The sequence below is a fragment of the Rhinatrema bivittatum genome, chromosome 9 (assembly GCF_901001135.1).
Source record: "Rhinatrema bivittatum chromosome 9, aRhiBiv1.1, whole genome shotgun sequence".
Classification (NCBI taxonomy): Eukaryota; Metazoa; Chordata; class Amphibia; order Gymnophiona; family Rhinatrematidae; genus Rhinatrema; species Rhinatrema bivittatum.
The window spans coordinates 231,131,221-231,203,309 of NC_042623.1; the positions used below are offsets into that span (position 1 = coordinate 231,131,221).

General features: G+C 43.9%; 1 pseudogene; it reads right to left on the reverse strand.

Moving 5' to 3' along the window:
• Positions 1 to 8,761: 8,761 nt before the first annotated feature.
• Positions 8,762 to 41,778, reverse strand: LOC115099632 (annotated as a pseudogene).
• Positions 41,779 to 72,089: the final 30,311 nt, after the last annotated feature.

Sequence of the window (72,089 nt, forward strand, 5' to 3'; positions counted from 1 at the left end):
TTGTAAGTAGGTCTTCCTAAATGCTTTCTGCATGCCTTGCATGAATTCAGAATGCTGCAGTTCAATTAATTACTGGATGCCGAAGAGGGGGGGACCAAGAATCCCCATATTTGAAAGACCTTCATTGGCTCCCTATTGCCTCAAGGTGCAGTTTAAGCTCTTAATGCTCTTTAAGTTGCTATAAGAAGAAGGTCCATCATATCTAAAGGAGCTCCTCCAAATTTACCATCCACCTCAGGCAATGAATTTTGCAAATAAGCATTTGCTAACCATTCCATCTTATAAAGATATCAGGTAGTAGGTGATTCGCAAGCAAGAATATTCTGTTGCAAGCCCTACCTGGAGGAATGCACTTCCATTAGAATTTAAGGAAGAGACAGATGTAAGAACATTTAGGATAAAATTGAAAACCTAGACAGGCTTTCTCACAAACCTTGATATCAGATGTGCAGTTGAACTGATTACATCTGATATCACTGGGGAGCTATATGAAGCTGCAGGTATTAGAACATTATTTTAACTTGAAATTAATTTACTGTTTTAATACATTATGTAAATGTGTTGGGCCAGATTTTAATACCTACGTGCAGGCGTACATTTGTGCGCGCAACCTGGCGCGCACAAATGTACGCCCGATTTTATAACATGCGCATGCAGCCACGCACATGTTATAAAATCCGGGGTCGGCGCATGCAAGGGGGTGCACAATAGTGCACCTTGCACGCACCGAGCCCTTGGGGAGCCCTGCTGGCTTTCCCCGTTCCCTCCAAGGCTGCTCCGAAATCGGAGCAGCCTCGGAGGGAACTTTCCTTCCGCCCCCCCACCCTCCCTTCCCTTCCCCTATCTACCCCGCCCCCAGCCCTACCTAAACCCCCCCCCAACCTTTATTTTATAAGTTGCGTCTACCTCCGGGCAGGCATAGGTTGCGCACACTGGCCAATGGCCAGCCCGCGATCCTGGGCACAGCGGCAAATGGCTGCTGTGCCTGGAGGCTCTGGCCCCACCCCACCCAGTCCCCACCCCTTTTTTCAAGCCCCAGGATTTACACGGGTCCTGGGGTTTTACGTGCACCGCAGGGCCTTTTGAAAATCTGCCCCATTGTGTTTTAACCTGTCAAATGACATTGGGGCAGATTTTCAAAGGGATACGCGCATAAGATACGCGCGTACCCCCCGAAAACCTGCCCCAAGCTCCCCTGCGCATGCCAAGCCTATGTTGCATAGGCTGCCGGCTCGTGCAAAGCCCTGTAACGCGCATAAGTCCCAGGGCTTTCCTGCGGGGCATGTCGGGGGCGTGACCGGGACATGACGCGACCGGCACGTCATCGGGGGCGTTCTGGGGGGCAGTGGCCATGGTTCCAGCCCAGGGACATTCCGGGGGCATGGCCGCGGCCTCTGGACCAGCCTCCGGACCGGAACATGGCGCGCCGGCAGCCACCCGGTGCGCGCAAGTTACGCCTGCCTTGGGCAGGCGTAACTTTTGAAATAAAGGTTGGGGGGGGAATTAGTTAGGGCCGGGGGGGGGGTGGGTTAGATAGGGGAAGGAAAGGGAAGGTGGGGGGCACCAGAAAGAAAGTTCCCTCCGAGGCTGCTCCGATTTCGGAGCGGCCTCGGAGGGAACGGAGGCAAGCTGCGCGGCTCGGCACGCGTAGGCTACCGATTTTGCGCAGCCTTGTGTGCGCCGACCCCGGATTTTAAAAGATATGCGTGGCTACGCACGTATCTATTAAAATCCGGAGTACTCGTGTTTGCGCCGGGTGCTCAAAAAAAAGTATGTGCTTGCGTACTTTTTTAAAATCTGCCCCATTATGTTTTATCATTAGCCACCCAGCATAACAAGATAATTGAATGAGGCAGAATATAATTTTTTTAAATGAATCAATACTAGGGGTGTGAATCATGTGATCGATCGTTAACGATCGATTTTGGCTGGGGGGGGGAGGGAAATCTGATCGTCATGTTAGTTTTTTTTAAAAAATCGTTAAAAATCGTAAATCGGGGGAGGGCGGGAAAACCGGCACACCAAAAAAACCCTAAAACCCACCCCGAACCTTTAAAACAAATCCCCCACCCTCCCGAATCCCCCCCCCAAATGTTTTAAATTACCTGGGGTCCAGTGGGGGGGTCCCGGCGCGATCTCCCTCTCTCTGGCCACGACTGCGTTAAGAGAAATGGCGCCGCTGGCCCTTTGCCCTTATGTGACAGGGCAAAGGTAGCGCCGGCGCCATATTGGTACCTGGCTCCCGACGTCACACATGCCGGAGATCGCCCCCGGACCCCCGCTGGACCCCAGGGACATTTGGCCAGCTTGGGGGGGCCTCCTGACCCCCACAAGACTTGCCAAAAGTCCAGCGTGGGTCCGGGAGCGACCTCCTGCACGCGGGCCGTATTGCCAATCTTCAAAATGGCGCTGGCGCTACCTTTGCCCTCACTATGTCATACGAGCGATAAATCGGTCAGGAGGCCCCCCCAAGCTGGCCAAAAGTCCCTGGGGGTCCGGGAGCGATCTCCTGCACGCGTGACGTCGGGAGCCAGGAACCAAAATGGCGCCGGCGCTACCTTTGCCCTGTCACATAATAAGGGCAAAGGGCCACCGGCGCCATTTCTCTCTTAACGCAGTCGTGGCCAGAGAGTGGGAGATCGCGCCGGGACCCCCCCACTGGACCCCAGGTAATTTAAAACATTTGGGGGGGGGGTTCGGGAGGGGGGGGGATTTGTTTTAAAGGTTCGGGGGGGTTTTAGGGTTTTTTTGGTGTGCCGGTTTTCCCGCGCCCTATTTAACGATACAATACAAATGCCCCTGACGATAAATCGGGGGCATTTGTATTGTATCGTGCACTCTAACGATTTTGGACGATTTTAAAATTATCTGACGATAATTTTAATCGTTCAAAAACGATTCACATCCCTAATCAATACATATAACAAACAAGAAACATAAATCCCTGCAAAAACGTGCCTCAGAACCTATATAGCGACCCTGTGTACAAATCAGCAATAACTCCCAGAACTCAAAGAGCAATGACCCTGTATGAAAAGGCAACAGTGAAAATATTCCAATGGGCCCTAAAACACACGTTCTATTGGGAAAACAGAACAAGCTGGACTGCCACAGATCCTGACACAGAACCTACATGCTAGCAGAATACTTCACCTCAGTCACATGCACAGAACATACACCCTCATCAAATATAGAATAAGGGATCACAAATTAGAAATAGAAAAATGCAGACAACTTCACCCACCCCTTCCTTCCTGTTCCCTGCAGACAAGAGGGGAGGGAGAAAGAACAGGAGAGGAGGGGCTGGATTAGGGATTTTCTTTGCTTTGCAAAGATTCTTGCATGCTGCTTGAGAAGGGAGGAGCTGGAGTAGGCAGCAGAGGGCTGTTCTTTGATGCCTAACATTTGGGGCACTGGCCAATATATTTATCAGGGCATTGTGCTCATGCAATGAGCTCCCTGCTATGCCCATATGTAAAATGTCCTGCAGATGATACTCCCTTGAGTCTAATGTCTGGGACAGCCAACTCCCTTGCCCCCACCCAGTCCCAGCGCTGTCCCATGCTCTTCCATTTCTCTTCTGTTTTGCATCTGTATTATTTATTTCTCATTTTCCATCCTCTACTCAGTTTTTCTCTTTAAGTTTTCTCATGCCTTCATTTAAAAAAAAAAAAAAAGCTGTGAATACATTTTGAAATCACGGCTCTGGGAAAGCATGCATACAGAATATCAATGGCTTTTGCATTCCTTGATATAGTGTGATATCCCAGTTTAATAGGATCCTATAAAATGTGTACTGTGCTAGTAAAAATGAACTGATAGTGTAGTGCACAAGTCATTTGCAGACACTCTGTGGCTGACATTTAGAAGCCTTATGCTATAGCAAAAGGTTTTCTATTGCACATCATTAGTGAATGATTTATGGTTTTAATAACATTTATATTAATCTCAGCACAGCCTTCCAACAGAGTAAAAATACACTGTTAATATAAGAGACAGCCAACACACTGCTCTACTGACTCCTTTATGAAAATAATTAGCAGGAAGCTATTCCTGCTAGAGCTGGCTCTTCTTCAACATCCTCGTGATCTCAGAAATAATACCTTAACCTTGCCAAAATAAACCAATGGCAACTTTGTGATAAACAGATAATGGAAATTCCCATGCAAGGGCACATTACTACTGTACATCTGAGTAAATTAAACTTCCACATACAGTACATATGAGCAACGCTGGCACTTTGCAGTGTCCTGTGGTGTTGCCAGGGGTTGAGCTCAATGGAGCCAATCACAGATAGCTGCAGAACCTCAAGGCAAAGCCGCAGCACGCTACAGAAGCTGACAGTGTTGTAATTACCAGCATTGCTCAAAGAGCCACGATTTCAAATGATGATATGTTGTTGCATCATCACATGGATCAAATAATGATTTTTGTCCATGAGGTTCGGTCATCTTCTAGTTGGCTACAGCAATTTGCCCTACAAAGACCATTATAAACATTAATACCCCCTGCATTTTTCTTGTATACTATCCAATGTTGTCTACTTATCTTCTTTAGGTAATATATTCTACAATGTCAACAACAGTAAAATAAAAGTGTTCTCTGCTAAAAAGCACATTTCCTTTCATAGAATTTACAATAACCACTTGCCTTTTCTATATCAATGAGTGTAAACAGTGTCCTTTGGTGTTGGAACATGACCCACAGTATTAGCTTAAGTGATTTCCAGGAAGACCTTAGAAGTGTTTGAGAATAGTAATCATGGAGAGGGAGATAATTAGTGAGACCTTCATCTTGAACATTTCTGGAGGCCATATCTCCAAAGGGATATAGACAGGAGAAAAGTAGTTCAAAGCAGGACTACCATGGCGTTAGCAAAGTAGTGTGGTCTGTGCACAGTAAGCCTTAAGGACCTAACAATGTTTGTCCTAGAAGAGAGGAGGGAAAGGGGAATATGATAGACATTTTTAAAAGCACATGTCCCATGAAGAAAAATACACTTTTAAGAAAGAATGCCTGTATTTTGCTTGTAATTTAATATACAAGCTCAAAAAGAATAAACTCAGGCATAGCAGGAGGAGATCTTCAGAGAAATGTGGAGGAAACACGGAACAACAATAACAGAATTGGAGACATCATGGGATAGGCACAGAGGACTCTGGGAGAGCCTGACACTGGGCGAGTTCTGTTATACTGCATCAGGAACATTCAGATGGCCCTGAGTTCTGATCTGCAGCCATTTTCCATGTTTCTAAGAAATCATACGATGTGACTTTGCTATGATGAAACTTGCATGATGAAATCTACATTTAACGATAGGGATGGGCACATAATTTGTCTTGAAAAATTAATTACATAAATAATGTTAATTCTCTTCTGCATATACAGTGGATTTGAGGATATTGTAACCGAGCAGGCCAAGAAAAGTTATTTCATAGCTTGAATGGTGTTCAGGCTTGTTTGCTGAGCTATTCACAGAGTTTGCTTACTGTTTAAACCCTTCCAAGTGCCTCATCAAATTTAATCAACTTATTCAAGCAATACATGTTTGTTCATAGGACATTATATGAATTTCACCCATTTATTCCTATAGAAGAATTTTCATGAACTGAACATGAATCTGTCCAAATTCCAACTAGGGATTGCAAACTCACTTTTCAAAAATGCATCATTCTTGCTTACTGACATCCTAATAATATCTACCAAACTGATCTTTGAGTATATGTTTAATGTTTTTATTTCTTGATTGTGTTTGCATTGCTTACAGAGTTTGACTTCTTGTGATTTCCAGTTCAGTTTTTGTCTGCATGTTTCAATTTATATCTTATGATCTCTTTATTCTGTATTTGGTCAGAGTCTATCTGTGTTCTGCTTGTGTGACTGAGGCTTTAGGTATTCTGCTAGCATGTAGTTTCTGTGTAGGGATTTACAACAACCTGGCTTTAATCTGTTTTCCTATTAGGAGGTGTATTGGTGTTTAGGGCCTGATGTAATATTTGCAGTACGGCTCTTTCATAGGTTGAGTGCTGGCAATTAAGATATGGAAGGCTTACTATATTGGAATTGTAGTTCAGTTTATTCCTGGCTTTCTGTGAGCCAGGTCCACACCCAGTGCACTTTACCATAGGCCTAATACCCATATGGGATCCAGTAAACTGCCTTGTACTATGAGAAAGGAGGTTATTAAGTCTATTAAACTATTATTGAAAGTGTGTGTTTTTTTGCAGTGTATGCCTATATAATATATATGTTGTAAGTGTTATTCTTACTTCAGAAGATTGTACTTTGAATGTCTTTTCCATAGGCATTGGGGAAGTTAATACATTTTAAAATGGAAAAGAATGCATACGTTTTAATTATGTGGGGAGGGGAGGGAAGGGGAATGAAAGGCTGTAAGATTTGTCTAGGGCATCTAATACCCTTGTATCAGCCCTAAGAGAGATGTGTCACACTCACAGACTCCCACCATTCACCAACCTCTCACACCCCCAGGGCAGATCCTGGAGAAGGGTGGAGGCAGGCAAGAGGGAATGGAGGAGTCCTAGTACTAGACCCAGGAGGTGGGGTGGTCAAAGCCCATCCCACCCCATTAAACATTTCTCCAGCACCCCCTAGTGTGGACGCCAAAGACTGAGAACAAAAAATAAGAGGCCCAAAACTGAGTGGTTAGAGCAGTGGGCTGCAAACAAGGGAAGCCAGGGTTCAAATCCTATTGTCATTCCTTGTGACCTTGGACAAGTCACTTCACCCTCCATTGCCTTCCCCCTGCCCTGGCCCTGAGTGATTTTACCTGCACTGGGCCATGGGATGGGAGGCACCATCTCATCCTTCACCTCAGGCAGCAGATTGCCTTGAGCCACCCCTGTAGGGTAGTGCAGTTTCAGGATTATAAAATAGATTGCAGTGAAGAAGGTGGTAGCATGTATACTTTAGACAAAACAGAATTACATCCAATAATAAAGGGCAATAAATTAATGGAAATAATGATGTGCAAGAGCACAATTGCAGTGCAGTTAGCTTTTTGGGGTGCGCTATAGACCTCAAGGTCTGAACATTGAAAAATTCCAGTGCTGTATGTACTGGTACTAATGTACTATTGATGTCTCCGTCTTATTCTCTTTTTTATTAATTTTAAAAAACCCTGGCATCTACTACTACTACTATTGTTTATTTATATAGCACCACAAGACATACCTTGCTGTAGAGAGACACATATGCAAAAAAAGTTTGCCTGTGGGCCCTTGAACTGAACTAATGATCACTATTTCATTTTACGTAGACACCTTCTTACGGCGTTACCAGAATAAGTTGAATCAGAAGCAGTGATCTAGAGGTAAGGTGAGGATGTGGTGAAGTTATTTTCTAACACATTCACTGCATTTATAGCTTAATTTAGCAGTCTTTTCTGTTTGGAATACTATTTTCTACCCATGCCAACACAGGCATTAAATATGAGGTAGGGAAATGTACATTTAAGAACATGTAGATTTCATTCCCCAATTTAAAGTGTTACATTCCCCACTGTATAGTTTAGCGATACAGGTGCTCTCCACGAATGAGTGTCCTGGCCATTTTAACTAATTATATACAAATTACCATCCATGAGAGAGAGACTTCATGGAAATGCTGACATACTGCAAATAACATGTGTACTCAGTGTCATGTTCTTTGGCAACTGGATTGAATCCAAATGTGCTGCTTGAATAATAGATATAACAATGCTTGGGAAGAAATATATACAAAACTTCATGCCGTAGTAGGTAGAAAATAGTTCTGATGGACTTTAGTTGAAGGGAATGAAGTTGACAGCAAAGAACTTTAAGGGGTGGAGAAGAGAAGAAGTATAAAAACCTTCAAAAAGTTGCAGATTTCCGTCTACAGTTAGCACAGGAAATGCATAGTTTGCATTGTCTGAGTCCTAGTGGATAACACAAGCTAACTCTTATCAAGGCAATGCAAGAACTGGAAAATGTAACCCTATTACATTTAGAACCATTTACTGATTTTCTTGGTTTATCCAGTTTTCAGAGTGTTACCAATACTGTCACTGCTTTTAATCACAGACTTTCAACAACAGCCTCTGCCAAGCACAAGTCAGCTTTTATGCATCAGCATACAAGATCATTGCGACTTGTATACCATTTGTGCATATTGCTTGTGTAATTTGTTCTTGTGACTTTAGCTGATATCCATCTTTTGACAGTAAGGTTTGCTTATGGAGATATTACAATTTCACAAACAGTTTATGCCACTAATGTAGTCAATACAGTGGTAGAATACAAAAATACAAAGATCTTAGTTGGCAGGAAGAGGAAGGAGAAACTCAGACTGAGCAGTCCTGACAGCACAATAGGTGGACCAAATATTCCTCAACTGCTAACATCTTTTCTTTTGAGAAAAAGAATTTGCTCAACCAACACTAAATGTTCATTTTAAGGGTACCTCATTCCTTTAAAAGAACATTATTTCCAAGATAAAAAAACTGAGTCAATAGAAAATCAGTTTGCCTTAAAGTGTTACGGATTACATGGAAGGTGGTGTGACTGGAGTCCATGTAGATAACAGCTGGGTATACACCGAGGTGTCATACTGACTGTCAGAAATGTCAGGTGTTCCACTGTCATAAATCGGAGGAAGGTGTGGGTAGACAGTGGGGACGAGATGGATAATGTGCTGCAGAACCTCACATGAAGTGATTGCCTAGTCCATTTGACATCACTTCTGCTTGAGACATTGGCATGATGGTGCTGTTACTTTCAGATCACAAGCTGGGATGCTGGCTGGAGTTGGTAGGTGTGTCCGATTTGTGGCTCATGGGCAGCATGCTGCTGTGGGTGGGCACCTGGACCAGTTGTCATGTGTCTGAAGCATGGACAAACAGGCAGAGGGATTATACGAATAGCTTGTGGAAGAATTGTTTTTATTAGAATATGGATTAGGATAAAGGGCAGAACAGTGATTCCTTAGTGATGAATATCTGTCACGCTGTGGGGAGAGGAAAACGAAAAAGGGCTCCAAACTGAGGGTGGGGAGTAGGAGGGCAAAGTGATCCAGTTCCAGGAATAAGCCAGCTACCTAATTGTGAATAAGCAGACTGTTGATCTACTTCATCAATCATGTCCTGGTGATCACTTCTCTCTTTTGCATCAAGGAAAGCCTTTGCAAATGGGTTGTATTGAATTTTAAGAGCTGTGATCAGTTCATTCTGGTAAGCAATTACAGCAATGAACTGCGTTGCCAGGAAGGGCTCCAAACTGGGGAAATCCAGTTGGATGTATACACAGGTGGGGGCCTGCAGCTCGAGTTTGCCTCCTGACACCCACTCTCCATTCACGTACTTCCAGCAGTGGTTATCGGCGGCCAAAATATCCAGCAAGAGGAAGTATGTGGCACTGGGTCCAGACCAGACACATTCACCTTCAGCACAGGGAACATCCATCTGCCATCCTTGGAGATAATCATCTCAATGGTGAGCTCCTTGAAGGGCAGCCACAGCTTGGCCTTCTGCAGGGTAACACTCAGCTCTCACTCCGTGGGAGTCACCCTTCTAGCTGCCCGCCTTCAGCTCGATCTCCACGGCGTCAGCAGGCTCTTCCCACTACACCACACTCCATGGGGCCAACACTCATCCTCCTGCCCAGCCCCTTCCCCTTCCCACAACACCCTCAACCACGCGTCCCTGCTCAATGGCCTGAAGCAACCCGTGCGCGTCCCATTACCAATCCAAACTTCCTTTTCTGTGGAGCTTACATTGTAGTTAGAACACACAAAAATCTCTGGGAAAAAACAGGGATCACATTTAAAATATGGGTTAATAGGTGGGTTTAATTGAGGACAAGAACCACTCTAATTGAGTAAAGATGCAAGAAGTCTACAGCAGGTCCCACAAAAAAAATCAGGAAATGGAGCAGGTGGGCCCCCTCCTAAGACAACCGGTTTCCTCCTTCCTGCAAGCCAGGCACTTTAGGGTTGGGGTGTAAAAGGTTATCCCCAAAGTGTCTTTTATCACATTTATTATTTTTTTTAGATTTTTATATACCGGTGTTGTATATATGAAATAAAGATCACATCGGTTTACATTGAAACAGAACATGAAAATTGCCAAAAGGCATTACATAGAACAAGGTTATGAAACTTGGATCAAGGTTATGAAACTTGGATGTTATGAAACATGCATCAGAGTCTTCACAGACGTCGAGTATGAGATGTCAGAGAGACAGGAAAAGCGTATAGTGTTCTCTGACCCTTCCCAGTAGGAGATGTCTTGTAAAGGAGTGTGTTTACAAAATTCATGTGCCCTCTGGCTCATGCTCTCTTTAGTCCAGTCTTCCACATGGGAAGGTGGCTGAGCTTCAAGGTTGGAGCCTTCAGTCTACCAGGAGAAGAGAAATTTCTTGGAGTTCAAGAAGGATCCTAGGTTTGAGAGAACCAGGAGATATGATGAAAAAGGGGAGTTAGTTCCATAGTCCTTGCATATACTAAAGATTTTTTTAAAGTCATGTAAACAGGGGATATAAAAGAAAATAAGATAGTGTCCTGGGGTGGTGTTGGGGTCCCTGGGTAGTGATGGTGGTGATCCGAGGTCTGGATAGATGGTTGGTGCCGGGCCTAGTTGGAGAGAGGGGCTTGGTAAAGAGACCGGTTTGGGAAGCCATCAGACAGGTGAGCTTGGAGGAGGCCAATGTCAGCACTGTGGAAGAGGTAAAGATGATTGGGAGCCGTGGAGCCAGTGACAGGCTCCCTGTGTTTGATGGGGCTAGGATGATGTTGAGCCATGGGGGCCAGTGGCAGGTCTCCGTGGCATGGAGGAGTCACATCAAAGTAGAAAGGCAGCTAAGAGGAGAGGAGTTAGAGTGGACAATGCGGCATTGAGCCACGGCCTGACCTCCTTGGTCTGGGGATTTCATGCTGAGCCAGGAAGAAGAGAGGGAGCTGCAGAAGGCATCAGAGGCCTTGGGAAAGCCCTGTGCGCATTAAGGTTAGGCCGCGATCCTGCTGTTAGTGATGATCTCAGCGGGCTCTTGCCAGATCCGAGCGGGGACTACAAAATTAATTAAAATAAAGCACAATACAGCAAAAATAATTAAAAACAGACAAAGAGTACAGGTGGGCCAAGGGCCCGTCATGGCTAAACAAATTAATTTTTTAAGGCATAAATGCTCCCATTGGAGCTCTGAAGATTTGAGAAGCAAAATGCTAAAAATAAATTCATTGAGGGATGGGGCACTAGAGGAATTCTTGGTAACTACTAAACAATGTTTATTTTAGTTATAAGTGGATAGTTTTCATGGTGGTATGGTGTGAGTGTGTGGTTTAATGGGTACAAGGATGTGGAACTAGTAGGAAATGTTTTGGGATATGTTTTTGGAATTGGGGAAAAAAGAAGAGGGATTATAAGGATCAAAATTCCAATTGATTGTAAAGTTAACTCCAGATTAGTGACTTTCAGATAGTCTGGGTCAGGTTTTACTATGACAGCTGGCTAGGAAACAAGTTCTGACAGCACAGCATACACCACCGATTGCTACATTCCGAAACCATCACCCTGGAAACACAAAGGCTTCAGGGTAATGAGCACAGCGTAATGACACCAAAGAAAAACACGCACAATTTCACTGGACCTAACAAATTCCTTTAAGAAAGTATTCAAGTCTCTCTAAATTCTTTAAAGGACATAACAACAATGGAGAAAGGAAAAGAAGAAAGAAGCAGAATTAAAACACCTTATGAGTTGTACAGATTGACACAAGTACTATTTAAGTACACACATCAGCACTAGCACAAGGATGCTGGAAAAGTCTGTGGCAGTTATAGAATACAAAGAGAGCTGCACTGGAAACCAAGCTCTGAGGGAGAGCTATACAGTGGCTCTTCTCTTGAGACCTAATAAAGTTAAAAAATCACCAGAAAACAACAAAGAAATAGTGGCCAGATACACTGAGGGTGATTGCATGCTTGAGTGAGTGTTGTCTTGAGTAGAAATAACCTGGATGCCGGTAAGATATAAGTCAGTTAGGTTTAAGTTATGCATAGCTGCCTTATGTTGAAATAATTGTCAGCTTTTGAAAATTATTGTTAGAGTGAGCATTGAGTGAGTGAAAAAATATGACATAAATCAGGAATTAAGTTGCCTGAGCTGAGATACTGTGGTGCATCCTACCGGAGAAATAAACTCTAATCCTGAGCCTAGAGGAGTGTCCTTCCTGCTGGAAGAGCAGCATGTTAACTTCCTTGAGAGGCAAATCAAGAGAAGTGATGTTATGAGTTTAATATTGGGGGTGACAGCCATAAGCACCTTATGTTACAGTCTTTGCTAAGTGGCAGCTCCTAGATTCCTGAGTCAATTTAGGAAAAGCTATTTCCTTACCAGAAGCTTAAGTGTTTTCTTTAGTAAGCAGGAAACCACATTGAAACTCAGAAAGTACATATCATCAGAGCAGAGCATATAAAGGCTAAAATCCAAGCTCAACAGCCTGGACTTAATCAGAGCGCCTCTCTTAGGGCTATACTATTTGAGGTCATACCACTTGAGAAGAAGTGAGTGATTGATGCATGAAGAATACATGTGATTCCCCCCCTCCTCCCCCCTCAAGTAGGCTACTGATTTCACTTTGCACTAGCCAGGGCTTAATAATTATCCTTTGTTTTCAACTAGTTAGCAATACAAGTCCAACAAGTCTTCAAGACAACATTCAGGGGACTCTATAGTTTATGGAAGATAATTGGGTAGAGGGAGTCAGTTTTTAGGGATGTGCAGCAGGGACGGATTCGTCCCATTCGGTATTCGTATTCGTCAGGACCCAAATCCGTTGCATCTGTTCTCGGGGGACCCTGATCCATTCATTAGTTACATATGTATTCGTTTCCCCAAAAAACACTATCCCAACCCTTTAAATTTAATTTACTACAAACCCCCACCCTCCTGACCCCCCCCCCAAGATTTTCCAAAAGTCCCTGCTGGTCAGCGGGGGTCCTGGAGCCATATGTCACAGGGGCCATATGTCCCCCAAGACTTGCCAAAAGTCCCTGGTGGTCCAGCGGGGGTCCTGGAGTGATCTCCTGCACTCGGGCCGTCGGCTGCCAGTATTCAAAATGGCGCCGATAGCCTTTGCCCTTACTATGTAACAGGGCTACCAGTGCTATTGGTTGGCCCCTGTCACATGGTAGGAGCACAAGATGGCGCTGGCCGTCCATTGCTTCTACCATGTGACAGGGGCCGACCAATGGCACCGGTAGCCCCTGTCATATAGTAAGGGCAAAGGCTATCAGCGCCATTTTGAATACCGGCAGCTGACAGCCCGAGTGCAGGAGATCGCTCCAGGACCCCTGCTGGACCACCAGGGACTTTTGGTAAGTCTTGGGGGGGTCAGGAGGGTGGGGCATTATTCAGTAGTGATACGTTGTATTCGTGGGGGTTCGCCATACGTTTTGTGACCCCCATGAATAAAACGAATATGGCATATATGTTGCTGATTGCCAATATGTTGCAAACAAATGCATACCCCTAGGTCCTGGAGCGATCTCCTGCACTCAGGCTGTTGGCTGCCGGTATTCAAAATGGCGCCGATAGCCTTTGCCCTTACTATGTCACAGGGGCTTCAGGTGCCATTGGTTGGCCCCTGTCACATGGTAGGAGCAATGGACGGCTGGCACCATCTTGTGCTCCTACCATGTGACAGGGACCAACACTCAGGAGTCCCCTCCAAGGCTTGCCAAAAGTCCCTGGTGGTCCAGCGGGGTCCTGGAGTGATTTCCTGCACTCGGACCGTCGGCTGCCAGTATTCAAAATGGCGCCGATAGCCTTTGTCCTTACTGTGTCACAGAGGCTACCGGTGCCATTGGTCAGCCCCTGTCACATAGTAGGAGCACAAGATGGCACCGGCCGTCCATTGCTTCTACCATGTGACAGGGGCCGACCAATGGCATCGGTAGCCCCTGTGACACAGTAAGGGCAAAGGCTATCGGCGCCAATTTGAATACTGGCAGCCGACAGCCCAAGTGCAGGAGATCCCTCCAGGACCCCTGCTGGACCACCAGGGACTTTTGGCAAGTCTTAGGGGGGTCAGGAGAGTGGGGCGTTGTAGTTAATTAAATTTAAAGTGTTGGGATGAGATTTTTTGGATCGGGGTCCCCCCAGAACGGATGCAACAGATTTGGGTCCTGACGAATCCGAATACCGTATGGGACGAATCCGTCCCTGCTGCACATCCCTACCAGGACCCACGCTGGACCACCAAGGACTTTTGGCAAGTCTTGGGGGGGTCAGGAGGGTGGGGGTTTATTCGTTAGTGATATGTTGTATTCGTGGGGGTTCGCCATATGTTTCGTGACCCGCACAAATACAACAAATATGGCATATACGTTGCGGATTGCCAATATGTTGCAAACGAATGCACACCCCTATCAGTTTTTCTTTTTCTATTGTTTAAAGCCAGGTAATAGAGTGAAGATAGACCTACACATCAAGAGCTTCAGCCAGCATGAGCCACCACCTTATTTCCGCAGTGCTAGCCAGCCCAAAATATTCCACAGCTAAGGGTGTGTAGGTACCATCAGCAACAAAAACAAGCTGTACAGAGAAGAGTACACGTAGAGAAAACAAGCAAGGAATAGAGACAAACAAACCCACATATAAAAGAGAAACAACAGAAAGATACACAAAAGAAAGAGCAGCAAGAAGAAAAGTATAGAACACAAGATAGATAAAAAGTGGGAAAGAAAGAAAAGATTTTTAAACATACCTACTAAAGAAGAGGATCAACCATTGCATTCATAGTTCTCTTACAGAGGCCTCTCTGAAAGACAAAATTAACACAATGACTCAATTTCTAAAGGGAAGAAATACATAAAGAGATAAAGAGAAATTAAAAGAGTTTATCGGAATGCAGAGTTTATCGGAATGCAGAGTTTATCGGAATGCAGTTCTGAATTTATAAGAATTGTTTTTTTAGGTTGTGAATGCTAAAAGAAAAGAGAAAGCTAAAGTTAGTCATTGCTAGTTTTTAATGTGATACTGAATAAAATTGTTAAAATTGTAAGGCAAAAGGAGAGTTTATTCCTTTATCACATCTTTGCCTCCTCTTCATTCCCTGGAGACCAAACTAGATGGGTTGCATACCCCTTTCTCCTGTGGGAGACCCGGTTAGGAGGAGACATTGGACCAAGTACCCTGTGGGACACCATTGCAGGACCTGCCACCTCTGAAGACTTGACTGTGACCACAAGCAACATCATTACCTTTCACTATGACAGAGATCCCTCTCACAAAGGCTGTAGTTTACAGTTTGCAGAATTGATTTCTGGTTAGAGTCAGAGTAAAGAAAAAGGCTCCAGGGGTGATCCGGGTAACTATAGACCAGTGAGCCTAACTTCAGTGCCGGGAAAAATAGTGGAAACTATTCTCAAGATCAAAATCATAGAGCATTTAGAAAGACATGATTTAATGGAACACAGTCAACACGGATTTACCCAAGGGAAGTCTTGCCTAACAAATCTGCTTCATTTTTTTGAAGGGGGTTAATAAACAAGTAGATAAAGGTGAACCGGTAGATGTAGTGTATTTGGATTTTCAGAAGGCGTTTGACAAAGTCCCTCATGAGAGGCTTCTACGAAAACTAAAAAGTCATGGGATAGGAGGCGATGTCCTTTCGTGGATTACAAACTGGTTAAAAGACAGGAAACAGAGAGTAGGACTAAATGGTCAATTTTCTCAGTGGAAAAGGGTAAACAGTGGAGTGCCTAAGGGATCTGTACTTGGACTGGTGCTTTTCAATATATATATAAATGATCTGGAAAGGAATACGACAAGTGACATTATCAAATTTGCGGATGATACAAAATTATTCAGAGTAGTTAAATCACAAGCAGACTGTGATACATTACAGGAGGACCTTGCAAGACTGGAAGATTGGGCATCCAAATGGCAGATGAAATTTAATGTGGACAAGTGCAAGGTGTTGCATATAAGGAAAAATAACCCTTGCTGTAGTTATACAATGTTAGGTTCCATATTAGGAGCTACCACCCAGGAAAAAGATCTAGGCATCATAGTGGATAATACTTTAAAATCGTCGGCTCAGTGTGCTGCAGCAGTCAAAAAAGCAAACAGAATGTTAGGAATTATTAGGAAGGGAATGGTTAATAAAACGGAAAATGTCATAATGCCTCTATATCGCTCCATGGTGAGACCACACCTTGAATACTGTGTACAATTCTGGTCACCGCATCTCAAAAAAGATATAGTTGCGATGGAGAAGGTACAGAGAAAGGTAACCAAAATGATAAAGGGGATGGAACAGCTCCCCTATGAGGAAAGGCTGAAGAGGTTAGGGCTGTTCAGCTTGGAGAAGAGACGGCTAAGGGGGGATATGATAAAGGTCTTTAAGATCATGAGAGGTCTTGAACGAGTAGATGTAACTTGGTTATTTACACTTTCGAATAATAGAAGGACTAGGGGGCATTCCATGAAGTTAGCATGTGGCACATTTAAGACTAATTGGAGAAAATTCTTTTTCACTCAACGCACAATAAAGCTCTGGAATTTGTTGCCAGAGGATGTGGTAAGTGCATTTAGTGTAGCTGGGTTCAAAAAAGGTTTGGATAAGTTCTTGGAGGAGAAGTCCATTAACGGCTATTAATCAAGTTTACTTAGGGAATAGCCACTGCTATTAATTGCATCAGTAGCATGGGATCTTCTTAGTGTTTGGATAATTGCCAGGTTCTTGTGACCTGGTTTGGCCTCTGTTGGAAACAGGATGCTGGGCTTGATGGACCCTTGGTCTGACCCAGCATGGCAATTTCTTATGTTCTTAAGACTCTGAGATCTACTTTCAGAGTTGCTGCTTGGAAGGAGTCAGAAGAAACTCTTCTGTTCAGGAGAGTGTTCCAGTCTTATTGAACTACAGACACCAGAAAGAAATGTACCAAAAATGGGAGAGCCGAGGGAGGTGTTGTGTCCGTCAGTGCTAGACGGCTTTGCCTCGTTTGCCTCACCTTGTTCATGGCTCCTCCCACATACCTAGGAAAGATGGCTACCGCCACGTCTACAAGCTGACCTCTCCTGCATCCCCGGAATGGCTATGGTGCAGCCTCCCGCCATGCTCCTCTCAGGAACCTACTAGGGTGCACGCGCGTCACCCACATCTTTATTCCAACCTTGGCACAAACCTTGGGGGTGTTCCCCCTTGCTGATGTCACGCCATCCGGGTATATAACCTATTCTAATTTGCTAGCTCGTTGAGTTAGCAAGGACTCAAATCCGTTCCTGTCTACGCTACTCTGCCGCTTCCATGCTCCCGCTGGAAGCTCTCTCTCTGCCCTTTGGGGTAACTGCTAACCTGGGTACCTGCTCCTCGGCGGCCCTCTGCTTTATTTCAGGTGCCTTACAGGGAACAGGTACTCGCTCCTCGAGGGCCTGCTCTCCTTGCCTTGGTGCCTGCACTTTCTGCTTCAACATGGTGGAATCGCATGCCTACAGCAAACACCTAGTGAGTACTCTAACTCTCAGTCTGTCTCATCCACAGTACTACCTAGCTAGCTGGGAAACCTGCTTCGGAACCTTCCTGTACCAACGGGGTGAGAAGGGCTCCCTCTGCCAAGGTCCCCGAGACTGCTACTACCAGATTGCCTCACTACTGCCACCTCTGGTGGTACTCTTCAAGCTGTATAATAAAGAACTATCTGTGTTTGTGCGTTCTGAGTCTAGCCTAGTACTGTGGCTCCTCACGGAGCTCCTCCCATGGGCGTGGTCCTCTTCCACAGTACCCAAGGATCCACCCAAACACTGCTTAACCATAACAGATTGCTAACTCAGTGGATCTGGCTCATCTCACCGCATAGCAGGCCATTCCAGGCCTGGCCCAGCGAATCTCTGAACAGCAGAATGCGCTGGAGTGTTTGACTGCTGCATTCAACCTACTGCACACACAGATGAACTTACCTACCACCACAGGTAAAGAAGCTACACCGTCTGAAGTGACGGTCAAGACTATTGTACCTCTATCTGCTCCTACCCGCTTCTAGGGGGAGGTTTGGAGATGCAGAGGTTTCATTAACCAGTGCTGCATGCACTTTTCCCTGCAACCCAGCTATTTTCCCACAGCTTATGCCAAGACCACCTATATCTTGTCATATCTAGACAGACGAGCATTGTCTTGGGCCTCTTCACTGTGGGAGCGCGAGGATCTGATTCTTCATGACCTTGAAGGATTCCTCGAACTGTTTAAATCAGTTTTCGAAGACCCTGCCCGGTATACCACTGCATGATCTTCCTTGGTTCACCTGAAGCAAGGTAATAAACCATTAGCTGACTTCGCTATCGAATTCAAGACACTGGCATCTGAATTATCCTGAGACCCGAAGTGCCTGAAGACCCTCTTCTTTGAAGGATTGAACTCTTGTCTGAAGGACGAGCTCGCCGCTCGTGAGATGCCTGAGACCTTGACTGAACTACTGAAGTTGGCAACAAGGATTGATCGCCGACTTCGTGTCAAGGTTCAAGAGACCAAGACTCCCAGAAAACCCTTTCAGGGCGAAGCTCGAGTTAAGTCCACACCCAGGCCTGTCCCTTCAGTCCCAGTTGCTGGTGAAGAAGAACCTTTTCAATTAGGCCGCAGCCATCTGACATCAAGAGAGAGAAGAACACGGAAGAAATTGGGGCTGTGCATGTACTGTGAACAAGCTGGCCATGCTGTTCAAACATGCCCTATACGTCCGGGAAACTGGCAGACCTAAGTCCTATGGGAGGACTCTTCTTAGGTCTTACTGCTCCTTCTCCTCCGCTCTCGCTTCCTGTATCCATGATCTGCAGACCCTTAGAGTATCAGACTCTTGCCCTAGTGGACTCAGGGGCAGGAGGCAATTTCAATCTACAACGATTAGTGGAACACCTACGGATCCCCACTACCAGTATGAAGTCTCCACTACTTCTGTCGTCCATTCATGGAGAGCCCTTACCGGGTGAAGTAACCCAACTCACCGAACCAGTATGTCTACGGACCGGTGCTCTCCATTCTGAAACTATCTCTTTCTTTGTTTTGGAGAAGGCCATGCAACCTATAGTACTGGAATTACTGTGGCTGCAGCAGCATAAGCCTCAATTCAATTGGGCTACACTGGAACTTTCACGTTGGGGCCCAGACTGCCATGGGAAATGCCTGATGGAGGTCGCTCCTATACCATGCATGCCAACCACCTCAGTAATGCCGGGGTTGCCGCCTCAATACGCATCATTCCAAGATGTCTTTTCAAAAGAAGCTGCGGATGTACTACCGCCCACAGACCTTATGATTGCGCTATTAATCTGAAGCTGAACACTGAACCGCCCAAGGGATGGGTGTACCCCCTCTCCGTGGCAGAGAATAAAGCCATGTCCGAATATATTCAGGAAAACCTCCAAAAGGGCTTCATAAGACCCTCCAAGTCTCTTGCTGGTGCAGGTTTTTTCTTTGTGGGGAAGAAGGACGTAACATTGCGTCCATGAATAGATTACAAGGGTCTCAACGAGATAACAATGAAAGATTGTTATCCCCTGCCTCTGATCTCAGAGCTATTCGACAGACTACAGGGAGCCAAGATATTCTCCAAGCTTGATCTGAAAGGAGCCTACAACTTTCTTCGCATTCGCGCTGGTGATGAGTGGAAAACGGTTTTCAACACCCAGGACAGTCACTTTAAATATTTAGTGATGCCCTTCGGCCTGTGCAATGCCCGGCTGTCTTTCAAAATTTAATGAACAACATTTTCTGGGATCTCCTCTATAAGAGTGTCATTATCTACCTAGATGACATCTTGATATTCTCTCAAGACATGACCACTCATTTTGAGGTTGTCAAAAGAGCACTGTAAAGACTGCGCGAGAATCATCTATATGCCAAGCTATCCAAGTGCAAATTCCACAAGGAATCTGTGCCTTTCTTGGGCTACATCGTTTCCAACCAAGGCTTTCAAATGGATCCACAGAAGCTGAAGAGAATTAAGAAATGGGCACAACCCATCGGTCTAAAGGCTCTAAGATGTTTCTTAGGTTTCACCAACTATTACAGGACTTTCATCAAGAACTACTCCTCACAGTTCCGCTTACAGCTAAGACAAAGAAAGGTGCCAATGTTGCAAATTGGTCTCTGGAGGCAATAGCTGCATTCCAGAAATTAAAAGATGCCTTTTCGAGCAAGCCATGTCTCCGACACCCGGATCCCACCAAGCCCTTCATCGTTGAGGTTGATGCCTCAGACGTTGCCGTTGAGGATATACTAAGCCAGGCCGGTGATTCGAAGGCTTTACAACCATGCTCATTCTCGCTTCTCTCCTGCAGAGAAAAATTACGGAATAGGAGATAAAGAGCTCCTGGCTATAAAGATGGCATTCGAAGAATGGCGCCCTTGGCACAAAGGAGTGCAACATCAAGTCACTGTCTTTACAGACCATAAGAATCTGGAATACCTCCGTCACGCACAGCGCCTAAATCATAGACAAACGAGATGGTCTTGGTTTTTCAACAGATTCAACTTTGTGCTAAAATACCGCCCTGGAGATAAGAATATCAGAGCAGATGCCCTATCTTGCTCATTCCTCTCTGAGGACATTCCAGAGGAACCGCAACACATCATTGACCCAGAAACGGTTATTTTGGCAACTACTCACTCAGTACCTGCAGGAAAAACCATTGTACCTAAGAACCTCAGAAAGAAGTTGTTAGCATGGGCTCACGACTCTAAACTGGCAGGACACCCTGGCCAACGCAGAACTCTGCTAAGCTACAAAACTGTTATTGGTGGCCCACCATGAAGGAAGACACATTCTCTTACATTGCTTCCTGCGCAAATTGTGCAAGACAGAAGACGCCACCCGGTTGTCCTTGGGGCCTACTCCAACCCTTGCCAGTACCAGAAGAACCATGGACACACATCGCTACAGACTTACCACTTTCAGGAGGAAACAACACGATTTGGGTAACTCTAGATTGGGTCTCAAAGATGGCTCACTTTGTGGCTCTCCCTGGCTTATTCACCGCCATGGAGCTCACCAAGCTCTTCATCATGCACATCTTCCACCTACACGGCATGCCTAAGCACATAGTCTCCGATCGAGGAGCCCACTTCATAGCTAAGTTCTGGAAGGCACTATGCAAGAAGCTTGATATTTCTCTCAACTTCACCTCAGCATACCATCCACAATCTAACAGGCAAACAGAGAGAATGAACAGGACACTCAAGCAGTTCATTCATGCCTACGTGAACAATCGCCAGAATGATTGGAGTGAACTGTTGTCCTGGGCTGAATTCACCATCAACTCTCATCCAGCAACATCCACTGGATCAACACCATTTGAAGTGGTTTATGGATGACTACCACTGCCACCACTACCCCTTCCTTTATCAGTGTCATCCCTGGCAGCTCAATCTACTGCCAAAGATATTCAACAACTTTGGACTCAGACAAAAGAGATGCTTCTTAAAGCAGGACTTCGAGCTAAAAAAGGATATGATGCTCACTAACATAAGAACATAAGAAAATGCCATACTGGGTCAGACCAAGGGTCCATCAAGCCCAGCATCCTGTTTCCAACAGTGGCCAATCCAGGCCATAAGAACCTGGCAAGTACCCAAAAACTAAGTCTATTCCATATTACCATTGCTAATGGCAGTGGCTATTCTCTAAGTGAACTTAATAGCAGGTAATGGACTTCTCCTCCAAGAACTTATCCAATCCTTTTTTAAACACAGCTATATTAACTGCACTAACCACATCCTCCGGCAACAAATTCCAGAGTCTAATTGTCGTTGAGTAAAAAAGAACTTTCTCCGATTAGTTTTAAATGTGCCCCATGCTAACTTCATGGAGTGCCCCCTAGTCTTTCTAATATCTGAAAGAGTAAATAACCGATTCACATCTACCCATTCTAGACGGGTCTGCAAAGCTCCAGATTTCCAGCCTGGTGACAAAGTCTGGCTATCCACTAAGCACTTAAGACTTAAACTACCTTCAGCTCACTTCACTCTACGCTTCGTTGGACCATTTCCCATTCTCCAACGATTAGGCAATCTCACCTATAGTCTGAAGCTACCATCTACACTGAAGATTCATAATGCGTTCCACGTCTCACTATTGAAGCCATTGATCTGTAGTGAGTTTTCCAACAAGACACCTGAAGCTACTCCTATAGATGCAGAAGAACACATCGAATACAAAGTAGACGCTATTCTCGATGTGAGAAAAAGAGGCAGAGTATGGGAATACCTCATATCATGGGAGGGTTATGGAACTGAAGAAAACTCTTGGACAAAGAGATGCTACAGGACTTCCATAGATTTCATCCTAAGAAACCAAGACCTGGTAGGAAACAGCGTGAATGCCCTTTGAAAGGGGGTACTGTTGCGTCCGTCGGTGCTAGACGGCTTCGCCCCTTTTGCCTCACCTTGTTCACGGCTTCTCCTGCTTACCACGTCTACAAGCCGACCTCTCCGGCATCCCCGGAACAGCTATGGTGCAGCCTCCCGCTATGCTCCTCCCAGGTACCTACTGGGGCGCGCGCGCGTCACCCACATCTTTATTCCAACCTTGGCGCGAACCTTGGGGGCGTTCCCCCTTGCTGACGTCATGCCATCCGGGTATATAACCTATTCTGCTTTGCTAGCTCGTTGAGTTAGCAAGGACTCGAATCCGTTCCTGTCTACGCTACTCTGCCGCTTCCGTGCTGCCGCTGGAAGCTCTCTCTCTGCCCTTCGTGGTAACTGCTAACCTGGGTACCCGCTCCTCGGGGGCCCTCTGCTTTATTTCAGGTGCCTTACAGGGAACAGGTACTTGCTCCTCGAGGGCCTGCTCTCCCTGCCTGGGTGCCTGCACTTTCTGCTTCAACCTGGTGGAATCGCATACCTATAGCAAACACCTAGTGAGTACTCTAACTCTCTGTCTCATTCACAGTACTACCTAGCTGGGAAATCTGCTTCGGAACCTTCCTGTACCAACTGGGTGAGAAGGGCTCCCTCTGCCGAGGTCCCCGAGACTGCTACTACCAGACTGCCTCACTACTGCCACCTCTGGTGGTACTCTTTAAGCTGTATAATAAAGAACTATCTGTGTTTGTGCGTTCTGAGTCTAGCCTAGTACTGTGGCTCCTCACGGGGCTCCTTCCTCTGGGTGTGGTCATCTGCCACAGTACCCAAGGATCCACCCAAACACAGCTTAACCATATCAGGAGGTTCCAAGCTCCAAAATGTACCTCAGCTGGTGGTTAGTGGAGGAAGAAAACCCCTAGTGTGTAAACATTTGTACTGACTGTTTTTTTAGACTGTGTACTGTCTTGTTTTTGCCGTATGAATTGCACTGTTCTCTGTTGTGCAATGTACAGATTTTATTAATCTGCATCAGTTATTCCAGTAAAGGGTATATTTTTTTGATCATCACCAGACTGTGTGAGCAGTATGATATTTTTACTGGAAGGTTTCAGAAGACTTCCAGACAGCCTAAGGGCCCTGTAAGACTATCTTCCCCCTGGTCAGGAAAAAACCTGGGAGTATGGATCAAAGTTTGACCCTAATACTCCCAAGTGAGCCCTAAACTCTAGTAGCTGGAGGAACAGGGATTACTTTTACAATGCACTGAATACACAGATTTTCCACCCAAAATTAAACAAGAATAAAACCATACATTTTATGAAAAAGAAGACTGGAAGGCTCAAAGGGGATTTGAAAAAATATTCTTTTTACTGAGAAGCTGGTGGACATCAGGAACAGACTTCCAGTGGAAGTTAAGTTATAGGAACCAAAACTGTGGCAGAATTCAAGCGTGCCTGGGATAGACACAAGCAATTTTTAAAGTTATTTCCTTGTTAAACAGTGTTTTACCCATGGAAATGGGCTCTATATGTGTGGAAAAGTACACACACATGGCCTCTGCATGTACTTTTACATGCAGCGTAAAGTTCCCGGGAGCGGGGCTGGGGAGGATTTTGGAACGATGCGCACACTTTTGTACTTTCTTTGTATCATTTCTTGGAAGAACTACCTGCAGATGTCAGTGGGTATATATGTTTTGGGGTAGTTTACCTGGAATAATTGTCAAAGTGAAAGTCCGTGTGTACTTTCACTTTGAAAATTGGTGTAAGGTCTGCAGATAAAAACCACCTGCAGATTTTATGCATTGCAGCCGTTCTTAAAAGTACCCCCAAAGGGACCATAGTGGTAGGGAAGAGGGAGGGAGAAGATTACTGATCCAATTGGACGAGGCAGCACAGTAGGGCACAGATTGGCAGACCAGTTGGACTTATTGGTTCCTATCTGCTGACATGTTTTGTTTCTCTCTGGCAAGATAAAATCATTGTTTTTTTTCTGAATGCAACTCAATTAAGCTATCAGCATCTTTGTTATGTCTTTTTATGAAAAATTAGTTTGTGGAATGAAGGTGCTAGAGGGATTGATTACCATTTTCTCCCTAAATGTAGTCAGCCTTTGAGAAATGTATGAAAAAGTATCCACAGAGACTAAAAAGGTCATGCTGGAATTCCTAATTAGTACAAAAGGATGGGCTGCAAAACATCTATGCAGCCCTGCATATCCTGAATGCTTATGCTTCCATTCATCTTACATTATTATGCTCACAAATAGCTTGTCAAATATGTGACAATAGTCATCTGAAGGTTGCCCCAGGAATGAGCAGCCTAATGTCTTGCAGAGGCAAATCCAGGCCAACCATACAAAAGCATGAAAGTTCAACCTCTTTTTCCTATGCCAATTATTTTCCTCTTGGTTTGAGTTCTCAGGTGCTGGTGGCTGGCAAGGCTAGAGGAACAGGAGTAGTTCCTGATACAAGCAAGTTCGAACTTTGGAACACAGCAAGTAGCTGGAGCACACCAGGAATTTAGGAACAAAAAGGAGATCAGGCAGGAATGCTGAAGGAAAGCATCTGGATTTAGTAACAAGGACAGCCAAGTATGAGGACCAGGAGATAGAACCAAGCTCTGGCAAGTGACTGAAGAAAGGCCTGAGTATAAATATATGTCTAGGCAGGAAACAAGATGGTCATTGGGGGGAAGTGAGAAGCGAAGCACACAGCTGGGAGGCTAGATAGATAGTCCAAGCAGCTTGCAGCACTATCTGCTGGCTGGAATTGGAATGAGCCTCATAAAATGGACAGACCTGACATAATACTTGCAATGAAATGTTGAAATATATTGCTTTAATGGATCCCTGTAAAAGAGAAAACAGATCTTTTCCACAGGAACATTTCACAACTGAAAGAGAAAAGAATGTAACACTTCTAAAATAATGACTATTAGTATAAACAATACAAAAACCACAATTACTCCATGCAGTTAATAATATGAAAGACAGAAATAGGCAATTTCTTTTTTTTGATTGGGGGTGGGGTGGGGAAGCCCTATTCCTCATGCAATGATCCAAGAGGCAAAGAATGAAAACAGAGATGCCAGCAGGTCAGTCATGATCTGTCAGGAATACGTTTCTTTCTAGTGTCATTTGACATTGGAAATGGCTCTCCCTCAAGTTCAAGGAATATCTACCAGGGTCCCTCTTTGAAGTATCAAGGAACATGTACATTTAATTAACTATCAATGTTACTGATGGGGCAAGAAGGATAACTCATTCTGAATCTAAAAAAAACACGAAAAATGATTAATGGGATACTTTATCCTGATTGATTAAAAAAAATTATTAGCATGAAGACAAGAACATTAATTCTTGTTCTATTACTTTGATTCTCTGCCTATTTTGGGATATTTTATTTACTGTTATCTAGCAAGTGTTTGTCAATTATTATTGATTTCTTTTCTATTTGCGTACTGTAATCATCTTTGGCTTCAGACTGGATGGGCCGTTTGGTCTTCTTCTGCCGTCATTTCTATGTTTCTATGTTTCTATGTTAAGTCGGTGGCCTAGTTAATGTTGTTTTGCTGCACACTGGACTGTTCCCTTGACCTGCACTATTGCACACATTTGACTATACGCCCAAGCAAAGGGTTTCAGCTATATTGTTAAATTATGGAGGGGACCTGAGCGACCATAGAAAGAACACCCAGGAAACAGCATCTTAGCCACGATTCACTTCTGAAAACAATAGCAGTGTCAGGTCCGAGCCTAGGGCACTACTGGCTAGTCAGTCCAAGAAAGGTGGGTCCAGAAGGAGCAAGAATAATCAGCCAAGGTGAGTATCTACCCAGGGAGGCAGCAAAGCAGGAACAGATGGGTGATCTAGGGAAGCAAGAACATGAAAGGATCCAGAACAGGCAAAGATCCAGGCAGACAGGAACTAGGCTGTTCAAAGAGTCAAAGGAACAAGGTCCAGGAAATCCATTGTACCAACATAGAGCCAGATCTGCAAAAATGTTATACTTTTATACTGTGCAGACAAATTAGCGCTATCCCTGGCCAAACAGATAAGCCAGATGGAAAAATTCCTAGAGAGTAGACTCTCCACCCACAAATCTGAGAGTCACTGATTCAAGACTGGCAGGGTCTGATATCTTAAGTATGGGTAAGTCAGCTCTGGCCTGGTAGTCTCAGATTTACAGTTTGATAAACCTGATAATAAAGTCTGTTTCCACATACATTTTCCAGATTCTGACATTCACTAGTATGAAATTTCAAACATTCTACCCCAGCCACCCCAATGAAGTTCACAAGATTATTTCACAAACTTCTCATCATAACAGCTGAAGATAGGAGAGGGAGAAAGATAGATCTGATTAAGTCTGCATCAAAGACAGACACAGCTATGTTTTGCTGGGCCAAACCAAAGTTTCCCTTTCTATAATTCCTGCCTCCTATCAATCTACAACACGAGATTCTGGATATAATCCAGATAATTTCACCCATCCTTTAATAAATGGGATGCTTTATGAAAGTATTTTCTGGTATATAAAAACATTGATTAATTACATGTCAGCATTCATTGAGTTTAGTGAAGCCCCCTAGTCTGGACTGTATCTGGCAGCAGTATTTTGCTTTCATCAGATCTTGCAATGGAAGCGTGCCCTGATGGCTAGCCTGGATAATTCAAATCAGATGAACTTTGTTAGACTCATACAGCGGTAAGATTTACGGTTGAGCAATAAACATTCTGGCTCAAAACCTGCCATCAGAAGGCAGATGAATTCCCAAGTCCCAGGGAATTGTTCTTCCTGACAGCTTCAGAGGTAAAAGCTCAGCTTGTGTTGCAGCAGGGGCTGTGACCCTGCTGCCTGTACTGCACCACTGTAAGAGGCAGCAGCAGCTGGGGGCTGTGCAGCAGCTGAAAAACCATATAGGATATGAAAAAAAGATAGTGTTTCTGATTTAACAAATTAGTCTGACTGTTCCTAGTTGGTTTTCAGAGACTGCAAGTAACAGAGAAAACTTATTGAGAGCCTGAGAAGCAAAACCAAAAGTGCTCTGTCATATGTTTTCATGGGTTTCTCTTGAAATCAAGATGCTTCAAATCTGAGGAAAGAGGGAGTTTCAAAATAATTTATACTATTTGATATTGGAAGTGACATTATAAAATTACATGCAAGCACAGGGGCTGATTAGAGGCAAAAGGGGAAAACCCCCCACAAGAGAGAACATTTTACATTTTCTTTCTGATGGATCCCTAATCTGCAACTCTGTGCAAGGCATTAATATGAAGGTTTTTTTTTTGCAAGTATGTTTGCATTCCTTGTTTCCATAGGCTCTTACACAGTTTAACGTATGATAAAAAGAAATTCGAAGGGGGAGAGTCACTAAAGCTTTTCCCTATTGAGTGCTAGGGGAAAAGACATTGATGAATCAGACCCTAAGTAATACATTCATTTCATTTATTTATTTATTTGGATTTTTAAGCCATTTTTCCAATAATGCCCAAAGCGATTAACAATAAAAATTCACAATACTACAACATTTAAAACAATAAAAGAAACATATGCAAAAAATTTCCCAACAAAACCACTTTTAAAAGCCTGCCAAATAAGATTACCTAAACCATAAAATCCCTTTCTAGAGTAATATATGTACCCAAAAGTAAAAATAAAATCAAGTTCTAAATTAAAAGGATGACAATTTGCAGAATTTCAAGGCAGAAAGATATGAATGCAATATAGTTTATGAAAAATAAAAGTTATAACACATAAGGTTCTGATGTGCCAGTTTTGAAAATTCATTTTTGTGCATAATTAAGGTAAGGCACAGACTGGGAAAAGCAATTGAAAAAGAGGAGAAAGTGAGATTAGACTTTTTTTTTTCCTTGGGGTTCAGAAGTTCGTGCACAAGTTAGCATTTGGAAGCTGCATACATTATCAAACGTACACATTCTAACTGAGCCACGGAAATAACATTGCAATTGTCTTTTGTCTGCAGTTTTTGGGCGGGAGGACTGTGTTAAGAGGTGGGGGTGGGGGTCAGGGTAAAGGAGTGGAGGGTGGCGTGAATGGGTGGTAGTGTAGGTGGCCTGGTGGAGATGTCAGGAAATGGTGATTAAAAGCCTGCGCACAAGTGTTTTCATAAGCAGAGTCTGCACAGTCTTTATAAAATACCTGCGTCTGGGTGTAAACTGCAGTAAATGCACACATATTGCAATTATTTCATGTGTAAAATATGAACGTGTACCTTTATACAATAAGTACGTAGATCCCTAAATTAAAAAAAATGTACATGTTTCGTAACGTACCCCTGTTGCAGGGTATTTTATAATTACTGTGCGGTTCCCGTCACAGGTGACAAAATCCAGGCATGGCTTTGTGTGCACATGTTTATAGGAGCATATTCTGACTTACTATGCAAAATCACCCTCTTGGTGCATCTCACATTAAATGATGTTTCAGCATCCACAGTAACATTTTTACCACATGCAAGCTAAAGACATTTTTAGCATGAGCTGGGCCCCTAGCAGTCAATTTTTCAACTGTGCACTTAGGTGTAACGTCCACAGGTAATTTTTACTCATGGACATTGCTCCAAATTTCAAAAGTGAAAACACACTCAAAAGAACAGATAGACAGAGAGAGAGAAAGAGAGAGAGAGTTGCAGACACTCGCAGATTTTATTTATTTATTTTCTTTTATTTATTTAAACATTTTTATATACCGGCATTCGTTGTGGACATCATGTCGGTTTACAGTAAACAAATTAGATTTGGAAAATTACATTTTAACAGGAAATTCAACTGGGAGGGGGGGGTAACGACAGGCAGCTAAGAAAGACAGGTTAACTGAAACAAGATTCCTCGAGGTGAGGAGATGGAGTATAACAAAACATAATTCCTCATGGGTTAGCTAGTTTCTACAAAATTTGGTCCAAGCAATCAGCAGCCTTCAGGTCCATCCGGCACACCGGGAAGGTGTCTTTGCCTAACTAGCGTAGAGTTGCCTCAAACAGTGGTACTGTCCCTATGCGTTCTACCCGACAGCAATCTGCATCTGGCATGAAGGCACACCCAGCTGGCTCAGTGGCCCTGTTGCGTTTAGCGGTCTGCAGGCTGGCCCCACAAACCATCGCACTTACCTCCCTGGCCAGACTACCTCTCTTCTCTTCCAACGTGGCTGGACACTGTGCTCCATCACGGCCCGATGCCTCTAGTCTCCTACGCGGCAGGACTCCGCCGGACCATCTTGACGCACCTCTCCTTAGGCGCGCGTGCGCCCAGCAGCTCCCCCATTTAAAGGGCCAGCGGTGGGAAAGCCCTGATGGCGCCAGATTTTATTTTATTTATTTTAAAATATTTGTTGCCCGCCCTTCCTATGTTCAGGGTGAGGTACTCCTCCAGACCTATTAAAGGTCACCGGTGGCATTCTCTCACTGCCTCAGCAACAGATCCAACTATTCCTCAATACGTCGTGTTGCTACCAGCATCCTGTCTTCAGTTCCAGCATCCTTGTCTTCAGTTCTTCAGCTTCTTCCTCTTTGCCCGCCTGTTTTTCTCCTTGCATACCTGCCCTACTTATCTGTCACTCCTCTCCTCTCAGACAGATTCCCTGGTTTTGACCTCTGCCTGATCCTGGATACACCTGACCACTGCCTGCCTCTGACCACTGCCTGATCACAGATATGCCCGACTGCTGCCTGCCCGGACCTCGGACTTGCCTGACCTCCACCTGCCTAAGATCCAAGCAACCTTAGAACCTCCTCTTCTGCCAACAACAGAGCCCCCACCTAAGTCCTGCTGGCTCCGGCACCCAAAGGCTCAAACCATGGGGAATGAGGGCTGGTATAGGTGAAGCTCCCAGTGGGTCTCTGCCTCGTCTGGGCCCACTTGCCAATGGTGGGAACCTTCAGGGCTCTTGCCTGCAGGTAGAACAAATCCTGCCTCGGGCCAAGGCTCCACGAACACAACAGGCTTGTTGTGTCCTAAGACGTCATTTCCCTGCTCCTTCTACATGTGGTTGCTGCCCAAAGATTGCTGCTGCCATCTGATGCAATTTTCACTGTCAACCCAGAGAAATCTCAATCATGCACTGGCTGCTGCAACACCTACTGACTGCCAAGGTCCTGGGTACGATTAAAGGATGGGGTGAAAAAAAGGTGCAAAGAAGCTTGCAAGTCCTTTTGCTTGCCCATTTTGGAAATACCCTTTACGTTCCTTATATTCCAGTTTTCTTCTATTCTGATTTTAGGGTGTGCCTAGGATTTGTCTAATTCAGCAAACTATTTATGAAGCACTAGATCGGGGTCAGGGAACCCCAGTCCTGGAGTGATTTTCAGGATAATCACAATGAATATGCATAAGATACTTTGAATACAATGAGATACAATGCATATTCATTGTGGACAGGGCCAATTTAAGATTTGTGCACCCATAGGTAGAGTTCCGACATGGCAGCCCTCTTTGATGCTGGGCCGACACATGGCACCAAAGCAGGCAGAAGCAGGCTGCTCTTTGGCTTGGATATTTGGTGACTTTAAAATTTGGCATCCTAGGCAGTTGCAAACAGAATGTTGGGAATTATTAGAAAGGGAATGGTGAATAAAACGGAAAATGTCATAATGCCTCTGTATCGCTCCATGGTGAGACCGCACCTTGAATACTGTGTACAATTCTGGTCGCCGCATCTCAAAAAAGATATAGTTGCGATGGAGAAGGTACAGAGAAGGGCGACCAAAATGATAAAGGGGATGGAACAGCTCCCCTATGAGGAAAGACTAAAGAGGTTAGGACTTTTCAGCTTGGAGAAAAGATGGCTGAGGGGGGATATGATAGAGGTGTTTAAAATTATGAGAGGTCTAGAACGGGTTAATGTGAATCAGTTATTTACTCTTTTGAAAAATAGAAAGACTAGGGGGCACTCCATGAAGTTAGCATGTAGCACATTTAAAACTAATTGGAGAAAGTTCTTTTTCACTCAAAGCACAATAAAACTCTGGAATTTATTGCCAGAGGATGTGGTTAGTGCAATTAGTGTAGCTGTGTTTAAAAAAGGATTGGATAAGTTCTTGGAGGAGAAGTCCATTTCCTGCTATTAATTAAGTTGACTTGGAAAATGGCCACTGTTATTACTGGCAACAGTAGCATGGAATAGACTTGGCTTTTGGGTACTTGCCAGGTTCTTATGGCCTGGATTGGCCACTGTTGGAAACAGGATGCTGGGCTTGATGGACCCTTGGTCTGACCCAGTATGGCATGTTCTTATGTTCTTATATAAATCTGGGCCTGACTGGGGATATCATGAGAACCAGATTTTGTTTGTGGCACTCCAGGACTGGATTTGCCTTTCCCTTCATTGGAGCAGCTATGAGTTAAGAGAGATTTCTGGGATCAGATGGAACAAAAGAGGTCAGTATACTAAGATCCTTCATGTGAATTTGGTATTTAATGTGCATATTAATGTCCCATGTTAACGAGATGCAAATGAAGCACACATTATTGCAGACAGCAAGGTATGCGTGTACATATGAAAGGTAATGCTAAAGCTTAACTACTCCTCTGGGTGAAGTTAAGCTTTTTTGTATTAATGCTATTTTTTCGCTGGGCTAATAGGTAATGAGCAATTTTGCATACTTTTGCTTTTTGTTCCCTCATAACATACATTTTATGTTAACAATAATGCAGCATGTTAACAGAGCTGTTAATGCGTGTTAATGGCCTGTGATAGATTATACAGGTGTTTAAAGGGCTGTAAGATGTTTGATACCATTGATGCAGTTCAGGGCACTGGCTGCTTAGTCTTTACCTACATAATAAGAACCATTTGTTTTTCTGTGTGAATGGTATCTGAAAGGGTGAAAAGGAAGCCAGAAACTGGCAAAGTAACTGCAGCAAAACACTTTTCAAGAAGCAAGCCCTGTCTTCATAATAAGCATTTAAGCCAGGGAACAGAAGACAGACACGCGATGCTTCTCAACGTTTAATTTAGTGATGGGAAACCTAAGCACACAATGCAAGAATGTAACATGATACTGTGCTGTAAAAATTTGGACATAAAGGAGAAAATAAGCAAAGTAGAATGAAGTTCATGCTCAACGGATGTGCAGATAAAAGACTCATAAGCAGGAACTGGAATACAATACCAGAATTAGCACATAATGAGCACTGCTGCCCTGGATAAGTGATGTCAGACACTGGAAATGCAAGTCAATTCTGGGGGAAGATGAAATGTAAGCTCTGCTATTCTGTCCACACAGACAGGGGCTACTAGGTGTGCCCTTGTGAGCTGGGATAGCCTGAGCCATTGCTCATACTAAACTCCCATCCCGTTTGATGGTATTGCTGATATAGCAGAAGAGCAGTAGGCAAAACGAAAGAGAGAAAGGGAAATTCATCTTTTTATTAGGAAAGCAAATAAAGGCATGAGGAAGAAGAGGCTGCTATGGCAGGGCTTCCCAAACCTGTCCTGGGCTCTCACGGGTTTTCAAGATATCCGCAATGAATATGCATGAGGTAAATGTGCATGTACTGAGTCTCCATGGTGGCTGGGGGGTCCCCAGGATAGGTTTGGGAAGTGCTGCACAATGGGGCGGATTTTAAATGCCCTGCGCGCGTAAATCCGGCCGGATTTATGAACGCAGGGCCCTCACGCGCCAGCGCGCCTATTTTGCATAGGCCGCTGGCGCGCACAGAGCCCCGGGACGCGCGTAAGTCCCGGGGCTCTGCGACGCGGCGTTTTGGGGGCGTGTTGCGCGTGACGCAGCATTTTGGGGGCGTGGTTTTGGCCCGGGGGTGTTCCGGTGGCGTGGCCGCAGCCTCCGGACCAGCCCCTGGGACCGGAACACGGAGCGGGGCTGCCGGCCGGCGCACGCAAAGTTATGCCTGCTTTCAGCAGGCGTAACTTTGCCGACAAAGGTAGGGGGGGGTTTAGATAGGGCCGGGGGGGTGAGTTAGGTAGGGGAAGGGAAGGGAAGGTGCGGGGGAGGGAGAAGGAAAGTTCCCTCCGAGGCCGCTCCGATTTCGGAGCGGCCTCGGAGGGAACAGGCAGCGCGCGCTGAGCTCGGCGCGCGCAGTTTGCACAAATGTGCACCCCCTTGCGCGCGCTGACCCCGGATTTTATAAGATACGCTCGGCTACGCACGTATCTTATAAAATCCAGCGTGCTTTTGTTCGCGCCTGGTGCGCGAACAAAAGTACGCGATCGCGCAAATTTTTTAAATCTACCCCAATGGTTTTCTCGAGAAGTAACTGAAAAGAAGGGAAAAAAGGTTAGCATTCGTAAACTACAAGAGATTGCAGAAAGTGGAAGACGGGCAACAATCTGGAAGAGCTAAAGGAAGCTGGGAAAATAATTAGGAAGCAAAGATGCAAATGGAAGAAAAATATAGCAAATACAGTAAAATGGGGGGACAAGACTTTGTTTCAAATAACAGAAAGAAATGCAAAAGTGGCATTGGGAGACTCACAGGGGAAGGGGAAGAATATGCAGAGGCTGGCAAGAAAAAAGTTAAATTGTTTAACAAATATTTCTGTTTGGTGTCCCTGTGGGAGGGCCAGGAGCAGGACCACATAAAACGAACACAAATAGAACTGGAAATGAACTAAACCTGAATCCATTTTCAGAAAAGTGTGTTTGTGAGGGGCCAGATGGGGTACATCTGAAGGAAATAAGAGAAGTTAGAGTTGCCCTGGGAACTCCACTGGCTGAGCTTTTCAATGCTTCTTTAGAATCGGGAGTAGTTCCGGAGGACTGGAGACAGGCGGATATGGTTCCTTTTCACAAAAGTGGAAGTAAGTAGGAGGCTGGGAACTACAAACTGGTTAGTCTGACCTCTGTGGTGAGCAAAAGAGAGATAGTACAGTTCTGGGATCCAATGGATTACAAAATCAGAGACAACATGGCTTTTATTTATTTTATTTATTTATTTAAAGTCTCTTATATACCGATGTTCGTATGCACATCGCATCGGTTCACAAAGAACAAAAGCTTTTGGGCAGAGCCCTTACATATAACAGCAGAATATAAATAACTTTCGGGCGGGGGCCCTTACATGTAACCATAAGAATACATTAAACAGGGGGGGGTAAAATACTGGTAAGGCGATGCAGTATTCCAAACATTAAATGGATACAATCAACTATATACAAAAATAGGTGAGTACAAAGTACAAAATCAGCAGGCATTCTTAGTCATACATCGATAAGGCATTCCTGGTCAGTTACTTGACTTGTTACACGCTTGTTGTTGGTGATGTTTCTGCGTGGGATGGGGGGAAAGTGGGTAAGCTTGAAGAAACAGTCAGGTTTTGAGGTTCTTTTTGAATTTAGGAGTAGAGGTCTCAATGCGGAGTTCAGGCGGTAAGGAGTTCCATATAGTGGGGCCAGCTAGGGAAAATGCTCTGCTCATGGTAGAGGAGAGTTTGATAGATTTGATAGATTGTTTACAGAGGGATCCTTGAAGGGCTGGGCGAGTAGTCTATTCGATGTGCGGGGGAGGAGAGGGGGGTTGATCCAATTAAGGTTATCATTCAACAGACTTTTATGGATGAGGGAGAGTGCTTTGTAGAGTATTCGGGAGGGTATTGGGAGCCAATGTAGCTCGATAAGTGTGGGGGTAATGTGGTCTCTTTTTCTAGAGTTAGTCAAAATACGAGCTGCGGCGTTTTGCAAAAGTTGTAACGGTTTAGTATGCGTTGAGGGGATGCCAAGGAGGAGTGCGTTGCAGTAGTCTATTTTAGACAGGATAATAGACTGAAGAACTGTGCGAAAGTCGGAAAAGTGAAGTAATGGTCTAAGTTTTTTTATCGTTTGAAGCTTAAAGTAGCAGTCCTTTATGATAGAGTTAATGAATGGTTTGAAAGTGAGATGGTTATCAATGAGTACACCTAGGTTGCGAGTGTGTGCAGAGAAAGATGTCATAAATAGCTCTTGTCAGACAATTCTGATCAATTTCTATGATTTAGTTGGATCAGAGAGTTGTATCGGGAGGTGGGGGGGGGGGGGGGGGGGGGAGCATTAGTTGTTATGTACTTGGATTTCAATAAGGACTTTGAAATGGTTCCACATTGGTGACTTAATAAATAAATTGAACACCCTTGATATGGGCCCCAAATTGGCTGATTAGGTTAGAAATTGGATGAGTGGGAAGCAACAATGGGTAGTGATAAATGGATTTCACTCCAAAGAGTGCCGCAGGGAGCAGTCCTTGAACCGGTTCTTTTCAACATTTTCATGAGCGACATTGTGGAAGGATTCTTGGGAAAGCTTTGTCTTTTTGCTGACGACGCCAAAATCGGCTACAGGATAGACAAGCAGTATGGTGTGGAAAACATGAGGAGGAATCTAGTAAGTTTGAGTGGTCTAGGGCTTGGTAGCTAAGATTTCATGCTAAAAAATGCAGAGTTCTGCATTTAGGATTGAAAAACCTAGAGAGCACATAAGAAGAAAGAGAAATCTGGGGGTAATCTAATTTAAATGATTTTAAGGATGCCAGAAAGGTGAATGAGACAACGGCAAAAGCCAGAAAGATGCCTGGCTGCATAGGGAGAGGAATGGTCATCAGAAAAAGGGAGGTGATATTGCCCCGATATAGAACCCTGGTGAGATCTCATTTGGAGTACTGGGTACAGTTCTGGAGTCTGCACCTTCACAAGGATATAAATTGGTCCAAAAGGTGGTTACAAAAATGGTCAGTGGTGTTTGTAGAAAAGGCAATTTTCAGGGCTTTTTCTGCAGGGAAAACCATGGTTTACCCAAGGAACTTGGGGGGGAGGTTGAAAACTGCCCACCCTAGCACAACTAGGCATATAATTTTTATCCACGGTCAAGGGAGGTGGTTCTGCAGCACGGTTGGCAAGTATGCACGTACTTTAAAATTCTCAGAAGTCTGCGCTTAACCTTGCCCTGAAAAAGCGTCTGCACAAAAACCATAGTTTTTGGAAAGTTGTGAGGGGAACTTTTTCTTGTTCAATTTTCAATGGGAAAAGCTTTCCCCTTGCAAACTGGTACAAAGTCTGTGAACAAGAAGGTGCTTACCGACTGCACTCCTACGGGCAGTTTAAAAATTTCCCTCTGCATGGAGCGGGTGTGGCAATGTGAGACTTCAGTCAACAACGCCTTATGTATCCTTTATGAAGCCTCTCCATGAGAGAGTTTTCTAAGCTGCACCTCATGATTTGTTTGCTACAATTCGTCTTGCAAAGCGGAGTGCGGGTTATACAGTGCGCTGAGCCGAGCGCACTGTATAACCCGCACTCCGACGCGGGTTAAATAGACGCTAATCCGCCCCCTAATGCAATAGCGGGATTAGCGCCTATTTAACCCACGTCGGATGCGGAGTGAATGTAATAGCGCTCATCACATGCAAATGCATGTGATGAGCGCTATTACTCATTCACTCCGCATGCAAAGAAAAATGTGATCATACAGAAAAGCAGAAAAAACTGCTTTTCTGTACTTCTTATTTTAAGTAAAAAAAAAAAAAATTCGGCAGATGGTCAGTTATAAAAAGCGATGTCGAGTTTACCGGCGTCGGCCTTCATAACGGGCATCCGCGACTCCCTAATTTGGATATTGCATGGTGCCCCCTTGTGGGCACCATGCGCACATTAGGAAAGCGGACGCTGACTTTTCAGCACCCGCTTTCTGCGATTTATATTGCATTGGCCCCTCTGTGTCTGTAGATACTGCATACAGACAGAAGTACACATATACATGCAGTATATATTATACAGAGAGAGAGAGAGAAGGGGAAGAGAGAATTTGTGGTTTGGCCCAATCAGAAAAAGAGAATGTTGTTTATTCATTTAGACTGAAAGCTTGTTTCCTATAAGTTCATAGTTCAGTGTATTATTGTGGAGACTTCTTTCAAACAGACAAATCTTGTGGTGCTAAAATAATGTTAGAATGCCTTTTCACATCAAACACATTTCAAGATTCCAGAGATGTACAATGTTAAAAAAAAAAAAAAAGTTCCACCTTCACTGAGCTGCGATACCAAACTCAAGTTCAGTCCATTAATTAACGTCAGTAATGCAGGTTTTTCCTTAGGAATGTCTTTGAAAAACCAGAACATTATGCCTAAATAGATGAGTTTGGTGCCTTGTCAGGAATGTCCTTTGCATTCACATTCAGATAAATGCCAGGATTTTGAACATAGAGCTGTTTTATGAATTTGCAAATAAACATTTCCAGTATAAATTGCAGCACAATAGACATAGATTTTATATCTATACAGAGCGTGCTCAAATTATGCTGCAAAAATGTGAGTGGAATTTAATTATTGAGAACAGTAAAAAGAAAGAATCTCTGCAATACACAATCTGTCTATTTGCTGTGTATTCCCGCATCTCTAATTATCTAAGCATAGTGATGGCATTTATATGGTAATGGTATAGCACACACAGACTGCAATGTTAATGGATGCATTTTGAACCACAGGTACTGTAATTTTAGTTAATCTGTGCTAAATTCTTACTTTTCATGGACTGCACTCATCATGGGCCTTGACGATGATCCTGTGAGAGCTCAAAAGCTAGGCTGGATTACGTCTGACCAGGATTTAGAAAGCACAGCGGATATTTGAAGGAAGTGGTGACAGTGGACCAGTATCGGGTCCTCCAAGTTTCTACTAACCTGTACTTACCTGTAACCTAAAGCATAATGGCTTATTCCTCTTGTATGTAAGACTTCCTGTTCCAGTTAATTGTTCTGAGTTGAATAAAGAAGGTATGTCTTGCAGTAAATCCAGTTGTAGAAATTAGTCTGAGCAGTGTGGCACTTTGAAACACAGAGAGGTGGAGAGCATGGATAGTGTGATGGTGCCAGTACTGTACAGCAGCAAGGAGGGAAAAGTGCCCCCTTCTGGTGAAAACATTGTCACTGATAGCAGCAACATGGATGCTCTGAAGCAGTTAGCAAAGCTGAAGCTTACAGAAAATATTGAAGGATCCTGGCAGTGTTTTTAGGAAGGATTCCTACTGTAGAGCCACAAACACATTTAAAAATATTCAAAAAAAGAGGTCAAAACCTGGCCATGTATGAAGGCTTTTAATGATTCCCAATGAGACACTCATACACCACATCCTGTTACTTTTATGTCTTTTTCTTTTGCTTTTATAATGCCCTTAAGAACCATTTCTTTATTTCTTCATATTCGTTTTACCAACTACTGTTCTTCCTCACTTTTATGCTCTTGAAGATAATTTTATTGTATTTTATACTTATTGTATTGATTTTAAGTCGTTATTTTATTTTAACAATTGTTATCTTTTAATACTTTATTTTATTTTGAATTAATGTGATTTAGTTAATTTAATGTAATTTTATTACTGGTGTAAACAGTTGTGATGGCTACACCGAATGACGGTATATAAAATCAGTAAAATAAATAAATAAATAAAGGATGGCTCATGCTATTTGTAGCCAAGTAAGCTGAGAAGGCTTGCATACCTGCTTCTAGCCAGACAGCCTTGTAACCCCATCCTGGAGGTCTTGGATTGGTCCTAAGGGGTTCATAAGGGATCATCCGGAATATCCCAGAGTTCCCAGCAATTTGAAAGCTGTAAGTTGTGCTGTGGACCCCTGGGATAAGGAAGATCTGTAATCCTGAGCATCTGCTGAACTTGTTGGTATTTATGAAAGCTACTGGAATATTATGACCCAGACTGGATTGACTGTGAGTACTGTGAACCTGCTGTTACATGGTTATGCTCAAGATAATGAAGGTGAAGAGAACCTGTTACCTTTTATGTTATGAAGAAACCCTGCACTAAATGAGAACGCAGACATAAGGGAAAAAACAGAGGACTGCATCTGTGGCCAAGTCCATAAGCAAATCATGTTTAGCAGCACTGTCAGAATTTTCAAGAAGGCTCATCACCCAGTAAAAATGTTACTAGCAGTAATTTTTTTTATGGGCTTGGGGATAACCTTCCGTATACAGTATAAAACCCTCACCATCCTTCACAATCTGCTCTACAGAACCAACCCCTGGCTCAAGGACTCGCCTCACTTCCGCATAACCAACCGTCCAACCAGATCCTCCCTCGCAGGTACCCTACAGACCCCCTCCCTCAAAATTGCTCACCTCACCTCCACGAGAGAAAGGGCCTTTACCATAGCGGGCCCTACACTCTGGAACTCCCTTCCCACCTTTCTCCGCCTTGAACCCTGCCTGGCCACCTTCAAAAAAGGTATAAAAACTTGGCTTTTCAGAAAGGCCTATCCTGAAACCAACCAAACCTAGATGCACCCCTAGTACCCCTCTCCTTGTCTACTCCCCCCCTCCCCCCTTATCCTAAGGCAATATCTCATTGCCATCCCCCCTCCGCCCCTCCCTTTATCGTACTGCAATTTACAAAATTATACAGTTAAACTGAGATAAACAATCTTACTTTAGTTGCAACCACTGTAAATAGATCCTTCTGTAAATAAGTTCCTGCTATTTTAACAGTTGTTCTTTTATTCTCCATTCCATGCTACCTATCTTTTCCCTCCTCTCCTGTCTCCCTCACCCCTCTCCTCTTTCTCGCCTGCTCCCACCCCCCTTCCCCTGTTCATTGTAATTTCCTCCTTTTGAGTTAATTGTAAACCGGCGTGATGTGCCATACGAACGTCGGTATATTAAAAAGTTGTTAAATAAATAAATAAATAAATAAATAAAAACTGCACAGAGTGGCAATGACTATCCTTAAGAGAAATATGGGGAGGGTAACCTGCAAAGAGTGGTGGTTACTACCGTTAACAGAATGCATAGGAGGTAACCTGTATGGAGCAGCAGTTACTATCCTTAATAGAAACATGGGGGAACCCACAGGGAGTGGCAGTTACTACCCTTAACAGTAACATGGGGGTAACCTGCAGAGAGTGGCAGTTACTACCCTTAACAGTAACATGGGGGTAATCTGCAGGGAGTGGCAGTTACTAACCTTAGCTGTAACATGGGGGTAACTTTCAGGGAGCGGCAGCTACTACCCTTAGCAGTAACACGGAGGTAACCTGCAAGGAGCGAGAGTTACTATCTTAACAGTAACATGGGGGTAACCTGCAAGGAGCGGGAGTTACTACCCTTAACAGTAACGTTTATTTATTTATACAACTTTTTAATACCGTTATACAGAAAACAATTTTCTATCTTCACAGTTTACAAGTTAAAAGAAAAATAAAATATTAAATAGGAATAAAAATTACATAAACTTATCCAATAAAAATAAAATACAAAAATTAAAAATTACAACTAAAAGGAAATTATCCATTATAGCTAAGAAGGAAAAGTAAAAGCATAAGACATATGTGACTCCTAACTCGTATCATGGATCTCAGCCTGTATCTTGCATATCAACCCCATATGTTTGCTGGAAAAAACACGTTTTTAGATCTTTTTCAAATTTCTTCAGATTAGGCTGAAGTCTTAAATCTTGTGGCAGACTGTTCCAAAGTTTTGGCCCTGCAATTGAGATGGCACAGTCTCTAATCTCGCTCAGGTGGGCAGATCTTACAGTAGGTATTGTAAGAAGGCCTTTATTGGCGGATCTTAGATCACGCTGAGGTATATGAAGTCTAATAATAGAGTTTAACCAGTCTGCCATTTTGCTGTATAAAATCTTGTGAATAATACATAATGTTTTGTACTTTATTCTGTATTCAACCGGTAACCAATGGAGATTTTTCAGGACTTGGTTAATGTGATCTTTCTTTCTTGTGTTTGTTAGAATCCAAGCTGCAACATTCTGAAGTACCTGTAAAGGGTGAATGATTGTTTTTGGGACGCCTAGCATGGTGGAAGTACAATAGTCGTCTCGTAAATAACAACACCTGGAGCACATATCTAAAATTTTCGCAAGAAAGTAAAAGCTTCAGGTGTTTTAATATCAGTTTACCAAAGCCTTCTTTTACTTTTTTTGAAATGTGGACTTAATTTAAATCATAATCTATAGAAACACCTAAATTCCTGGCTATGTCAACTAACTTAAAACTTGCTTGGTTATCCAGAGTAATTACTTTCTGCTCTAAGTTGATATTTTTCCTATCTAAAACCATAAAAACAGATTTATCCAAATTTAAAATCAATTTCATTTGGGCAAGTAGTTGACCAATTATTTTTAAATACATTCCAACAATTCTAAAAGTATCTTCTAAGCTGTGTTCGATTGGAAATAAAATCTGAATATCATCAGCATAAATGAAATAAGTTAAACTAAGACCAGTTAGCAGGTGACACAGGGGGAGCAAATAAATATTAAAAAGGGTAGCCAACAAGGCAGAGCCCTGTGGCACTCCAGTGGCTAAATTTACCTTATCTGAAATACAATATTTAATTTTCACTGTAAACGTTCTATTATCAAAAACCGATGTAAACCATTTCAGGGTGCTGTTGATCAGGCCTATGTCCTGTAACCTCATAAGGAGAATCTTATGGTCTACTGTATCAAATGCAGCTGAAAGATCCAACATTACAAGCAGATAGCTTTGGCCTCGATCAAATCCTCTCAGAATGGTGTTTGATAAGGAAAGTAACAGTGTCTCAGTGCTGTATAATCTTCGAAAACCATGTTGTGACAAATATAATACCTCATTATTTTCCAGGTAGTCACTTAATTGTCTATTCACTACTTTTTCGATTAATTTAGTCAGGAAAGGCAAATTTGATATCGGTCTAAAATTTTTTAGGTTCGAAGAGTCTAAATCCTTTTGTTTCAAGATCGGCTTAACTATAGCGTTTTTTAATATCGCATGTATACTGCCTTCATTTAGGGATTGGTTCACCAATGCTACTAGAAAGGGACTGATGGTTTCTACACATTGCTTTAAAACTACAGTATTAATCAGGTTGAACGGATGATTAGCTGAATTCAACTTCTTGATCAGAGCTTCTATTTCTATCTTGGATGTATTCTCAACTTCTGACCATGCTGGTATATCTCTCTTGGGCATATTAATTATTTGTGTCGGAGCGTGATTTAAAGTCCCTATTAAACTACTTTGCTCTTGAAAAATAAAGCAACTTCATTACAGCGAGTTTCTGACAAAGTTTCACTCTTCGTGGGGTCACTAGTTAGTTTTGACACAATCTCAAATAGTACTTTGGGATTGTTTGAAAATCTCTGAATTTTGGAGTCATAATAATTCTTTTTTGTGCTATTAATCAGTTCTCTATAATAAGTAAGTAAATGCAGTAGTTGGTTAAGGCTAATGTTGAGTGAGTTTTTTGCCATTCTCTTTTTTCCTTAGCACAGTTTTTGCTTGTCTTAATTCGCTATTATACCAGGGGTTCTGTTTTTTTTGTCTCTTTCACAAATTTTGTTTTGAGTGGATTTATTCTGTCTGCTATTTCATGAGTTATTTTATACCAAGTTTCAGTTGCCTCTTCATTAGAGGTAATCTGTATATTTGATAGATGCTCGGACAATTCTTTTTGGAGCAATTCTGAATTATACGGTTTTCTATACTGAAAGGTAAGTTTTTTTGTTTGGTTCATTTATAGCCTGATTAATAAATGTTATATTTGACTGAAGTAAAAAATGGTCTGACCACGGAACTGGGTTGATACATGTTTTGACAGCTTTAGCTAATTTTGAGTTTACAAAAATCAGATCAAGTGAGTGTCCACCTTTGTGGGTGGAGTTCGGAGTTAATAAATCAAAGCCTCATGCTTGAAGTGCTTCAACTAGAGTGTTACAGGACAAGGATCGTGGTGAGACATTCATATGAAGTTTGTAATCCCCTAAAAGGATAGAGAGTTTGTCAGGGTTAATAATTGAAGTCAAACATTCAATAATCGGTGAAATATTAGATTCTAACAACTCTGAAGGGCAGTATATTAGGCAGACTTGCAAGTTTTTCGATTCCAATAGTGCAATTTCGTGTTTCTCAGGAGATTCTAATAAAATTCTATTTAACTTTAAACTTTTTTTGCTTATCAGCATTAATCCTCCGCCTTTCCGAAATGGGCTAGGGATAAAGTCAACCTTATATTTCTCATTTGCAATCTGATTTAATACCACAGTGTCCATTTTTTTGAGCCATATCTCGGTTATGGCTATAAAATCAGGTGTATAATCCTTTAACACATCATCAATAATTATTGTTTTCTTTGTGAACGATTGAATATTTATCAATATGAATGAAAGCACTAAACAATTATTCATAAAATTCAGACTTTTCATATCGATATTAATTAAGTTCGGATTGGATTCTTTTTTCATCTTTACTGATTGTTTTAAAGGAAATTGCTTTCTGTCCAGGTTGTAATTTATCATATAGTTTCCTCAGTTAGTCACGACTGGGATCTTATTTGTAGGAAATGATTGATCTGTGATAGCAGTTGAGAATGATGGCTCCATTGTTTGAGTCTTCAGCTTTGGGGCTGCACGAAGGGGCTCACAAAGGGGCAGACCCCTTTGTCGCACTCCTTCGGCGTGCGGCGCCTATGGTTCCCTGGGGGTAACATGCAAGGAGCGGGATTTACTACCCTTAACACTAACATGAGGGTAACCTGCAGGGAGCGGGAGTTACTACTCCTAATAGTAACATGGAGTAACCTGCATGGACAGCCAGTTAATACTATTAACAGAAGCATGGGGTAACCTGCAAGAAATGGTAGTTATTACCATAAGAAACTTGCTGTGCAGACTGGATGGACCATTTGGTCCTTTTCTGCCATCATTACTATGCAGAAGACTGATTGATTGTAATCCACCTTGTAGCCAATCTTGGTAAAAGTTGGAATTGCAAATATCTATAAATAAATAAAACACTAGATGTCATGAAGTGGAGGATGAACAGAAAACAGCTCTTTTCTAACAGTGGCTGGATGTGTACAATATTTTTACATTTTACAGGAAGAAAACAAATGCTTCCAGGCAGCACTGAAAACATTTGAAGCTTATTGTACACCACAAAAAATGTGATGTATGAAAGGTATTTATTTATTTAGAAACATTTATAAACTACCTTCCTGGCCTTCAGAAGATCACTCAGAGTGGTCTTCCTATTATAACAGCAGAAGGAATTTGAGACAATTGAAGAATTTGTCACAGACTTCAAACTAGAGAACAAGTCCTGTGATGTTTTTTGGCATGCTAATAGACTCAGTGATTAAGGAGCAAATTGTCCTGGGGATAAGAAGTAAAAGCATGCAAGAGTGCCTTCTTCAAGAAGCTGATCTGTCATTGGAGAAGATAGTTGACATATGCCAAGCAACAGAAGCCACTCACACTTAGTTGAAGATAATGGGTAACGAAAGTGACAGTGCTCCTGTTCTGGCAGTGACCAGAGACATAGGACTGAGCACATGGAGAGGGTAAACAGGCTCCAGACCCACACATGAATCTGACTCTCAGAAAACAAACAGTGGCAACAGAAAATTTCAAAGCCAGTACAAAATCTGTCTAAGCAATACAATCAGTTTGCCATGAAACATACATGCCTGGCTTTTGGACAGAATTGCCACACAAGTAAAAAGCATAATCACATGGCTAAAATGTGCAAAACAAAGCAGTTAATTAAGTTTGTAATAAAACTTAATGATGAAACAAAGCAAGATAAATAATTCTTCCTAGGCTCTACTGATGTAGATATGGATGGACACCATATTGCAGACTGAACTGAAACAATACCTACCAGTGGGACATCCCTTAACTACAAGACTGATACGGTGCTCAAGTCAACTTAATAGCAGAGAGTGACTAAGACTGAAACCCAAACTAGGGTTGAGTGTCTGTCTCCAGTAAACATACATTTGAAGTCCTATATAAAAGACCCCCATAGCCATCCTGGGCAGCTGTGATCTAACCCTGAATTGGAAAAGCAAGTTATATCACATAAAAGCCTTAGTGGTACCAAATCCTCGCAGAATCATACTTGGCCTTGAAGCATCTGAAATGTCGCATATAGTATCCAAATCTAGCTCCTGCATATTCATTGTGGATATCCCAAAAAAACCTGACTGGCTAGGTGTGCCCTGAGGACTGAGTTGAGAAGCACTGGACTGACACTGTCAATCAATATTTTAGTGGCTAAGCAGATATGAGGATGTCTTCCAAGTTATTAGATGCCTTCCAACTTCTTAGCACATTACTCTGAATGAAGGGGCTCAACTAGTAGTCTGTGCCATGAGAAATGTCTCAGTAGCTGTGAGGAAAGAAATGGAAAGCTGAGCTGGACAGCACGGAACACAAGGGAACCATTCATTGCATAGAGGAACGAATGAATGGGTTCACTACGTGATCACTGTTCACAAGAAAGATGGTAATCCATGAATTTAACTTGGATCACAAAGAATTAAACAAGTACCTTAAAAAAGAGCATCACCATAGCCCCACACATGGAAGGTTTTCCTCCAGGGACAATGGTGTATATGAATGATATATTCGTACAGGGAGCCAACGACTGGCAATAAGCAAATGTGGCTTCAAAGTACATGAAATCCAATACTTAGGAAAGATATTAACAAAAGATGGCATTAAGTCTCACCAAGCTAAAGTAAAAGCAATTCTACAGATGCTAAAGCCAATATACCAGAAAGACATACATAGAATCATGGATATGGTGAATTATGCCTCTAAATTCATTCCTAGCCGAATCACAACAGCAATTAGAGCTTTGCTGTGTAGAAATACAACCAAGCAGTGGATTGCAGCACAAGGCAATGACTTGAACTATACTAAGAAGATGCTGAGTACTGATCCATCTAAAACAAGTAATTTGCCAACAGATGCCTCAAAAAATGGCTTTGGTGCAATTCTACTCCAGGAACATGAAAGGTCAATGTTACCAGCCATGTACGCTTCATTCACTCTGACTCCAACAGAGCAAATGGGCACCCAGCTAGAGAAAGAGACCCCAGGATTGTTGTATGGCTATACATGGTTTCATATCTCTCTGGATGGCCACAAATTCTTCGCTGAAACAGATCGCAAACCCCTGATAACCAATGTAAGGCCTAATTAACATACCTCCCAGAATTCTCATGAGCCCTTGAAAGATATGATTTTGACCTAAACTTTAAACCAGAAAGAGACTTACAGTATTATTGACAGATGCTCTGTCCAGAATATACCTCACAGATGAAAAGTAGTGTAATGTGGAAGATGGTGATACAGGTCTGGCATTGAGTGAGCCAGTCGGTGACTCATTTCATGTGGCAACAGCTTGCAACAGCGAGCAACATTGATGAGGTTTTGAATATGGTATGTGAAGTTATTCAAGGTTGTACTCCAAACAGTACCATACCAAAACGGTTCCTGCCACTCTTGTTGAAACTATCAGAATACCAAGGAGTACTTCTGTGAGGACACTGCATTGTTGCACCTTATTCACTATAGTCCACAATGCTAGCCTGTTTACATGAAGGTCAATATTCAAAGCAATTTTCTTATCTTTCTAATTAGAAGTACATAAGAAACATAAGAACATAAGAAAATGCCATACTGGGTCAGACCAAGGGTCCATCAAGCCCAGCATCCTGTTTCCAACAGTGGCCAATCCAGGCCATAAGAATCTGGCAATTACCCAAAAACTAAGTCTATTCCATGTTACCATTGCTAACGGCAGTGGCTATTCTCTAAGTGAACTTAATAGCAGGTAATGGACTTCTCCTCCAAGAACTTATCCAATCCTTTTTTAAACATAGCTATACTAACTGCACTAACCACATCCTCTGGCAACAAATTCCAGAGTTTAATTGTGCGTTGAGTAAAAAAGAACTTTCTCCGATTAGTTTTAAATGTGCCCCATGCTAACTTCATGGAGTGCCCCCTAGTCTTTCTACTATCCGAAAGAGTAAATAACCGATTCACATCTACCCGTTCTAGACCTCTCATGATTTTAAACACCTTTATCATATCCCCCCTCAGTCGTCTCTTCTCCAAGCTGAAAAGTCCTAACCTCTTTAGTCTTTCCTCATAGGGGAGCTGTTCCATTCCCCTTATCATTTTGGTAGCCCTTCTCTGTACCTTCTCCATCGCAATTATATCTTTTTTGAGATGCGGCGACCAGAATTGTACACAGTATTCAAGGTGCGGTCTCACCATGGAGCGATACAGAGGCATTATGACATTTTCCGTTTTATTCACCATTCCCTTTCTAATAATTCCCAACATTCTGTTTGCTTTTTTGACTGCCGCAGCACACTGTACCGACGATTTCAATGTGTTATCCACTATGACACCTAGATCTCTTTCTTGGGTTGTAGCACCTAATATGGAACCCAACATTGTGTAAATATAGCATGGGTTATTTTTCCCTATATGCATCACCTTGCACTTATCCACATTAAATTTCATCTGCCATTTGGATGCCCAATTTTCCACTCACAAGGTCTTCCTGCAATTTATCACAATCTGCTTGTGATTTAACTTTGATCCTTGAGCTGATGCAGGAACTGGCTATTTTACACAGGAAAGGGGATAGAGAAGTCTCTGCAGGTATATGAGGGAGCACCATCTCTTGCTTGAGAATACACTGTACTTGAGTTTGAAGGGAGTAACGTTTTGCAGGTGACTGTTAGATCTTCATGTTCCATGCCAAATGTCCTTGAAGCTACTGGAAATAATTAATTTTTTTCTTCTGTGAGAAAGTAACTGTGTTAATGATGTCAACCAAAAGTATTTGTGCATACTGGCACAAAGGTGGAAAGAAGCTGACAAACCTTAACATGACTGACTAGGCCTCACTTCTACTGCTAATCTAATACTCATGTCTACCACAGTGCTGTACTAACCATAACAAAACAAGATGAAAATGTCAGAGTTAAAGGATTCAAATGTTGAAGACCTAGAGCCAAAGTAATATCAAAAAGTTTATTTTGCTCATATTGGCTCAAAACTGAATCAAACCAGATTTTTTGAAGAAACAGAAGATACCTTCTTCTAGTTCCTTCCACTAATGAGGATGCTACCAAACTTAAGGCATCATCACCGAATATTTCATTCTGCCTTCACTGATTGAAACGAACAAGAGGCAACCAGACATAACATTACAAGTCACACAGAGTGGATATATTGTTAGCATAACAGAGAGGTTGATTGACTATCATTGAGGGACTCAAAAACTCTGTGAGAGACAAAAAAAATGAATACTGAAATGAAAGACTCAGAGATGTTACTAATTGAAAATGCAGAGGTGTCTTATTATTTCCTGTTGAAAGAACAGATTTCTTTTTCATAGAAAAAGGGAATGTGCCAAACATCGTATTTCCTTAAGGTTGAACCTACCTGTAATCTAAAGCATAATGGGTTATCTCTCATGGGGGGGCAGTGTCTCTAAATGGATTTGTTTTGCACATATCTTGACAGAAATGAACCTCATTTGTAACCCATGGCATTCTGGGAATGATCTCAGTCTCAATGCCCTTCTTAGTACTTGCATTGTACCAAAGAGAACCTTCTTCTGGAGTTCATAGGGTGTAATCTCAACAGGCAACATATCAAGATGTGTTTGACAAATCTTAAACGGACCAGTGGCACCCAATACGATTAGGACTATTTCTGTATCTTTTTATCACCTTTTTTTGGTCTCTGATTGCATGTCTTGATTCTTAAGGATCTTTGCTTTCTCCCTATAAATCTACAGAATAGTCACTGAGCAACGACACCTCTATCAGCAATGTCATTCTTGTATTTTTCTTCTTCATCACAATATCTGGTTTTCACACATCGATTTTCCTGTCTCAGGAACGTCCCAGGTAATTACAACTTCTTCGTTCTTCTCTATTCTATTGGGGTTGTGCTCCCAATGTTTGTTTGGTACATCAATGTTATAATGTTTACACAGCTGTGCAACCTTGTTGTGTTTCTCTGTATACAGGCCTTCTGACATCAGCACATCACATGTGTAACCGTTTCCAGTTCTGTCCCACAGGATCTGCATTTGTCCATTTGTCCATTTTGCAATCGACAAACCTTTTCCATTGGAAAGAAATCAGTAGGACTAGGGGCCACGAAATGAAACTCCAGGGAGGACGACTCAGAACCAATGTCAGGAAATATTTCTTCACCGAAAGGGTGGTGGATGCCTAGAATGCCCTTCCAGAGGAGGTGGTAAAGACAAAAACTGTGAAAGAATTCAAAGGGGCACTGTGGATCTCTAAACGCTAGAGGATGGAAATGAAGAAAATAGTGTATGGGGGTTACTTGCTGATGCAGCGGTTACTACCCTTAACCAATAAGCCTTCATAATGTTAATGCCACTCTATCACTGCTCTCTGCTTCAACGGCAGGGGGAAAAGGGGAATTGGATTCAGACAGCAACCAACGAGGGCCTCGACTTTTACAGTCTAGGGAAACAAATAAGGAGGGGGGTAACTTGCTGATGCGGCTGTTACTACCCTTAAGCAATAAGCCTGATAATTTTTATGCAACTCCAACACTGCTCTCTGCTTCGATGGCAAGAGGTAACAGGGAATTGGACTCATACAGCAATAAACAAGGACCCTGACATTTAGGGTCTGGGAAACTGATAAGTATGGGGGTGACTTGTACAGCATGGCAGATGCTACCATAAGCTTGCTGGGCAGACCGGATGGACTATTTGGCCCTTTTCTGCCAACATTTCTATGTTTCTATGTTTACCAGTCTTTTCTATGATAGCTGTGAACCATCTTGTTCCATATGTTCCTCGGTTCCATGTTCCTCGGTTCCATGTTCCTCGGTTCCATGGAACCGAGGCACATATGTTCCTCGGTTCCATGTAAAGCTCCGCTCTCTGTTGAGCAGTTCTTCGTTTTATGTAAACCGGATTGATTTGTAGTCCCTACAAGAACTTCGGTATATAAAAATTAAAAATAAATAAATAAAATCTTATCCATAGTCCACTATCCTGTGCTACAATTACCAATCTCTCATCCATAGGTTTGAATTCACTTCTTCTCAAACATTCCCGTGGCAAATCTTGATCCACGTGTGGTTGCTGAAGTAGCTCTCTGCACTTCCCACTGTACTTATGCTTCTGCCAATTATCCTTTCTTGTATGTTAATCTAACTTTTTAAAGAGTTTCTTCTCTTGTCTGCTAATTCTGGAACGATTGTCCTAGCTTAAGGACTGAGACTCAGGATGCTTGCTTGCTTTCTTACTTCTGCTCTATTTTAGCATTTAGGTCCATTCATACCTGAAGACCTATTATGCTAGCTCTATAGATGTAATCAGTTTCATAAGATCCAACCCACCTTCAGATCAAGTAATGTACAATCTCGGCATGCACTGGTTCTTATAACTTACCTGATGGGTGTGGACAAACATTCTTGTTTTTACTTCCAATTGTTCAATATATTTATGAGGACAGTCTACTATTCCAAAACTGTATGGTAATGCAGGAACTGCAAGCTGTTAATAGCTCATATATTATTTTGTGTCGTTAAGGTACTCTTCAATATCAGCTTCACTCTCCTCTAGGACTCTTTACTGATCATTTCTCTCAGTAGTTTATACTGAATTTTTCCACCTTCCTGTACTCCTAGATACACATTCCTGTGCCAATTCTTTTATATTGCAATCTTCAGTCAGGGAGATGTTTTCAGTTTTGCTTTTGTTCTGCTAAATGAGCATCACAAGAACTGTAGAGTGTCAAATCATCAACAAACAGTAAGTGAGATATCTTCAGTAGAGGATTGGTTGCTCTAGGATTAAGGCTAATTCCATAACCCAAGGAGTTAATGAGCACACTCAGTGGGTTTAATTCCAGATAAAACAAAAGCAGTGACAGGGAATCTCCGTGAAATATTCCTTGCTGGAGCTTAATATTGGAGATGAGATATTGTCCATCCTCATAATTCATGTGGCATATAGTCTGCCACGTTTTCATGGTGAACTCGATGTACTCTATCAGTACTTTCTGTTCTGGGTAGAGTCGAGGGTTGTTCTGAGTGGAATAAAGAACCATGTTAGTCACTTATGTCATTGCCTCTTTCTAAGAAAAATAACAGAATAGTGGCATTAGGAGACACTGCACTAATCAGATGAAACTCTGGGCTCCTGCTCAATCTGAATGCACTTAACATTCTTGAGTATATAAATGCATACCAAATAACATTAGAAAATGAAGTATTAGTGACAGTCAACCATCAGCTGAATACAGAAGCTATTAGCTAGAGTAAAACCCTCCAAATCTTACAGCTGATGTAGTGGATTTAAAATGAAAATGTAAAACATACTATTCTGAGTTCAAAGAATACTGGATATGCAGTTTAAGCAACTAAACAGGGGAATGTATTCATTTTCAAACAACATTAAAAAATGCAATGAAACAAGCAGTTTAGTTTATGTGTTGTTTGAGAATGAAACAAAAAAAGAAAATCATTGGGTTTGTCTGTTTCATTTTCTAATATAGCACTTTGCCCCTAGCTCAGTCTCCCACCACTACCCAGTGCCGGCATGACCCAATAGGCGAACTAGGCAGTCGCCTAGGGACCAGCCAGTAGGAGGCAGTAAAGAGCAGCCATGTGGGGTCCCGAGAGGAGCAGAGACTCGGCGGGCAGCAAGTGGAGCCTATCACACTCGCATTCGAGAAATGCAGACATGCGGCAGGCTGTGAGCAGTGCCCATCCTGCTCGCAGCCGAGAAAAGCAGAGATGGGGGAGGAGGGGGGAGGAGGGGGTGGGGGTAGCTGGCGCAAGGCAGAAGGTCTGCCTAGGGCACCTAATACCCTTGCACTGGCCCTGCCACTACCGCCAAACTTCCCCCCTCCCAGCACTATCAGGTTAAGGTTTATTGTTTTTCTATACCGTCACATCGGCAAGGCCTTCACAACGGTTAACAATCAATAAAAAAGGAAATACAATAATACAATAAAATTAAGAAACAGCTAATAATAATTAAAAGAAAGCACAGAAAAGTATAAATTAGCTGTAAAATTAAAATTCTAAATCTAAAAATTACAAAAAAACATTACAGTTACTAATAGCAAATAATAATGAGATAAAATAATAAATTAACATTTTATCCTAAAATATAACTATATCTAAAAGAAAAGAGAAAGTTAAGCCTGAATGTGCATCTTACTCATGTTCAGTGTAGGAGTGCTTAAACAGCCATGTTTTTAATTCTGCTTTAAATTTCTTCTTATCTGTCTGTAATCACAGTTGCGTTGGTAAAGTATTCCATATTTTTGTTCCTGCTATTGATATGACTCGTTCCCTTACGTGGCTGAGTCTGGCAGATTTTATAGTTGGCACGCAGCACTATTTGTACCTTAAGCACGTAGCATGCCAAGCACTTTCTTTGCGGGGGTGGTCTGGGGAGGTGGTCCGGGGTTGATGGCTTTACTCAGAGCTAGTCTGAGTGTCTCAAATCTGTATTCAATTGCTAGCTACTTTAATAGAATTTTCCATTGAAAAAAATATTTGTTTAATTTGGCTGCAGTGCCAGTTAGCCATGTTTTTTTTGACCATGCTTTTTTTTTATTGATCTGAGATGGTCTCTCTGTCAGTGCCACTGAGAGAAGCTGCTAGCAGTGGCATTTTTCTGCTTATTTTACCCCATGGGGTAGGTTGCAAGCAGGATTTGGGTGTTGTGGGTGGGAGATATATTCAGTTTCTAGCTAGTTTGATAGAATTTTCCATCAAAAAAGATATTTCTTTGTTTTTGCTGCTGTGCCAAGCAAGCCATGCTTTTTATTTAACTGCAGTTTTTTTTTTTATTGAACTCAGGCTGTCTCTTTGTGCTCTTTTAAGCCAAGAAGACAGTGCATAGTGAGGGCAAAATGGTGTCGGCGCTACCTTTGCCCTCACTATGTCGACATAGTGAGGGCAAAGGTAGCGCCAGCGCCATTTTGAATATTGGCAAATCGGCCCGAGTGCAGAAGGTCACTCCCGGACCCCCGCTGGACTTTTGGCAAGTCTTGTGGGGATCAGGAGGCCCCCCCAAGCTGGCCAAAGGTCCCTGGGGGTCCAGCGGGGGTCCGGGAGCGATCTCCTGCACTCGTGACGTCAGGTCACAGGAACCAAAATGGCGCCGGCCCTACCTTTGCCCTGTCATATGATAAGGGCAAAGGGCTACCGGCGCCATTTCTCTTAACGCAGCCGTGGCCAGAGAGCGGGAGATCGCGCCGGGACCCCCCACTGGACCCCAGGTAATTTAAAACATTTTGGGGGGGTTTGGGAGGGTGGAGGATTTATTTTAAAGGGTCGGGGTGGGTTTTAGGGTTGTTTTGGTGTGCCGGTTTTCCCACCCTCTCCCCTCCCCCGATAAAACGATTTTTTAACCTAAAAAACTAAGACGATCAGATTCCCCCCCTCCCCAGCCAAAATCAATCGTTAAGACGATCAATCACACGATTCAAATCCCTACTACTAGGGATTTCAATTAAAAGAATTATTTCCAGAGAGATCACATGACACGCTGAAGGGAGAAGATTTGCTCTCCCTTCCCAGTACATAACCTCCTCCTATCCGACCCCATCTCGCTACCTTTCACCGCGATTTCACCCGCTGGGGGCTACCGGACAACTTACTACTAAACGGTGCTGCCGAATTGACAGATTTGATGGCGTAGCGTGCTACAAAAAATGATAAAGACAAGGACAAGGCCCGGGCGCAGGACCCACCACCTGAAGAAGAAGCAGGACCGACAGACCCCGGATCGGCGTCGCCATCGAGTCCCACCGATATGACTGCGGCGATCATAGCAGCACTCACCACTAAACTGAAAAAGATTTCAGCACAGCTCTCAGAGCTCACCACAGGTATGGCCGGGCTGGAAAAACGCTTTGTGGAGGTGGAGGCGTGAATCTCCTCCAACCAAGATGGCCTCCATGTGGCACAGGCTGAAATCATGGCCCTTAAAGAGGCAGTAGCAAAACAAGCTACCAAGTTAGAGGACTTAGAAAACCGCTCTAGACGGTCAAATTTGAGATTTGTTGGTCTTTCGGAGGCCATTAAAGATAATAATTTAGCCCCATTTCTTGAAACATGGCTACCAATCAAACTAAAACTTTCCGATGCGACTGGCCCACTCCGCGTGGAAAGGGCACACAGGCTTGGCCCTAGGCAAGAGAGGAATGCCAGACCCCAGGTGGTCATTGCAAAAATCCTAAATTTTGCACACAAAACGACGATCTTGAGAGCTGCCAGGCGGGGTGAGCCTTTAACACATGAAGGGCAAAAGATTTTGATTTTTCAGGACTTTTCCGCCTCTCTGTTCTTGCAGCGCCGAGCCCTGGCACCCTACTGCTCGCAGTTAATACAAAAAGGCATGAGAGCTGTCCTCATTTATCCAGCTAAACTCCGAGTGCAGACTGCGACTGGCGTTTGATGGTTCACTGACGGTGCAGCCATACAGCAGTTCCTGCAGTCTCTGCCCACAGGACCAACATCCGGGACCGGTAGCCCCCGGGCTGGGGAGACCTGATGCCTGACATAAGGAACAAGAGCGCTCCAATTCCCAGTCTTTCTTGACCTTTGTTCATTAAGACTCCAGGTTCAACGTGGCGGGGACTACTATTGATGGCCCTCTATGAAAGAAGATGTACGGGCCTATGCGGAGTCATGTCCTACCTGCACAAGACAGAAATCTCCGGCCATCCGTCCCTGGGGACTCCTCCAACCACTGTCCACTCCTAGTGAACCGTGGTCACACATTGCCACGGACTTTATCATTGATTTGCCTTTGTCCAATGGCAATAATACCATCTGGGTCACCATTGATCGCTTTTCTAAAATAACACATTTTGTGGCACTACCCGGCTTACCGTCTGCCCTGGAATTAGCAAGATTGTTTATCCATCACATCTTCCGACTAAATGGCATGCCTAAGCATATCCTCTCGGACAGAGGGGTTCAGTTAATGGCTACGTTTTGGAGATCCCTGTGCAAGAAATTTGACATCTCATTGGATCTTACATCAGCTTACCACCCGCAAACCAACGGACAGATGGAGAGAAGAATAAACTGCACACAAAAACAGTTTCTCCAGGCTTATGTTAATTCCAGAAAAAGTGACTGGTCTGACTTGCTCCCTGGGCAGAATTCACACTGAATTCTCATCAGTCTGCTGCAACTGGGTCATCACCATTTCAACTAGCTTACGGACATCAGCTGTTACCTCCACTACCAATGCCATTATCCGTAGCTTCTCCTGCAGCCCAGGCATTGGCGCAAGAATTACATCAGTTGTGGGAACACACAAAAGGACTTCTCCAGTGTTGCGTCCATCGGTCTCAGACGGCTTCGAACTCTGTGCCTCACTTTTCTTCCTTCTCTCGCCTCAAGCCTTGGGAAGATGGCTGCTGCCGCATCTTCATGCCGCTCTCTCCAGCGTCCCTGGATCGGCAACGTCGACGGTGTTCACCATGATTTTCCTGAGGGCCTCCTAGGGTGCGAGCGCGCACACCACCCACGTCTATATCTACGTCATGGCGGGAACCTCGGGGGCGTCCCCTCCGAGTGATGTCATCACATCCTGGTATTTAGCCTGCCCTTTGTTTGCTAACAAACTGAGTTAGCAAGGAGTGAAATGGACTGCCTCCGGTCTGCCACTTCCCTGCTGCCACTTCCCTGCTCTGCCACTTCCCTGCTGCCACAGGAAGCTCTCTCTCTGCCCTTCGGGGTAATTCATCGCTAACCTGGGTACCCACTCCTCGGGAGCCCTTCTGCTCTCTTTCAAGTACCTATCTGGGAAACCGGGTACTCGCTCCTCGAGGGCCTGCTCTCCCTACTCTGGTGCCTGCATCTGAACTGCTTCTGCCTGCCAGGATCTTCATCAATACAGCTTTCTACTTCAGTGAGTACTAACCCTTTCAGTCTGTCTCACATTCAGCTTCAGTGCTCGGAGTCTACATTGGGGATCTGCCTCTGCTACCCTACACTGTCTGTCATCTACCCGAGTGCAAGACTGTTCTCCTCTGCAGAGGACCCCTGTACTACTTCTACTGGGTTACCTTCACTGCTGCCCGCCCCGGGCAATACCATCAAGCTGTATAATAAATACAAATTCTCTGTGTCTGCGTGTATAGAGTCTAGCATAGTACTATGGTTCCTCACGGGGCTCCTCCCTGTGGGAGTGGCCATCACCGCAGTATCCTCCAACACCTCAAAACACTAACATCCAGAAGGCTGTGCAACAAGCCAAGAAGTTCTATGATGCCCATGACAGAGCCGCTCCACAGTTACAACCCGGAGACAAGGTATGGCTTAGTACCCGCTTCATCCGCCTTAAACTGCCATCGGTTCGATTTGCACCAAAGTACATAGGACCCTTTTCAGTTCTCCACCGCCTGGGTCCAGTCACGTACAGTTTGAAGCTACCACCAGCACTCAGAATACATAATGCTTTCCACATCTCCCTTCTGAAGCCACCATTTGTCGAAATTCTCCAGGAAGACACCTGAACCTCAGCCTCTCTCTGCCGAAGAAGACATCACTTATCAGGTGGAAGACATCCTTGATGTAAGAAAACAGGGCAGATGATGGGAGTATCTTATTTCCTGGGAAGGATTTGGTCCTGAGGAAAATAGTTGGGAGCCTGCATGCAACATCCTCGACAAGGAGTTGATCCAACAGTTCCACAGGTCACATCCTAGGAAGCCGAATCCCCTGGGGAGGGGCCCTAAGAAGGGGGGTACTGTTATGCCTGTCGGTTGCAGATGGCTGCGACCTCTCATGCTCATCTCTTTTTTTCCTGCTCCGTCAAGTCTGGAAAGAATGGCAGTCTCTGCTAATCCCCGCCGACCTCTCCGGTGTTCCCATGACTGCGTGGGCACTGCTGACCACCATTTTGGACCCGGAATTACTTAGGTGCGCGCGCACAAGGGCCTCTTTTGAACACATCATGGCGGGAACCTCGGGGACGTCCCCTCCCGATGACGTCAACTCACTAGTGTATTTAATCTGACTGGCCCTTGCCTTCTTCAAGTTAGCAAGGAGTTCCGTCTTGCTGAATCCACCTCATTCAAGGACTTCCTGTTCCTGACTTTGGTCTTGGCATCTAACGCTCTGAGTACCTGCTTCTCGGGGACTCCCCTGCGTTCCCAGCTATCCACTCCTCGGAAGGTCTGCCTGCCTGACTGCTACTAGACCTGCTTCTCAGGTCTCTCTCTCTCCAGGAACCATCTACTGTGAGTACCTCTACTGACTTCTACTATACGAACTGTATTGAGGATTTCGCGCGGTGAACCCCAAACCTCGGGCCACTACCACCTTTTTTCAGTAGAAGCTATTCAGCTTTCCTGCACTGCAGAGTATCGACACATCAACTACGGGAGCCACTTCCGGGTTCTGGCATCTCTACCGGTTCTTCAACATCTACTGTACAGACATCCTCAGCACATCCCGCTTCGCAGGCCACTACCGGATCTGTATTCCTGAGGTGCCTACACTCGTCAGCGAGGATCCCTGACGTACCTCGCTCTGCGGGTCACTACCGGATCTTCTCATCTGTGGCCTCACCCTGGGTATTCCCCAGTGCTCAGGACTGTACTACTTCATCTCCAACTCTGTGGACATTACTTTTTCCTTCCTTCATAATAAAGTCTCTACTTCTAGCTGTGTCCCATGCCACTGAGACTACGCCTGCTGACGGTGAGGCTCACAGGGTTCCTCCCTGTGGGCGGAGACACCTCTCATCTCAGCCCAGGGTTCACATCCCCAATCTCAGCTAACCCATGAAGCAGAAGCCGGGCTTGGAACTTGAGCCTGGATCACCTGTACACCAATGGAGTGCACGCTCAATGAGCCAGTGAGACAGCCAGGACAAAGGTATTTGACAACCTACTTATCTCCAGCCCCCAATGCTTATAAAGCGCCAGCAAAATGAGATTTCACCCTTGGATATATTGGATCCAGCATTTGATCCAAAATGAACTGTGTCTTATCAATTTTGTAACAATATTGTTGGCTAATGACATAGGGAGTCAGAAATAGGCTGCCATCCCAACACTGAAATATTCAACTTGAGTTATAAAATAGATGAGAACCTCCAACAAGATACTGAGGAAATTGAAGTTTGTTTTCCAACCTGCAGTTACACTTCAGCATATGCAGCCTTTGAAGCCTAATAACATTGTTCAAGACACCGTATTATCCATGTCTGCATCCGCTCATTATGCAAACCCCAATTTGGCATGCAGAGATCTCAAGACATGTTAGATGAGAATTCTTGAGATGGAGAATTTTCAAATGCGTACTCTGTAGGGTGTGTTCAGACAGAAAGAACTCCTTGCAGTAAGCGACATGGAAACAATGAACATGACAGCAGATAAGGACCATAAGGTCCATGTTGTTCCCTGCCACTTTTATTCCTGGGGTAATGCTACTCAGAGCACCATTTGTTTTCTGGCTTTCCCATTACTTCTTTGCACCTAAGAATCTGTCATTATGCCTTCTGTCAATAAAAGCTCATAAATATTTCTCTTCATTCTGCTCCTTTACATGGCCTCAGTATTCACATCCATTTATGTTGTTTGCCCATCAGTCACTTTTTACTAAGTAGCAGCAGAGTGTTTTCACATTTTAATGAAATAATTGTGTAGTTATTTTGTTACTGGGCATATATGTCAGATATATTCCAAAATCAAGATAAGCCTATCAGAAGCAACATGAAAAGATCCAAACCCTTCTTAGTTGATTTTGGCTGGTACTCTAATCCCAATAAGAACTAAGAACTTTTTCATTTCGATTGTGAAGGCACCCACGCAATGTCAGAGTGCATGGTAATGCATTGTCAATAGCAGCCCACATTATAATTATGCAGTGCAGAGAATGTAGGTCTCATTTTATGGCAGCCCAGCACAAAGAATAGAAAAACATTCTCATTGTTTTCTGCTAGCCCTATACACAGAAACATACATATTAGCAGAGAATATAATGGCAAATAAGGACCATAAAGGCCCATCTCATCTGCCCAGTTAACATCCCGGTGCAATGCCACAGACCACAATTGATCTCTGGCTTTCTCCTTGCTTCTTCCCAATTGGGGATCCCTTTGTGCTTATCCCAGGTGTTCTTGAATTCTGATACTGTATTTGTTTCCATCCTCCTCCACAATGTTTATGTAATACTCAAACTGGCTTGCCAAAAAGTTGAACATTAATCTATATGCATTTTGAACTACATAATGTGCTTTGATTAGGATAGGCAGATCCACTTTATTACTATTAACATAGTAATGACCACAGTAAATGACCACAGATAAAGACCAAAGTGTCCCATCCCATCTGCCCAGTTGGCATTTATCCTCTTTTGGTAGATGTGCATATAAAATTCTCAAATGCCACCCAACCCCAACTCCCTCCTTGGGCCTTCCATCCGATCTCTCAATCTTCCTCACAAATATGTTCCAAGCATGACCAAATCCATCTCAGTCATTTCAGTAATGGCCTCCCCATGCTTTCTTGGAGCCCTGATGCAATCGTGCCACTGCTGATTTAGGGTTGTAATCACCGTTGTGTTCCCTGTAAGCTGTGCACATATGCACACACACACACACACACACAGAGCGTATGAAACAAGCACACACAGGAAGAAACAGCATGCAGAAAAAAAGGAATTTCAAAGAACACTGCACACAAATCTCTACTCTACGTTATGCAACTAGCCTTCAGAAAATTAGAGAGAGCATTGGTTGTAATTGCTGCTCTGTGCAGATTGCTCCCAAGCAAGTGTATCAAAGCTATTTTGGTTTGCAACTGCTGCTCTGTGCAGATTACCTCATGCTTTTTTTGGAGCCCTGATGCAATAGCACTACTGCTGTTTTGGATTGTAACTGACGCTCTGTGCAGGTTATCTTAAGATTCTTCATTTATTTTAATTTTATTTATATTCCACCTTCTATCCTCTAGCTGCTATGGATCCTCTATGTCTATCCACTACCTCCTACGGAATAGCATTCCAGGTATCTACCACCTATTCTGTGAAAAAATATTTCCTGTCATTGATCCTGAGTCTTCCCCCTTGGAGCTTCACATCATGACCCCCTAGTCCTACAACTTCCCTTCCATTTGAAAAACTACATTGGCAGGCACAGCCAGCCTTGGAGCCGCTACCCATTGAAAAGAAAATGCTGCCAGCTAAAAAAAAGAAGCCTGCCCCCAGCTCAGCACCATCCCCTGCAGCCCTTCACCCTCCTCATGCCACATTGTAAACAACCAAGGATCTCCAATGGACAGGAGGAATCTTGGAATCTCTAATTACTCCTGACCTGCCACTGCTGTTTTTCAAAATGGCACCAGCTGACTTGAGGCTGGCACCATTTTGTTGTATGGAAGAATTCTGTTTTACAACAAAATGGTGCCAGCCTCAGGTAGGTAGCAGTAGGACAGGTGCAACTGGGGTTCACTCTTGTCCATTGAAGCACACAGATGGGGTAGGAAGTGGCCTGGCAGGGACGCTCAAGGAGATGGCGCCAAGACCTGGGGAGTTTTTTATTTTTAAACTTTGGTGATGGGGGAAGAGGGGTGAGACTCAGACCTGAAAGTTTTTCTTCTCCTTTTGTTTTTTCTGTCTTTTCTTCATTTGTGTCTTTCTCAATTAAAATAAGGGAAATAAGAAAACCCAATAAACAAATACATTTTCAGTGCACATCCCTGGTTTCCAAGAAGATAGAGATGGTCCAAGAAAACAAACCGGCAACCGATCCAAGATGGCTGATAGCAACAAACACAAGGAGTTGAATCGGTATAAAAATGGACTTTATTGAATCTTGGGCAAGATTCAATAAAGTCCATTTTTATACAGATTCAACTCCTTGTGTTTGTTGCTATCAAGAAGATAGAGATAATTTTTTTTCTCTTTATTGAATTTTTAATAAATCATTTACAAAGATTTCTTTGTTACAGAAACATGTTGCATTAACTCAAGATTAGAAATTTACAGAAGAAACAAATTCTTTTAAACTAAAATTTCCTTGACCAATACATCCATTAGACCACTATTTAAGATGTGCAGTGGTGTACTGCAAAAATAGGGAGACAATAAGATAAACATAATTCTATAACTGAAAAAAGGCAGACAACTTCAGGTATTTACACTTGGACTATTTAAATCACCACTCATCTAATGTTCCAGCTTCTTTGCATCAACAAAGGCCTTCAACTGCTCTAATTGAAAAAATACATAATTCTCACTTCTATACATAAGGACACACTTACATGGGAACCTAAGTATGAAGAAGGCCCCCAGATCCATAACCTCCTGTCTTAAAGCTAGAAAACTTTTTCTTTTTTGTTGAGTCTCTTTTGTCAAATCTGGGAATATACGCAGACAGGTTCCATTAAAAGGTATATTAAGCTTTTTAAAGTAGACTCTCATTAACATTCCCATATCATTTTCATTAAAAAATGAAATCAATAAGGTAGATCTTTCAACAACTTCATAGGAGGATGATTCCAAAAACTCAGTCAAGTTCTCTAACATATTCTGAGTGGGTGGTATCGGCTGATTTTTTTCGAATAGGCAAGAAATACACCTTCTCCAGGAGTGGAGTCTTATCCGCGGGAATTTCCAAAATATCATGTATATACCGATTCACAGTTATCCTAGGCAACTCTCCAACAACCCTTGGAAAATTGATAATTCTCAAGTTTAAATGTCTCAGTGTATTCTCGATTTTCTCCATTTTTCTTTTGATTATCCCACAATCTTGTATCAATACAGTTTGTACATCTTTAACTTGTTTCAAACCTGTCTCAGTTCCATTATTTTTGCTGAGACTTCCATTTTATGACCAACAGTTATTATTTAAGGTATCTAGCTGACTGGATACTGAATTAAATTTTAAAGAACAGTCTGTTACAGCCTTTTCCATAGCTGATGATAAATTCCACAAGCAGTCTAAAGTGACTACTTGTGGTTTCTCCGCTATTACCTCTCTCAGGGTGGTGGATAGGGGATCCTGTCCCGAAGTCTCTCCTCCTGTAAACGGCTGTTCTTCTCTCCTTTCCATAGCATTCTCACCCTGTGAGGTCTCTCTGTTTTCCACGGGGGTTCGCACAGGCTCTTTCAGTGGCACCGCCCCCTCAGGCTGTACACTAGGAGCTAACACTTCGGGGCTCCCTGGCAGCCGCGGCGTCAGCGTCGCACGTGTCAAAAGTGATGGTCGATCATCCAGTGGGCTGAGGGTAACCTCCAAGGCCAAATCATCAGCTCCCTTCTGGGATTCAGCAGCCGGAGCACTCAGCCCTATTGCCCAAGAAGCAGCGACGCATTGCACGATTGTCCTCTGGCCAGCTGGGATCGCGAGATAGAGGGGTAAGCTCGAGTTCTCTCCTTACGTTTAGCAGGCATTTTTTCCTTTTTCCTCGCAGAAAATACATAGAAATACTTTCAAAATCAATAAGACGCTGAAGCCAGATCGCTATGCGTCCGCTGTGTCCGCCATCTTGACTCCACCCCAAGATAGGGATAATTTTAACAGAGCAGTATACTGTAACCATAACATCAGCAAGAACGGGTTGGCTGGATTGTGAGAACAAGCGGTGATTCCCACCGGCCTGGAGGCAGAAATTCAGTCTGACTACAGCCTTTCTTAAAACATGAACTTTATTCACAGCTTCAGTCATATACAGAGCAGTAGACTGATTTTATCTTCAAGCAGTATACTTGCTCTATCTCTTACAGTTGTGCCAGTGTTACATTACAGGAGCTGCCTTCCTCCCAGAGACCTGGACCTGGTCTGGTTATCCTCACCTGGATCCTAGCTCTTGCACCCTCTGAGCCCCACCTGCCCCACAGGATCCTGCCCATAGAGCATACTCTACTTAGTGGATTTAAGGTGGACCAGGCATCTAGCCTGGTCCTCAACAGGAAACTAGGGGAACACTAGGGGTGCTGCCTCACATGGATCTTTTGGACAACAGTCTCACTAGCTTTAATTGTTGTTTGGACTACTGCAAAGCTTGTGTTGTGGGCCTGCCCGCGACAGCCCCCCACCTACCTGCTGCCTCGAGTACGGCAGACTGCCACTGACGCCGTCCTCCGCGGCCTGGAGGCCGCAGCCATCTTCTGCCCTGCACAGCAGGGCTGAGTTGTCCGACACGTCCTTTTGCGGCTGGAGCCACTACTGGGGTCCTCGAACGGCAGGGAAGCCATCCTTGCCAATGCCTGCTTCTTTCTCCATCTTCACGGCAGAGAGCCGCTGCACTTTGGGCCTCCCACATGGCAGGGACGCCGCTGACGTGCCTGTCCTCTTCCTAACCTCTGCATAGGTGCGGGCGCGTGCCTGTCCCTGGTATTTAAAGAGCCAGTGGCAGGAAAAGCCCCGTGGCCGTTCGGAATGACATCATCAGCATGTTCCTGCTTCAGCCCTATAAAAGGGCCCTGCTTCAGTTCTTCAGGGCCTTTGGATTGGGTTTGCACAGTGTCTGTGATCTTCCATTCCAGGTCTTCCGTGGTCTCCTGTGCCTTGATGGATCTTCGTTCCATGTTCTTCATATTCCTGAACTTCGTCTCCTTGATGTCCCTGGTCTCATCCCTTGTCGGAGCTCCCTAGTCACTTGTCTTCTGTTCCTGATGTTCTAGATGTTCCGTGTCCAGATGTCCTGTGTCTTGTGTCCTGAGGTGCCATGTTCCTTGTTCCTGATGTCCGATGTTCCTGTCTTGACTCCGTCCGTCTCATCTTCAGTTCTTCATCCAGTTCCCAGGTCCCTCGTCTGTCCACCTCTCTTGGCGTGCCATGTCGTGGTCCGTGACCAGCCCGTGGGATGGCTGTGTAGGGCGCCTCGTGGTACAAGGCCTTCTTCTTGCCTGCAGCGCAAGCCTCCGGGAGACTTCTGTTTTTAAAGCCTTGTTCTTGAGAATCTTGTTCCTAGTCTACGGAGTTCCTTTGTGCCTGCTTCCGTCCATGCCTAAGACTCTGCCAGAACCTACTTCGCTCCAGCATGGTCCGTGACCAGCCAAAGGCGACTGTGTAGGGCGCGCCCCGGTGCAGGCCTTTACTGAATCTTCACCATGTTCCAGTCTCAAGTTCCACGTCTTCGCCTGGAGTCTGCTTTGCATTCAGCGTGGTCCACGACCAGCCATGGGTGGCTGTGTAGGGCGCGCTGTGATGCAGTTCTCACCCAGTACTTTCGCCTGTCTCTTGAAACCTTGCCTTAAACTTCCGAGCAACCTGAATCCTTGTCTGAGTCTTCTGAGTTACCTGAATCCTTGTCCAAGTCTTCTGAGTTTCCTGAATCCTTGTCTGAGTCCTCTGAGTCTTCTGAGTATCCTGAGTCCTTGTCCGAGTATCCAAGTCTTCGTCCGAGTCTCCTGAGTATCCAAGTCTTTGTCTAAGTACCTAAGTCTACGTCTGAATCCTCCGAGTATCCTGAGTCTTCGTCCATGTTCCTGCCTTCAGCCTCAGTCTGGCCTCACGCACTCGTCGTTTCCTAGTGACGGGTCCGGAAGGGCTATCTAGTGGCCAGAAGGCTACTCTCGAGATCAGCATTGCATTGCTGGATCTCATTGGTGTGTGTAGGTCCAGTGGAGGGCTGAGCCTGCCTAGTTCCTATTTCAGATAATCCTCGCCCTGTCTTCTCTCCAGCCTCGCTCCTGCTCCACCCGTGCTCGTACCAGCTCATCTCCCACGGTGTGTCTTTAAAATAGGCTTTTTTGTAGAAAACAACCAAACTTCAGCACTTGTACCTTTTGTTAGTTTAGGGGCCACAGACACACACAGCGTTATCCTTGGTAGATGATTTAAGGGATTTTATTTACACAAAGCATGGGTTCCTTTCATTTTTAACTCAACTATAGCACTAAAGCAGTTCAATAGTTTACTACTTACTACATGTGATCCAGGTCCCACCATACTAATTTACTTCACCGGTATTCTAGTCCACATTCAGAGCACAACCCAAGGCACTGGAGCTTCACCTTCCAACTTCCATATTGCAGCCCTCACCCAACAAGTTGCCAGAATACTGGGCCTTTGCCAGCAATCCCTTTCTGAACTCTTGAGGAGCATTCTGCATCCTTGTGGATGGGACTGTGTGCTGGGCTAACACAGGTCTCAGGTTGCCTCAATTTAAGTCACTCCATGGCCTAACAAGCTGGGCAAATGCCTCTAACTGGGCAGATTCAAAATCCGTCAAACCACCTTTTTTCCATGACCAGGGGGAGGGGGGCTAATTCCAGCTCCTGCTTCATTGTTTCTGCCCAAGGATTATTTTTTTTCATCTCCTCATCCTCCTGTAGATCTGATCTGATTATTTTTTATAGCTGGTCCCAAGTTATTGTGGATACTGTGTTTGTGCATCAGAATTTCAACTTCAAGTAGGAAGAGCTTACTTGAGAAATGGTTGGAAGGTTTAACAGTGTTCTGTTGCTATATGATATTCGCTGCTAGAGCTGAAGGTGGACAACTGCTCCTCCTGTCCTACCTCCCCCTCCACCACCACTCTAGAAGGCATTCCTAGTCATAATTATTTCTTCTGGGCTTCTCTGAAACATAACAACATAGTTAATGTTGGCAGATAAAGACCAACTGACTCATCCAGTCTGCCCAGATTCAGGCTCTTTCTCTCTGGTTTCTTACCACCTGGGTTGGTGAGATTCCCACTGCCTAAACCAACACCATCATCCTCCCCCCACACATATATTTTTAAACCAAAAATTCTTGACTATTAAAAAAAAAAAAAAAAAAAAGCCAGTAGACAAGGTACAGTCGTGCTTCCTCATTGAGAGCTGGTGTGTAGCAGGTCTCCCATTTGGGTGTTTAGTTGCAACCAGGGGTGCTACAGGTCTGGGTCCAAATCCAGATGGGGAGAAAGAATTATATTTCAGGGCCCCTGATATGGTCAGTCACTAATGTATCAAAAGAGTCACACTGTAACTGAATGTTCCCCACTATGTACAAGAGGGTCCAATAGAGGAGTAAAGAGGCCAAAAGTATCAAAGTAGGCAAAAATATAGATTCAAACCACTGTCCACCCATTCACTTGTGCAAGGGAAAATGACCACACAAAGACTTCAGTGGTGTTCATAATAAAGTCTTTACTGCAAATTAAATAGGATGATCCAAGCAAATATTCCAAAGATCAAAAATAACATAGAAACCATCAAGGCAACAAAAACAATAGCTACTTTGTCCATCTTAGGTGTCATCTCTCTTCTTGGTTTTCTTCCAACATCATCCATAGAGAAAATATCCTCCCCTTGGAAGTGGTGGGATAACTGGAATGGAGTTCCAGCATAAATTTGGAATTCAGGTGGAAAAATGTCCCCAAGCACAAAACTTTAGAAAATAATCCCAAACTGCGTCAAAATCTTAACTGTAATCCAAACTTTTATTTATTTATTTAAAATCTTTTCTATACCGTCGCCAAGTCATATACCATTGCAACGGTTTACATGTAGGCACATAAATTAATGTAGGTGAGGGTGTACATTAGTACATTCTAACAGGTGCCGCTAAAGGTTCGGTTACAATATATCATTAAAGACAATCAATTGTTTAGTGGAGTAGGTCATGACCAAGTGTACCTGTAAGGTACTGTTCAAGGGTAAAATTCACTATTCAAAGTGTTACAATTATGTTTATAGTGATGTAGATGTCTCCTCAAGTCTCCTGATTCTCTTCTCAACTATAAAAATGTATAGAATCCAACAGGATAAAGATCATACAAGAGACTAAATGCTCAGTAGAATCTATATGGGAAGAAATCCCATGTGTGTTGGGTAAGATTAGAGTGATAGGAGTATACCGTCATCCACCTGGCCAAAATCATCAGACAGATGATGAAATGCTAAGAGAGATCAGGGAAGCTAATCGATTTGGCAGTCCAGTAATAATGGGAGATTTCAATTATCCCAATACTGTCTGGGTAAATGTAACATCAAGAAATGCTAGAGACATAAAGTTCCTGGATGGAATAAATGACTGCTTCATGGAGCAATTGTTCCAGGAACCAATGAGAGAGGGAGCTATTTTAGATTTAATTCTTAGTAGAATGTAGGATTTGGTGAGAGAGTTAATGGTGGTGGGGCCACTTGGCAATAGTGATCATAACATGATCAAATTTGAACTAATGACTGGAAGGGGGACAGTAAGCAAATCCATGGCTCTAGTGCTAAATTTTCAAAAGGGAAACTGATAAAAAGAGGAAAATAGTTAGAAAACAACTGAATGGTGCAGTTGCAAAGGTTAAAAGTGTACAACAGGCATGGACATTGTTTAAAAATACAATTTTAGAAGCACATTCCACATTCCAGATTTATTCCATGCATTAAGAAAGGTGGAAGGAAGGCAAAACGATTACTGGCATGGTTAAAAGGTGAGGTGAAAGAGGCTATTTTGGCAAAAAAAAATCCTTCAAAAATTGTAAGAAGGATCAATCTGAAGAAAATAGGAAAAAGGATAAGCATTGTCAAGTTAAGTGTAAACCCATTGATAAGGCAGGCTAAGAGAGAATTTGAAATGAAGTTGGCTGTAGAGGCAAAACCTCATAATAAAAACTTTATAAACTATATATCCGAAGCAGAAAGCCTATGAGGGAGTCGATTGTACTGTTAGATAACTGAGGGGTTAAAGGGGCTCTTAGGAAAGATAAGGCCATAGAAGAAAGACTATATGAATTCTTTAATTCTGTGTTTAGTAATGAGGATGTTGGGGAAATGCCGGTTCTGGAGATGGTTTTAAGGGTGATGAGTCAGATGAACTGAACCAAATCACTGTGAACCTGGAAGATGTAGTAGGCCAGATTGACAAACTAAAGAGTAGCAAATTACCTGGACAAGATGGTATGCATCCCAGTGTTCTAAAGGAACTAAAAAATGAAATTTCATATCTATTAGTTACAATTTACATCCTATCATTAAAATCATCCATTGTACCTACAGACTGGAGGGTAGCCAATATAACTCCAATATTTAAAAAGGGCTCCAGGGTGATCCAGGAAACTATAGACCAGTGAGACTGACTTCAGTACCGGGAAATATAGTGGAAAGTTGGAAACTATTCTAAAGATCAAAATCACAGAGCATATAGAAAGACATGGTTTAATGGAACACAATCAGCATGAATTTACCCAAGGGAAGTCTTGCCTCACAAATCTGCTTCATTTTTTTGAAGGGTTAATAAACATGTGAATAAAGGTGAACTGGTAGATGTAGTGTATTTGGATTTTCAAAAGGCGCTTGACAAACTTCTTCATGAGAAGCTTCTAAAAAGTCAAGGGATAGGAGGCGATGTCATTTCGTGGATTACAAACTGGATAAAAAGGAAACAGAGAGTAGGATTAGTCAATTTTCTCAGTGGAAAAGGGTAAACAGTTCAGGTACATATCCTCAGGGATATGTACTTGGACTGGTGCTTTTCAATATATTTATAAATGATTTGGAAAGGAATAAGAAGAGTGAAGTGATCAAATTTGCAGATAAAATTATTCAAAGTAATTAAATCACAAGCGGATTGTGATAAATTGCAGGAGGACCTTGAGAGACTGGAAGATTGGGCATCCAAATGGCAGATGAAATTTAATGTGGATAAGTGCAAGGTGATGTATATAGGGAAAAATAACCTATGCTGTAGTTACACAATGTTAGGTTCCATATTAAGAGCTTCCACCCAGGAAAAAGATCTAGGTGTCATACTGGATAATACATTGAAATCATTAGCTCAGTGTGCTGTGGCAGTCATAAAAGCAAACAGAATGTTAGGAATTATTAGGAGAGGAATGGTCAATAAAACGGAAAATGTCCTAATGCCTCTGTATCACTCCATGGTGAGACTGCACCTTGAGTACTGTGTACAATTCTGATCTCCATATATCAAAAAAGATATAGTTACACTGGAGAAGGTACAGAGTGACCAAAATGATAAAGGGAATGGAACAGCTCCCCTATGAAGAAAGGTTAATGAGGTTAGGGATGTTCAGCTTGGAGAAGAGACAGCTGAGGGGGGATATGATAGAGGTCTTTAAAATCATGAGAGGTATAGAACGGGTAAATGTGAATTGGTTATTTATGAAGTTAGAAAGTAGCACATTTAAAACTAATCAGAGAAAATTCTTTTTCACCCAACGCAGAGGATGTGGTTAGCGCAGTTAGGGGTAGATTTTCAAAAACGGCGCGTTGGCGTACTTTTGTTGGCGCTCCAGGCGCCAACAAAAGTATGCGGGATTTTAGTAGATATGCGCGTAGCCGCGCATATCCGCTAAAATCCTGGATCGGCACGCGCAAGGCTACCGATTTCATGTAGCCGGCGCGCGCCGAGCCGCACAGCCTACCTCCATTCCCTCCAAGGCCGCTCCGAAATCGGAGTGGCCTCGGAGGGAATTCTCTAACGCCCTCCCCTCACCTTCCCCTCCCTTCCTCTACCTAACCCACCCCCCCGGCCCTGTCTAAACCCCCCCCTACCTTTGTTGGGGGATTTACGCCTCCCAGAGGGAGAAGTAAATCCCCGCACGCCAGCGGGTCGCTGGCACGCCTAGACACAACCCGGGGGCGGTTCCGGAGGGCGCAGCCATGCCCCCGGACCGCCCCAGGCCGAAACCACGCCCCCGGGCCCGCCCCCGAAACGCCGCGTCCCGCCCCGAAAACGGCGCGCCGCTCGGCCCCACCCCCGACACGCCCCCGACAAGCCCCCGACACGCCCCCCTCGGAAAACCCCGGGACTTACGCGAGTCCCGGGGCTCTGCGCGCGCCGGTAGACCTATTGAACATAGGCGCACCGGCGCGCAGGGCCCTGCTCGCGTAAATCCGGGCGGATTTACGCGAGCAGGGCTCTTAAAATCCGCCCCTTAGTGTAGCTGGGTTTAAAAAAGGTTTGGATAAGTTCTTGGAGGAGAAGTCCATTAACTGCTATTAAACAAGTTGACTTAGGGAATAGCCACTGCTATTACTAGCATCAGTAGCATGTGAGCTACTTAGTGTTTGGGTACATGCCAGGTACTTGTAGCCTGGATTGGCCACTGTTGGAAACAGGATGCAGGGCTTGATGGACCCTTGGTCTGACCCAGTATGGCAATTTCTTATGTTCTTATGTCTCTCACCCTAGCTGATATCCAGTAGCTGAGGCAAAAAAACAAAGCCCTTTGATATAGATTTTGAGATACAGGGGAGAATGTCCTTCCCTCCAGACAGATCATAGTCCAAAAAAGTACAAAACTCAGCACACTTACTCGTTAGCTCTTCCAGACAAGTCACAGGGACCCAGGGATGAGGCCAAGACTCTCCAGAACTCCTCTCTCCAATCACTAACTCTCTCATGAAACCCAGTGATGGTTTCAAGCTCCTCTCTCTTCCTCTATCGCTTTCCCTCTGAACACTGAGCATGTTCATGAGGATATTTATATCCAACACAAACCTTCCCCATATAGGTGGGGTTATAGCAGGCGAGGATTCCCGAACATCAAAAACTCCTCCTACTGACCATAAATGGAATAAGATACTGGGAGCAATTCTGGTGACTGGCAAAGCCTCATTACTGGTGCAAAATCTGTTGCGCTCGGGGGTGGACCCTTGTCCTGGGACAGTGAAGGAACCTCTCCTGGAAGGGAACAGGAGGTAACTGCCCCCAGGGGGCGGAACCCTGGAGGAGACAGAGGCTGTGAAGAGCTTCACCACTGGAAGCCTGAGGTCCCCCCGGGAGGAGCCTGTAGGGACCCGGGCCGCTTGGACTTAGGTGGGCCTCGCAAGGTCTCCTAAGAGAATGAAAGTCCGGCATGCCCACGGACACAGGGGGAGCACGATTGGGTTCAGAGTTGGAAGCTGGTTGGAACAAGGAGAACCAGAACACAATTGGTGATGACAAGGCGAGGAACAGAGCCAGAATCTGGAGACAAGGTCGGGCATGCAAAGTCAGGATCCAGAGGTCAGTCCGAGGAATGGTCAGCAAAGAAGGAGTCAGGTACCGGAGGTCAGACGAAGTCAAAGGCAGGCTGAGGTCTTGAGGCAGGCGGAAGGCAGGCAGGCAGGTCAGGAGCAAGCTGAGGTCATTGAGGCAGGTGGCAGGCAGGCAGGCAGGTCAGGAGCAAGCTGAGGTCGTTGAGGCAGGCGGCAGGCAGGCAGGCAGGTCAGGAGCAAGCTGAGGTCAGTACCAGTAAGACAGTCCGAGGGTACCACCTGGGTAGACAGACAGACGAACATGGGAACAAGCAGGACGCAGGAACTAGGATGCAGGAACAAATCAGGAACAGAACTGGAACAGAAGGATCCTGGAACGAGACTAGGAACAAGCAGGAACAGGAACAAATGCAGAGGCAATCTTAGAACAAACAGACCCGATTGCCAAGGCAAGGAAGCGTAGACAGGAACTTCTTTATATCGAGGGATCAATCAGGGCATGCCGCAGAGCTAAGACCCGCCCTTGGCCCTACATGAGTCCGGGCAGTCTGCGTGCGCGCTTAGGGGCATGGCTAACATGGCAGAGGATGCTGAGCCTCGGCATGAGGCCTGGTGCGCAGTGAAAGGCCCGGTGACCGCCGCCGCGGGATGCCGGGGCCTGGCGGGGCTGGGAACCACCCGCTGTGGAACCATGAAGGTGAGCAGGCCCATGTGCAGGACGGCCGCGGGCAGGGTGCATAACAGTACCCCCCCTAGGCCTCCCCCTACGTGGCTGTGGTTTCTCAGGATACATTCTATGGAAGGTCCTCAGGAGATCCTTATCAAGGATGTTTTGGGAAGGTTCCCACGAATTCTCCTCGGCCACGAATTCTCCTCGGCCCCATAACCCTCCCAGGCTAAGAGGTATTCCCACTTGCTTCGGCGTCGCCGGACATCGAGGTCCTCTCTTACCTGGAGAGAAGTGTCAGGTTCTGCAGAGACACGCGGAGCAGGAGGGTCTTTATGAGAGGGCCAGGAGAGGACCAACGGCCTCAATAGGGACACGTGAAATGTGTTGTGGATACCCAATGAGCGAGG